General features: G+C 37.3%; 1 protein-coding gene across 2 annotated transcripts; it reads right to left on the minus strand.

Annotated features, from left to right (window-relative positions):
- Positions 1-24695: 24695 nt before the first annotated feature.
- On the minus strand, positions 24696-41989 carry LOC145269005 (solute carrier family 25 member 35-like). 2 transcript variants are annotated; one of them, XM_080124595.1, is made up of 4 exons: positions 41822-41989; positions 38111-38605; positions 29244-29462; positions 24696-25033 (listed from the first exon to the last, which is right to left on the minus strand). In XM_080124595.1, the coding sequence occupies exons 2-4, from the start codon at positions 38531-38533 to the stop codon at positions 24719-24721; spliced, it is 957 nt and encodes a 318-aa protein (XP_079980721.1). In that variant the 5' UTR covers positions 38534-38605; positions 41822-41989; the 3' UTR covers positions 24696-24718. The 2 variants fall into 2 exon arrangements, with proteins under 2 accessions (XP_079980721.1, XP_079980722.1); XM_080124596.1 differs by lacking the exon at positions 41822-41989 and adding an exon at positions 39978-41790.
- Positions 41990-72089: the final 30100 nt, after the last annotated feature.

The raw sequence follows: 72089 nt of genomic DNA on the forward strand, positions 1-72089 counted from the left end.
ATTTATTTTGTGTGTAGCACCTTTAAATTTATTTTGTCTGTAGCATGCGTAAATTTATTTTGTGTGTAGCATGCATAAATTTATTTTGTCTGTAGCACCTCTAAATTTATTTTGTCTGTAGCATGCGTAAAGTTATTTCGTCCGTAGCATGTGTAAAGTTATTTTGTGTGTAGCACGTGTAAATTTATTTTGTCTGTAGCATGCATAAATTTATTTTGTCTGTAGCACACGTTAATTTATTTTGTCTTTACTATGTGTAAATTTTTTTTGTCTGTAGCATGCGTAAATTTATTTTGTCTGTAGCACGCGTAAATTAATTTCTTCTGTAGCACCTGTAAATTTATTTTGTCTGTAGCATGTGTAAATTTTTTTGTCTGTAGCACTTGTAAATATATTTTGTCTGTAGCACGTGTAAATTTATTTTGTCTGTAGCACGCGTAAATTTATTTTGTCTGTAGCACGCGTAAAGTCCATGATGGATTATTTAATGTCTCAATGACGGAGTTCCTTAGACACATGTTGGGCTGGAAAATCTGAAGCAAAACTGATTTGATTTTCGCAGCAAATCCTTATATAACGCTGTTCTCGAATGTTTCAGCCTGTTTGCTGTGTCACTACACACGGAAACGTAACATAGTTCCTTTTTTTTCATGTGTGTTGGTATTCAAATCACAGTTATGTGGTTACGTATTCTGATATGTGGGCTTTGAAAATGGTGAGTGCTACGAAAATGTCTCTGCCAAAGATTTGTTCCACCAGTATGTAAAGTCGCTACAGATGTAACACTAGAAAATCTTTGTAAAATGTAGAATAAATCTGTTGCGGGGCTGGCCGTCTGGGTATAATCAATCCAACAACTAACAAGGTAGACACGGGCAAAAGTAAATGGCAAAAAGGCAAAGAAGAATGACAGACACAGGTTGTTTGGTTAAAGACGAGGGTTCGTCTTTTATTTGAAAAGGAAGCGTGAAATAGAGTTGGAGGGCGTATGGTCTGGATGCTGGTTGTCTGGAAGGTCGCGCAACACAGGAGGCCAAGGACTGGAGGTCTGGAACAGCATGGTGTAAGTGTTGCTCGCTGAGTCTGGAACGATTGGCTGGATGTCAGGGCAATCTGGAACGGTCGGTGAACACTGAGAACGTGGGGTCAGTGTTAAGGATTGACACTGTGAACACAGGGTCAGTGTTAAGGAACGGATGGTTGATAGGGAGCTAGGTGCAGGCGAGGTTGCAGATCGGAGGAGCAAGGTGCAGGTGAGGTTGCAGGCGAGGTTGCTAGAAAGCTACAGGAGACGCAGGAGTGAGCAGGAACCGCTGGAGTGAAGTTCTCTATTGGTGGGTCTCAGGAGGCAATCACATTAGTGGTAGAAAAACTTCTGATAAGTGCTGTTTGAACTACTGCTGAGATGGCTGCTCTGGCTTTATTTATCGTTAAAATTATGTATACATTTTATTAGGCAATATAACAAATGCCAGGCATTTTTCGTTATATAACGAAAAATGTTACAGTTTTATGATTAGGCATGAAGCCCGAAGGGAATGGGGGGGGGGTCGGGGGTCGTCCACTTGGTCTATTCCCTAAGACTAGTTGCAATCACCACAATACCGCATTCACTTAAGCTATTTTTGTAACGATGTTATCGTTTCGTTTCGTTACAATCCTAGTTTTGTAACAACGTTATCATTTCGTTTCATGACAATCCTTGTTTTGTAACAATCACGCATGCGCACTGGAAATAAAGGCCCCCATGTTCTATATTTAAAACTAACAACACGCGTCTTTTCGTTTCTCTCTATTAACCAACCACACAACACGAGCTAACACAGCGTGACATGGTGGCAGCGGCGAGATAAAGAGAAAAATAAAATAAAACAACGATAAAAGTAAGACATTATATATTTTTTTTTTTCTCTTTTCTTTTCGAACCAAAACTTCGTAAAACACACACACACGCGCGCTCGTTGAAGCTCGCAGCAACACTACTACTACTATGGCTAATATATCGATACCAGTTCCCATTCTCGACTGGGGCTCGCCTAACACTGCAGAGTCATTCAAGATATTCCAACAACGTTTGGAACTTTATTTCACAGCGAAGGGAACTAAAGAAGAAGAGAAAGTGCCTATCATTCTACTCGCAACTGGCGAGGAAGGAATTCGTAGATACAACAGTTGGTCTATGTCAAGCAAAGACCGGAGAGACGCCAACAAAATTTTCAACGCATTTTTGGAGCAGCTGGAACCGGCAACCAACCACCGTATATGTAGGCTCGAACTCAGTAGATACCAACAAAAACCTACCGAGATGACAGACATATTTCTAAACAGGTGTCGCTTACAGGCGAAGAAATACGATTTCACAGCCCATGAAATGAAAGAACGTTTAGTAGAAATACTGATAGCCAACACGCCCATACCGGACTTACAAAAAGAACTGTTGAACAAGCCGAAGGGCTACACAATAGAAGAGGCTGTGAAATTAGCACGCACATATGAGGCTTCAGCCGTGTATTAGCAGTATCAGAATTTTGGGGAAATTTTCAGGCGAGTCGCCATTTTGAATATACACCTATATTTCTATCAGATTTTAATAATAGTAAAACGTAATTTAAACCCGTAAATTTTATTTCAATAAAACGAGCAAAGACCAAATTTTAATATCATAAAAGCTTTAATAGAGAAATAAACAATTTTATTTATTTTTCCTTCGATTTCTTCACTTAACATTACACGGATTGTCGAACAATAACATTACTTGAATCTTACGATAATTATTTTAACGGCAAAATAAAGAACTTACCTGGTTAATGAGTAAGATATGCTTTCTTTTAATCTTCCTGTATGAGAATTTATTCATATTTATGTATTATAATCCATGTATTTTTAAATGGAAGGATTTTTCCAACACACATCGCGACCACGCGTGTCTTTAAAGCAACTTGTAACGACACCGGAAGTGAAAAATTATCTCTTACTTATGTACGGAGGCCTATAAGTGTAAAAAAAACACTAATTCAGAAACCTTAATAATCTCGATATTGGATTATATTCCTTCAAATTTTCCACTTTTAAAGGTTTTCGGAGGCGCTGAAAACGGAAATAACCATTTATATATACGGCAAACGAAACTAGTAGTTTCCAAGATAAAAAATTTTACAAATGGTCACAAAGTGGGGGGTCACTTTTCTATAATGATGTGACGTCAAATGGGCACCCACTTTATGGCCACATTGCAATGAACAGATTTGGCCGTAATTTTAAAGGAATTTTCGAGGGTGGCTTCATATTGACCCTATATGAATAAAGGGTGGAATTCTTCATATTTACCCTATATGATTAAACAAATATTTAATGTAATAATAACAATAATAACAAACCAAAACACGTCTTCTTTATAATATAAGTTTTTTATTCCGTTTTGTATAATATAAAATAAACGAAGGTTTATGTATATATCAAAAATATAAACAGAACACTTTAGGATTGACATTTCCTATTTTCCAATGTAAGTAAGATTTTAATCAAATAATTTCTTATAAATTCTTCAAAGATGTGAGAAATTAAGCAGAAAGACAAAGAAATTCCATTTGCATTTATTGAAATAAGAAACATTTTCGGCGATAAAGTGTAGAAATTACCTGAAAAATTAATGTTTTTTACTCAAATAAAGTTTAAAAAGTCAAAATAAAATTTAAATACAACTTTCTCATCAGTTACAGAAAGTTAAAAAATACGGGTAGTAAAAAAAAAACAAAAAAACTCACCATTATTCCAATAAAATTCTTTAAAGACTAGTAAATACGTCTGCTCCGAAGAATGCTTAGTGTTGGGTAGGATCAGTAGCAGTCAGTTACGTTTTTGCCTGACTTAAGGGAGATAACTTGTCCTTTTTTTTTTATTTTTGTGCCTTGACGCTATCGTACATAAAAACTGAGAGTTTTCATTTTTTCATTAACACGAATTACGATATGACGCAGATATGCAATGGTATTTTTTTTTTTAATATCTTAAAGAAATACCTGAATTTTTTTTTTTATTATACTATAAATCTGCATTATCCGATTTCGTCTTTTTTTTTTTTATATCGAAAAAAAGGAAACCAGGAATTAAATATAAAAATATATCTGATCGACCATTAATTACTGGAACATTCTAAACAAAAATTAAGCTTCCACGTAAAAAAAACAAAAAACAAAAAAAAAAACACGTGGTTATCGAAAAAAGAAGGATTTAAATTTTGGACTTTACCGGTAAATTTACAGATAAGTGATATTTTTTGTTGTTTTAAATTTGAGTATTTTATTTATTCATGTTTTATCTTCAATTTGTGATATATAAAACGTGCCAAACAAAATTAATTATTAAAATTCTCATAGACATTCCAAAATGGGGGGGTGAATTTATAAAACAACGTTTGTCTAAAATATTATATTTAGTTTATCGGAAAGAGCATAAAATTTTACATTCACCCTGAAAAAAACGTAATAATTGAACGAATAGGAAAATTTTGATAGATTTTTAAAGTTTAAAAATCGAAAAATATTCATCTCATAAAAATCAATTGATTTCACTACGTAACAAAATGGCTTCCCAGAGCGCACGCACGCACTTTGTAAACAATGTTTTTTAAACAATGAAAAATAATATTTCTATTATTTTTTAAACAACTTAAATAGTTTATTTTGGAAGCATATTCTATAAAGAAAATAAATAACCCACTTTAGAAAGAGAAATTACGAGTTTTCTATATTTTAATCGCAGTTTTCTGTTAGGGGTGTCAAAAATTCCCCCAAAATTCTGATACTGCTAGCCGTGTATATAAACAAAATACACCAACTACATGGCCTGTCACAGATAGACACCATAAATCGCGGTGGTCGCGAACGCCAGGAAGGCAACTTGTGTAAAAATTGTGGACGGGACCACCGTTTTGGCAAGGAGCATTGCCCTGCCAGAACGACATCCTGCGAGAAAATGGGCCATTGGGCCAAATTAATTGTGCTTCGCAGCGAGACTCAGACCCAGGAAACAAGAAAAACCCTGGCACAAAAGCCGCAGCCAGCCAAGGCACAGACAACATGGAACAGGCCGAAAAGTCGACAGCGTTGCTGAACATGACGACCGAGCCACAACAAAACTACATGCGGCGATGGAGCATGGCACCTCACATTCAGCACTATTAACAGTGAACATCCACTGCACAAACAAAAAAAAACAACACAAAATGAAGCGTTTGTCAATATCAACGTTATATTGACAGACCACCCAGGTACGCACAGCCTCAAACTGAAGGTAGACACGAGTGCACAGGCAAACACACTACCTTTACGCATATTCCGCAGTATGTGCCCCTCCGCCATAAACGAAGACGGAAACCCAATACCTGGATCAGTGGATCACTAAACCCAACGAAATGATAACGTTGTTACAAAACTAGGATTGTAACGAAACGAAACGATAACATCGTTACAATTTTAATCTACCCAGATTAGATGAAAATGACATATTTAGAATATTTACAATCTTTTCCAACCATTATATTTTGATGAAAATTACCCAAAAGCAAGACCATATCATCTAGAAATGTAATATTTGACGATGAGAAAATTCTGGTTTTGTCCCCATGGGGTAGAGAGGGGTAAAACAATGTGGATTTTTTAGAATCCAAATGAAAAATTCTGGTTTATTTGTTTCTCTGTCTCAGATAAAATGTTTAGGTTATTGCACTTTGTTAAGTATTTATTTTATTTTTTAAATATTGTTCCTATTTAGTTGCCTCCCTACAAGGGCAGAGTTTGACACAAGATCGGTTATTAATGTTGGGAAAATCTAGCTCCCAAAAAGGGGCACTTGATAGGAACAAAAACAAAAAATTGCCTCAGTCTAGAAGGATATTATAGTAAATTGAATTTGAACGAAAATATATATATATATTAGAGATTTTTTTTAAACATGAATTTTAATGAAATAACAAAAAACGGGTGATGTGAAGTATGAAATAATGAAGTTGTGATGTGTATGATATATGAAGATGACGGGGGGGGATGAAAGCCTTAAATCACCCTAAAATAAAGAAAAATAACAGAAATAAAAAACAAAGAAACCAAATATGGCTGCTCTGGCTGTATTTATTTGCTTCCCCACTGAGCAAATTAGGCACAAGGCCGTTTTTTAGTGTGGAGAGAGAGGGGGAGAGGGAAGGGAAAAGGGGGCCAGCTCCCGAGAGGTGGGAAATGGGAGCTGGATAGTCATTTGCCAGCTGGCCCATGTAGGGTTGCCCCTACATGGACCAGAAGATTGCCACAAGGGCAATGGTCTTTGAGATATTAAATCCTTTATTCATGTTAAAAATACATAGAAAATCAACAATGATCAAAAAACTTAGGCACATGGCCAACTCAAAAGGGGGAATTGTGGGGGTCGCTGACCATCCTTGTCACTCCAGAACTAAACAAAATCAAAAGTTTCTCCCACTTTGAGATATCAAATCCTTTCTTCCTGTTAAAAATACGGTCAAATCAACAACGAACAAAAAACTTAGGCACATCTCCCAATTTGATTGCAACAACATCTGCCGGTCTTGCTTGACTCGGCCGAGGCAGGCTATATTCATTTGGGCAAAGTAGTGTTAGAGGTGTCGTTCCCAGAAGACAAACAAACGACTCTAATTAATTCCAGAACGAAATTTTTACAATCCAAAGTAGCTTGGGAGTTTTTTCCCATTTGAATTAATTTCGTCTAAAAGTAAAAAGTCAATTGTTTGAATTATTGATGTTAAGCTGAATTTGAATTCCAACAAGAGTCAAGGAAAGGAAGAGAAAGCGAATGTGTTCACTGAAACCGGATATTGTTCATACGTCTAGGGTGCGTTAGCCTTTTGCGTTCTTTGTTTAAGGAAAAGGAAGACGGAGAGAAAACAGCAGGGGTGAAAAAAGAAAAACAAAAAAAAATGGAGACAGTGATTTTGAAACTGCGACAAATCCTTATCATTGTTATCGACTATTGTTTGTTTTTTCTTTGTTTTTGAAATTAAACTTGAAACTGTCGAAGTATTTTTATGTGTGCATGTGTTGATTCAGCACGAGAGTCAAGAAGGTAATAAAGTTAAAATGTTCAGGAAAGGAATATTACTTCTCACTGCTTTGTGGAGAAGTTTGATGAATGATGCGCGCGAAGGTGGTTGTTTAACGTCGGGAGATCCGATGGAGTTGATGATTACAACATGCTGGTTAACTGATTGTGACTGACTGGTTTTTGGCGCATTTGCCTCCTTTTATCATGGACAGACCGGCTCCCAGAGAACTGTTAGGAAAAATATTTTTAATGCGATTGGCTGAAAACACAACATCCCTGTGGCGTCAGATGCTTTCAACTACGTCGGCACACAGAGGCAGAGTTTTAGTTTTGTGTTCGTGGAAATTGCGTGTGTAGACAACGGATGTACGCGGAACCGAAATGTTGCTTGTACAATCAGTTAATATTTGTAACGAGTCGCTAATGCTTCACTGCAAAACTTGTTTTAAAATTGTTTGAAAATAATCCAATGTTTTATTAAAATTTTATTTTTTATGATGAGTTCCGTTAAATTGTTTGAAAAAATTCAATGTTCATATTTACTTGCCTCCCCACGAGCATAGAGTTAGGTACAAGGCCAGTTTTTAATGTGGGAAAAGGAACAAAAATAAAAATTGCCTCAGTCTAGAAGGATTTCTTTTCCACTAAGGACAGAAAAGAGGATGTGTAATATCAGAACAGATACTACACTTTAATCTTAGCCAAAAGGCGAAATAATGTTGCTTTAATACAAAAATGCATTTTTTCAATAAATGTTTTTACAATTATATTTTGATACATTTTTGTTTTGGTTTTCAAGTATTTCGGTGTTATTTTTTTTTTTTTTATGTATTATTTGACTAATAAGAAATTATATTTTATTATATTTAGACGAGAAAACATTTCAATGACTTTTTTTGTAAATTTAAAGTTTAAGCGTGATGCTCTTTTTAACATTTTTAACTTATTATTTAACATGAGAAGGGGGTGCTTTGTAACTATTCTAAGAAGAAATTGGAGTTATCGTCCCTAACAATGACGCCGTCCGTATAATGCATTAGTGCCAAAAATAACAATTTTCGTTCAAATTCAATTTACTATAATATCCTTCTAGACTGAGGCAATTTTTTGTTTTTGTTCCTATCAAGTGCCCCTTTTTGGGAGCTAGATTTTCCCAACATTAATAACCGATCTTGTGTCAAACTCTGCCCTTGTAGGGAGGCAACTAAATAGGAACAATATTTAAAAAATAAAATAAATACTTAACAAAGTGCAATAACCTAAACATTTTATCTGAGACAGAGAAACAAATAAACCAGAATTTTTCATTTGGATTCTAAAAAATCCACATTGTTTTACCCCTCTCTACCCCATGGGGACAAAACCAGAATTTTCTCATCGTCAAATATTACATTTCTAGATGATATGGTCTTGCTTTTGGGTAATTTTCATCAAAATATAATGGTTGGAAAAGATTCTTTGTCCCAAAATGTGCTATTTTTATCCATTTTAGGCTAAAAAAAAATCACCATTTTTACCCCTTCTTGCCCCCCACCCCGGGACGAAACCAAAATTTTCCCAGGGTCAAATATTACATTTTCAGATGTGGTCTTGCTTTTGGGTAATTTTCAGCAAAACGTAATGGTCGGAAAATATTTTATGTCCTGAAAAGTTCTATTTTTAGCCATTTTGACCGCCTGGAGATGCAACCAAAATTTTTATAAAAAATCCAAGAATGTTACCTAGTTGTAACTTCATGCAAAATTTCAGAAAAATGTTATGAGTAGTCATTGAGAATTTTTGGAACAAACAGATGAGGGTGAATTCTAAGGTTCAAATCCAACTAAGTCGATTGACCAATAATAAAACGTGTTTACACTAGAAAAATATGTTTACTATTTTTCTGGAAAAATTACTGTACTTACACGTAACAATTTATGATTAAAAATGAAGCATTTATGTTTTCCTGCTAAATCGAACCAAATAAAACAGAAAATCTTAGGTAATGAAGCACATAAACATAATATAAATATGATAAAATAAAGTGATATGTCCCTTCTATACTTATTGATCATATTTTCGACTTGGCTCGGCGCTACTGCATGCATAACTGCTTGGTATTCTTACAATACAGTAACCAGCGTAGTTTAAACTACTCCAACATACAGATTAAACAATCGATAGAACAGAAATGAATGCACGGGTTCCATTATTAATTTTTCAATTTTGGGGCGTCTTTTCCACCCTACTGCCTTTTTTTGTTTTGTTTTCATTTGTTAAAAAACAGGGACCGTTTTTTTTTATTATTATATTTTTCTTATTTTTTAGTATCTACTATTGCTCTGGATAATTCATTTGTTGACGTACAAACAAATCATAAAAACTATTTTTATATGAAACACATTGTTACACTCAAAGGCGGAAATAATTCCAGAAAATTTTTCGTTTTTATCATTTTTGCATCAGTTTTTATTTGACTAAATTTATGCCAGTTTTTATAATTCAAATAATTTACGCCACCAAACTACAAATTTACACTATTACATTGCCTACAGATAGACTTATTTTTTATATATTTGTTTTTTGTTTACTTCTCTTTTCAGGACTCATTATCGACTCTGCTCAGACATTAACTTTTTTTTTTAGGTAATTTTTTACCTTAGTCCCACCTATACAATTTTCTTTAAAATGTTGACTTTGCTGAATAAGACAATCACTTTTAACTTTGGCGGAGACAAGTAGTTTTCAGGTTATAATGACATGCATTATGCACTGTAATTCAGTGTTGTACACACACACAATAAACAAATCTACTTCTCTCCACCCGACACTGCACCCTCTCCATTTTTTGTTTATGATTCATAGTTTTTGCGGGTGGGTATGCTGACAACGAAAATCAACGTTAAATTTGAGGCAAATACTTTGACTGCCCCCCCCCCTCATAAAATTGCGAGTTTGGGTGTCTATTCATACAACGTCCTTAACATGAGGAGGTGTAGCATGTCTATTCCGAAAGCCATTAGGACGTTGGGGATTGGCTATCAACAACAACTGTAGTTTATTTTTTAATAGGAAGGAGCATGCTTCCATCAGGCAACGTGGGTTAATGGGTCCTGCTAGTAATGTTATATACACAACAGCACGTCAAGTAAGATTCCAGAACCCGCAAAAAAAAAAAAAAGAAAAGAAAAAACTTTCTAAAAATGATTTGTACATCAGCCATATTAAAACAGGATAAAAACTGTGAATTTTTGTGATTTTTATTTTTCAAGTTAAATGCTATAAGTCAGAAGTTTTTTATAAGAAATAAAAATAAATAGAATTTATTTTGTTAGAAAAAGCAATGTTATCTCGAGAAGACAATTCAAAGATGCATTTTGTTTACATTTAAAAAATTGTAGGGTTTGAATGATGTCATGCTAAATCTATACCAACTCAGGTGACTATATATGTGGTCTGCACAAAGTTTCTAAAAGAAAGGAGTCAGAAAGAAAATGGACAATTACTTAACTCACGAATTTTCATCAGATAACAGAGTTATGGATCTGCTTCTGAATAATATGACTGTAATCTTATCTGAAGACCCTGCCTTCTCATAACTATTCAAATAATTTTGTTTCTTTGTAATTGTATAAATAGAAACTTTCTTACAGTTTTAACTATTCTATTCGAGAGATTTCTAAATAAAATTAAGATTTAGAAAATAAAAAATCTAATGTTATGTTGTTAATATAACAGTCAAAATTCTATGCAGACGTAAAACAAAAAGTAAAAATTTTTAAGAAAACAAAAAAGATTACAACGTTCTTAACATGAGGAGGTTGGGTGAGAAACAGCAAAAATGCAAACATAAAAACCGATACAAATAAAAACAAAAATTTAACTGTATAAAAATATATATAACTAATATAATATAATGTATATAAGCAAATTTAAAAAGATTTAAGATCTAATTGTACATAATCAAACTGCTTTGTAGCTTGTAGAAATTTGGGAGGGGGGGATGTATTTCTTTTGTTTTTCTCTTCTTCCTTTCTCTTCAGTTTGCTTCACTGCTGCTGATTTTGTTGGTCATGTGACTAATTTCTGCAGATTTCTGCTCAGTGCATTCCCATGTTTTGTGATAAAATTCAAGCTGAAGTTGACAGTTGGGACTTGACATTTGAAATGTGTTGACGTACTATCTTCTCTCCACTAGACGTTAAAATGTTGAAGTGAACTCATCTAAGTTACCTGGTGAAGTTTATAATGTTGAAGTATATCTTGCTGAGGAAAATCTACTTCAAGTAAATCCAAAAAATCTGTCAAGAACTTGGCTGTTAAATATATTGAAAAAATACCAGCTTGTAGGAAAGATCTTCATGTGAGAAATATTCTCACTAGGAAAGATTGAATTGGAAGTGTCTATCAAGAAAATATCTAGTTATAACTAGATATTTTCTTCTAAGGCTTGAAGAAAATCGATACGCCTCAAACTTTAGTTTTTTTAATATTTCTACTATTTCTATTCTGACCGGACTCAAAGAAGGAACAAGGAGGTTTTTTTACCGGTCTTCTTGCCTTTTCAGAGAACATTATTATACGAAGAACTATGTGTAGCTAATCTTGATTGCGATGCTTTAAAGTTAGTCATTTTGAAAAATCACATAACTGGTTACGCCTTCCAGTTAATCAAACATTTGATAGTATCTAATGAAAACTATCAGGTAGCTCTAAACATTCTCACTACAGAATTTTTAAACAAAAAGGATATAATTGACTCAATTTTTCTTCTATATTACGTACTGAGAGACTAATGTTTCTGCTGTCAGGAAGTTTCTGAGTATTTTGAGGACTCAGATATATAAGCTAAAAATTTGTTTCGATTGGATTTTTTGGAGATTGAATCTCCTGGGAATAAACTGCTTAACCACATAGTTTTTAGCAGGTTACTGGCTTTCTTTAACACAGAATTAGTTCACAAACTTGGAAATAATTTTCTATCTCTTGAGGAAATATTAGATAATTGTTCTGCAATTTCACGTACATTGGATTTTTGTAAGCAAGATTCTTCTCCTTGTAAGATTGTGAGTCCTGTTAAGAAGTTTTCTCAAAAGCTTAAGTATACATCTGATATCAAAAAACCTTCTACCTTGGAGAATTTTTTACCAAGGCGACTAAAGTAAATTACAGATGTAATTTTTGCAGAGCTAATGACCATCAGGGTTATTCCTGTAGTTCTTATCATACTTATGCTGTAAGGTTTAAAAGATGCAAGAGTTGGGGTTGTGCTGTAAATGTTTGAGTCTTCACCATGATAAGAAATTTGATACTTGTTTGACTTTCTATTGAAAGGAACATTGTAGAATTTTGTGCCCTAGTTCAGTTAGTTCTCCTACAATGACTAATGCCTTGTTGGATAAGTTTCCTGGTTTAGTTTTTCCTTTAAAGGATCGTAAATTCTTAATTAAAACTTTCTTAGGGAAAGAGCTAAAAAAATTTGAAAGAAATCGACCTTAACGTGACGTTCCCTCAAAGAATCCGTTCTGTGTCTTTCTTAATTGATGAGAATTTGCTTTCTGTATTAATGGACTGGCTTCTCTAATTAAAGATCTTATGAAACAAAGTTGAGCTAGGTACTGATTATTCTGAGTTGAATAACGATATGTTTCCTGTCCATGGAGTTGATGTGATTAAATTCTTAGGACCTACGAATTTAAGCAGATTTAGAGGGGGACAAGTTTGAGAGTTCCCTCAGGGTAAAGTTTTGTTTGGAAGTATAGCTGACTTTAGATCTGCTCAGACAGAAAAATTGATTTTGAATTATGTTCAGATTGTCTACAAATATTCTTTTTGCGATATTACTTATATTTACTTTGTGTTGGACTTTAAATCGGAATTCACTGAAATTTGGAACAGTTACAAAGAGTCCTTTGTTGATAGAACCGTTGATAGATTGTATAGTTTAGAAATGATGGGTATCATAGAAAATGAGTGAATATGATAAGAAAATTCCTTTCGCTCTTCCATTAGCTTTGTCTACAACTGTTATCATATAAATCTACCCTGGGACGAGGATAAACTAAGTACTCTAACTACCAGGTAGCCCTGTCAGTGTTAGATCGTGTTTCTCAAATTATCTGAAAGGGATTTGTACCTTGAATATCATCCAGTGTTTAAACAAGACTTCCAGTATATAACAAAGATCCATCCTGTTTTCAATGGCTTTTTGAGAACAGGTAGAAAATCTTCTCTTCATGACTGCACTTATGCCGGAGTAAATATGTATTCAGATATGTGGATTGACACTCAAATTCAGGACTAATCGGTTCGTCCTTTTAGCAGACATCAGCAGGGAGAGGGACGAACGCTGACGTGGTAGAAATAAGACCTAGAAGAAGAAACCACAGGCTAAATTCACTTTCCATTCCTTTCTGCAAAACATTTGGAAGGTGAATAAAAAACTATAGAACCAATTTCTTGTCTTGGAGTGAAATAATTCTTCGTCCACAAACACAGGAATCAAGTCTCCCTCCCAGACGAGAATTTCCAAATGGACCAACAAAATAGCAGAAGGTATGTTTAAAAGATACATGACAAGTCACACACGTATGCACACTTAACAGCATCACTAGACGATCAGACACACAACGACATTAAACTGATAAGATAATCAAACACTCAACCCTTTATTATAGAGCAACAACGTAACAAACAGGTAGAAAATCTTCTCTTAATGACAGCATTTATGCCGGAGTAAATTTGTATTCAGATATGCGGATTGATACTCAAATTCAGGACTAATCGGTTCATCCTTTTAGCAGACATCAGAAAGGCTTTTCTGATTATTAAGCTAAAAATGAATTTGATAAAAACAGTTTTTTTTAAGCTTGACTAGTATGTTTTAGGTACACAACTCATATTTGAGTTTGTATGTAGACCATTTATTTTAAATTACATTGTGAAGTACCACATGGAAAAATATCCACCGTGTCCTTGTAATTATTCGAAAGTTTTTACATTGACAACTTAGTTAAGACACACCAGTCTCCAACCCATCTTCTATGCAGTTATGCAGGAAGGAGGTTTTCCTTTGAAAATTTTCTGCAGTAATAGTGAACCGGTTGCACAGCATATAAAACTTGATTACAATTACTCCTTTCATAAAAATATGTATGAAAAGGTTTTGGGTTACCTTTACAACTCTAAAGATGACAAGATGAAATTAAATTCTTGCATAGTTAGAAGGAATGTCTCTACTAAAGTGACATTTTGTCCGTGAATTCCTCAGTCTTTGATCCGATAAGATTAGTATTACCTAGAACTATTAAAGGTTGGATACAATGGCGATTTACCCACCACCTTCCTCTTTTTTAAATTTATTCTCGATTTTTTAATACATCTTTCTTAAAAAACATTCATACATTTTCTTCTACACTACAAGGCAACTCTCTAAATAAATTCAGAAGGGAGATGGAATTTTGGTTGAGAGGTCTTGTCTGGTTAAAGGGAGATAATTTGCACTGGCCTACATTTGGCTTGGAGTGCCTTAGTTTGGCCAATAAAATACTCACTAATGCATACACTAGGTATGAGGATGAGTTAAATGATCTTTCTGTAATTAATGTAGAAAGATTTTCCTCTTTAAATAAATTGATAAGAATATTGACTTTAATTTTTAAATGTATATTTAAAACTAGCAGAGCTACCCAGTGCTGCTCGGGACTGTATAAACAATGAGAAAATTGAAGTTGATTTTGAACATATTTATATTCTTAGGATTAGAGGAATTTTTAATGTCTATGTATCATTTGCTATTTCGAGCAAAAGAATATTTTACCTACCCTAGGACAGGTATTACACATGTATGAAATAATTGTACCTTCCCTAGTATAGGTAATTTACAGCACGTATATGAAAGTTTACCTTTGCAAAGACGGGTAATGTACAACATATTTAAAATAATTTTACCTACTCTCGGATGGGTAATTTAAATTTGTATATGAAACAATTTAACATACCCTCAACAGGTATTGTACAACACATAAGAAATAATTTCTCTTCCCATCAAGGCTTTTAGAATTTTTAGAAGATAGATCATTAGAATTTCCAAATTAATACATAAATACATTGTCTTGGTTAATGATTAGGCAACCCTTGCTTCACCATAAATTTCAACATTACTGGGTTTCTTTCTTTCCTCACTATCGGCACTATAATTGTAAGAAAAATTATGTCATTTTTGGAAGATGTCTCAGCAGGATTTTCAAAATAATGCATAAATACATTGACACAGTTAAGTAATTTAAACAACCCTTGCTTCATTATCAAATTACACATTACTGGGTTTCATTTTCTTTCACCACTACCGACAACAATTTTTTTTGAAAAAAAAGACATCATTGAAAATTCAGAGAAAATATGAATGACCACCAACAGAAACTTGCCCATTTCATCTTCACATAAGACATTTCTAGTGGTCTGGAGCGATTTCCATAAAAAATTGCTAGTGGGTTCATGCCTTGTCTGGAGTGATTTCCATAAGATATTTCAAGTGGCTTCATGCCTTGACTGGAGTGATGCCTTTATCTATCATATTCAATCTTAGCGATGCCATGCCTTCTGCCAGTATATATATCAACCTGTCTCATTCAGTCCCAGGCAACGCCGGGTCTTCCGCTAGTGTATATTTCCACATATCTCATTCAATCCCGAGCGACACCAAGACATTTTGTTAATATATATTTCCACCTGTCTCATTCAATTCCTGGTGACACCTTGCCTTCTGCTAGTATATATTTCCGCCACTCCACTGTCAAAAATATACATGCAATAAATTAATGTTTAACTTTTAAACTTCTTCAGCCATTTCCGAGACTGACTTCATATCCTCGCACCTCACTGTTAAAAGTATACATGACCTAAAGTAATGCTTCAATCGTAAAATGTTTCAGCCATTTCATGACTGACTTCATATTCCAACCTCATCTGTTAAAAATATATATGACAATGTTTAACTTGTAAACTTCTTCAGCCATTTCCGGGACTGACTTACTATCCCCCACCCTACTGTTAAAAATATACATGTAATAAAGTAATGTTTAAATCGCAAACTGTTTCAGCAATTTTCGCGACTGACTCCATACCCCAAACACCACTTGTAAAATATGTAAAAACTGACTTCATATGCCCCGCCCCACTGATGATGAGCAAGCTCAATGTTGCTTAACTTTGGTGATCTACATAACGGATTTGGTATTCCTAAGTCATCACCCATCTGATAAAGACCAAGTTCAATATTGCTTAACTTTGATCTATATAAAGCATTTGGTATTCCCAAGTCATCACCCATCTGATAATGACCAAGCTCAATGTTGCTTAACTTTGTTATCTACAAAAAAGATTTGGAATTCCCAAGTTGTCACCCATCTGATAATGACTAAGTTCAATGTTCTAAACTTTGGTGATTTACATAAAGCATTTGGTAATCCAAGTAGTCACCCATCAGATAATGACCAAGCTCAATGTTGCTTAACTTTGTTCATCTGCATAAAGTATCTGATGAGGACCAAGCCTAATCTTGCTTAACTTTGGTGATCTACATAAAGCATTTTGTGTTCCCAAGTAATCACCCATTTAATGGTGACCATGCTCAATGTTGGTTAACTTTGGCGATCTACATAAAGCATATAGTATTCCAAAGTAGGCACCCATTTGATAATGACCAAGTTCAATGTTGCTTAACTTTGATGTTCTACATAGAGCATTCGGTAATCCCAAGTAGTTACCCATCTGATAATGACCGAGCTCAATGCTGGTTAACTTTGATGGTCTACATAGAGCATTCGGTATGCCCAAGTAGTTACCCATCTGATAATGACCAAGCTCAATCTTGCTTAACTTTGATGATCTACATAATGCATTTGGTATTCTGAAGTAGTCACCCATCTGGTAATGACCAAGCTCAATATTGCTTAACTTTGGTGATCTACATAAAGCATTTAGTATTTCCAAGTAGTCACCTATCTGATGATGATCTTGCTATACTTTAGTGATCTACATAAAGTATATGATAATCCCAAGTAGTCACTCTTCTGATAATGACCAAACTCAATGTTGCTTGACTTTGATGATCTACATAAAGCATTTGTTATTCCCAAGTAGTCACCCATCTGATAATGATCAAGCTCAATGTTGCTTAACTTTGATGATCTACATAAAGCATAATGTTCTTAACTTTGGTGATTTACATAAAGTAATTACTATTACCATGTAGTCACCCATCTGACGGTGACCAACCTCAATTGTTGCTTAACTTTGATGATCTACATAAAGCATTTGGTATTCTCAAGTAGTCACCCATCTGATAATGATCAAGCTCAATGTTGCTTAACATTTATTATCTATATAAAGCATTTGGTATTCCTAAGTATTCACCAATCTGATGTTGACCAAGCTCAATGTTGCTCAACCTTTGGTGAGCTACTTAAACATTTGGTATTCCCAAGTAGTCACCCATCTGATAATAACCAAGTTCAACGTTGCTTAACATAAGGAGATAATGCCTAGTAGAAAACTACTTGGTCTTTTGGCTAGTAGACAAAGCCACTTGTAGATTTTCCAGAAATCACGGGTTTCTAATTTTTGTGCTTTGATGCGTTTTTTGGTGGTTTCAGTAAATTCTCTCTTAACTGTCGTTATTTCTTTCTTACAGTTACTTCTAGCTTCTATATACTTCTGTTTGTTTGAACTGAACTTATGTTGGTTGAATCTGCGGTATGCATGCTGCCTTTGAGCAATGGCAGTTGCACAAGTAGAAGTAAACTATTGGGGAGAATGGGGTTTGCTATAAAATTTCCGCATGGGAACATGTGCTTCAATTGCCGTTTTGAACCATTCAGTGATCTCATTTGCGCACTGTTCAGCAGGAAGAGAAAAAATATTTCACCATGGGGCATCTCTGATGAGATCCCTGATGGCTTCCCAGACAGCCTTTTTATAATATCTCATTGTTTTGAGCAATGGCTCTTCAGTTTTGGCTCTAGAGTTTAGGGCGATTTCAACCATTATCACTGCATGATCAGCGTTCCCAAGTGGGCTGTGGGCATTTGTTATACAATCATCGGGAACTGTGGTCAAAAACAGATCTAGAAGTGATGTGTGTTGTTCTTGCTGGTCAGGGAAACGGGTTGGAAACGTAACCATTTGTGATAGGGAGTGAGATATAGAGAAGCTATGTGTTGTGCTGCCCGCTGCATCTGTGTAAGTAGACAATCCAAGCCAGTTTCTGTGGTGGACATTAAAGTCAGAGACTTTGTTTATTATGGTGCAGTTCTGGGTCGAGAGAGAGCGGTAGAGAAAATAAAAGTAGCTAATGTTATGTTGCATGTTTAGTCTACAGCACATAAAGCCTTGATCATCCGATTCTAGGTTTGTTTCTCTAGTTAAGGGGAGGGTATTACGAATGTAGACTCCAAGTCCGTGCATATGTCTGTCAGAGTCCTTACGGCAGAGTGGGAGATATCCAGGCATGTTAAAGTAGTTAGAGGGGATGGAGGAGTGTAGGTTAGTCTCGCTTAGTGCTAAGATATCTGGGGTGTTTGTCAGGAGAAATGCTTCAACATCAGCTAAATTAGTCCATGGATGTTCGTAAATGCAAGCCTATAGGGAAGAGGCAAGTTGAATCTGTTTAAACCTAAGCCTGGTTTAAGCTTAATTTTTTATTGTACTGTCATCATTTCTTTTTCAAAGGGTTTCAGTTTAGGTAAGAGGGAGCTGAACAAGAGGTCATGCAGAATACTAGACATGCAACACAAGTAGACCATCAGCTGACCTATCATCAACTAGGATTGTGGCCTCAGGAAAGCCCACCTTTAGCTTATCGCTGTTCTGATGATTCAAGTTTAGAAGTAATTACTCCTTATGCATTTGTCCATTCTTTCTACAAAAATTCTGTATTTTTAAATTTAGAAGATGATGTTTTTGTGAGTCATCTCCCTGGCAAGGAAGAACTCATGAGAAACGACGGTCTGGAGTTTGTTGAGGAGAATGTGGGCAAAGGCTTTACCAATAATGCCGCGGTAGTTGTTGCAGTCACACCTTTCTCCCTTGTTTTTGTAGAGCATGATGATCTTTGTGTCACACATGTCATGATGTACAGTTACTTCCTTCCAGCAGTGTAGCAGGAGTTCATGGAGGTGCTCTAGGAAAGAGCTCTCTTTTGCCATCTTTACAACTTAAGGAGGTATGTTGTTGCTGCCTGAAGCTTTTTTGCTGGATATGGAGTCTATGACTTTTCTGAGCTTGTCAATGGTGGGTGGAAAATCAAATTCGTCTATTTTGGGGAGTGCTCAGATACTCTCAAGTGCTGGCTTGGTGACCATGGTTTCCCTTGAGTAGAGGTCCTAGTACTCAGCATACATTTCCATCTGCTTGCTGCAGTCATTGATAATCTGGCCTTCAGCTGATTTGAGTGGGGCAGTCTTGATGGCACTTGGACCAAAGGCCTTCTTTATTTTCTCATACATTCTCCACACATTTCCCAAGTCTGCAGAAAGCTGGATATTCTGGCAGTATGAGCAAGTAGACATTGGAACAGCACCTAGCAATCCTCTGTGCATCGCATCAAGCAGCATGAAGTGCTGTGAGCATCTTTGTGGAAGGATCTCTTTTGTAGGCTAGGAGGGCATCACGCTTTGTGGCAATGGCAGGTTCTAGTTCAAACCAGTCTTCTTGTTTTCTTTCTTTTTTACCAAAAGTGTCAAAGGCAGTCTGAAATATTGCCTCTCAGATATGGTTCCATCTCAATGTGGCACTGTCTGTTGGGCAATCCACAAGGGCTTCATTGATGGCTCTGGCAAAGCATTTTTTCTGCTTGGAGCCGTGGACATGTTTAGGGAGAAAGCACAATTTGCTGGTGACCAAAGTGTGGTCTGTATCACAATTGGCACTATGGAAACTATGTGTAACCAACACTTGGTTTAGGAGAGATCTGTGAGTGATGATAGAATCCAGCTGATGTCAATGGCGAGAATTGAGATGTCTCCAGGACACTCTATGGTGGAGCTTAGTGGGGAAGGTGTTGGTGAGGTAGAGGTCGTAGAATGAGCAGAGCTCAAGGAGACGCTGGCCATTTTTGTTTAGCTTGCCAACACCAAAATGGCCCATGCATCCGGGCCAGGAGGCATAGACTGCTCCCATCCAGGCACTGAAAGCACCGAGTAGAAATAGATGCTCCTCTGCAGGGGTCTGCTGTATTTTTGCTTCCAGTTCCTCATAGAACAGGTCCTCAGCCTCAGCTGAAGAGCAGAGTATGGGGGTATATATGTTAAGAATTGAGGCTGGTCTGGAGGAAATGGAGAGATGAAGAGAAAGGACTCTTGGTGTGCTGGAAGGGGGTACTTCAATGGCTTGTAGGAAGGAGTTGTGGACAGCAAAACCAACACCATAGACTCAGTGCCCATGTGTTTCCTGACCCTGCCAAAGAAGGTGTAGTCTCTCTCCCTGAGACTACCATTGTCAGGGAGTTGTGTTTCCTGAAGCCCTGCTATGTTGAGGTTTAGTCTCTTTGATTCGCGGTGGATGATGGCAGTTTTCCTGGTGTTGTCAATCTTTTGTAGGTCATCAGACAAGCCAGGACACATTTTTCTGACATTCCAAGTTGCAAGTTTCAGCACTGGCAACTTTCGTTTCTTGATTTTGAATAGTGCTGGGTTAAAGACCACTTTTCGGGTTTGGTCTATACTCCGGGCACTCTCTCATCTTATTGACTGGCAGCTGCTCAGCTTTGAGGCAGGCAGTAGCTAGCCAGATGGGATCTTAGATCCCTCCCACCAACAGGAGTTAACTCCAGGCATCCAAGCTGATGCCAATAAGCTCCGGACTTTTAACCAGTAACTGTCACTCCCCATGTTGTGCTTCCGCAATACGGCACTGGAGTGACCTCTCCAGGACGCAGGCCTGGGCAAAAAGTTATGGAGGACCTGGGATGCCCAATTCGTCAGGACCCCTCTCTCTCTCTTGCAGGATCCAACGGAGAGGTGAACCAATACAGTTGGTGCCAGCTTTGTTGCAGGAGTTGCTGGAAAGTCTTTTGTAAGGATCGACTGCCTTTGAGGCTCCACTCCAGATTTTTCAGTCGGGATTTACTCACTTAGCCTTTCCTATGTTGAAGTAATCTGCAGGGCAGCAGAAGTTTGAAATCAGGGTTTTCTTTCCCTTAGATGAGCTACTTTCCCAAGTTGACGAGCCTCATCTACTCGGTACCTCATCACTACTGGTATTAATAATTTAATTAGATCTGCTATGATCAAGAAAAGTGATGGTGTCTCTCAGGAGCATTCTTTGACACATCTGTATCATTTAGAACTTTCCATTACACATTCTTATCAGGTTCCTTTTTCTGATGAAGAAACTAGTGATTCTCTAAAAGAGAGAATTAATGTAGATGTTAACACTGTCACATCCAGATCTGGCAGATCTTTAAGCGAAAGAGATCCTGATTTTCTTTGGTGCTGAGTAGAAGGATTTCTTTTTCTTTTTAGGAGAGTGTGGCAATTGGGGGGGGGGGATATATTTCTTCTTTTTTTCCCCTCTTCTTCCCTTCTCTTCAGTTTGCTTCATTGCTGCTGATGTCATGTGACTAATTTCTTCCTGTTGATTGCTCGGTGAATTCCCATGTTTTGTGATAAAATTCAAGCTGAAGTTGGCAGTTGGGACTTGAAATGTGTTGATGTTCTATCTTCTCTCCATATAGACATTAAAATGTTGAAGTGATTGCGTCTAAGTTACCAGACAAATTCATATCTCGCTAACAGAAATCTACTTCAAGTGAATCCAAGAAATCTGTCGAGGACTTGGCAGTTAAATATGTCGGAAAAATATCAGCTTGCAGGTGAGATCTTCATTAGGAAAGATTGAATTGGAAGTGTCTATCATATAACTAGATATTTTCTTCTAAGGCCCGAGGAAAATGGATACGTCTTAAGCTGCAGTTTTTCTAAGTCAAAAGAAAAAAATATTTCTATTCTGAAGGAATGAGGAAGTTTGTTTTATTGGACTTCTTGTCTTTTCAGAGAACATTATTATACGAAGAACTATGTGTATTTTTGTAAATGAGGAAATAAATTCTTTGCTATAAAAGTACACTCTCGGAACATTATTTCAGATAATAAGTTATCTTGTCTGCAGATATTTCAACTAATCTATTCGAGAGAATGTTTATTTTAAAAAAAAAAAAAAAATTACAAAATGTAAGCTTAAATTGCAAACAAAGGAAGTGAACTCTTTCTGACTTAGCTACAGTATTTCGACCTTTCTAAAAAAAATCCTATGTTGGTTTGAAAATTTCATATGACAGTAGTAAGTAAAAAAAAAAAGGGCCTACTTAACACATCTTTCTTTCTTTCTATCTTGCATAATTGTTACCCACAAAGGACTTTTAGCAAAATTTTAGCAGCAGACAACTTGTGAACTTTTTGGGGGGCTCTAAGTTTTTTTTTTTTTTACAAGGTAGTCACCATTTATCAAGGCCCAGAAGCCACTCAGAGATAAGGGTTATTGCGTGTACATTAATCAATAGGATAGTATCGTAGTAATCATTAGTATTGGAGATTTGATAAAGTGTCTTACTTAAGGGGGCAGTTCATCAGGAATTTGTTTATGTTGGACTTGAAGATATCCAAGTTGTAGTCAGGTGGGAAACAGGCAAACGGAAGAGAGTTCCACTGGCATGCACTTCTAAGAAAGAAGCTTTGTTCATGGAATCTACATTTTGGTTTTGGCACAGATAAAGAGTGGGGCAAATTTTTGACAGTGGTTTCAGCTAGACGGGTGTTTTTCTTGAAAGATTGGCGAGGCGGAACCAGAGATTGGAGCTCAGATGAGCACTTGCCATGAAAGTAACGATAAAACAAAGATAGGCTCGCAACGTCTCTCCTGTAGGAGAGAGGTTGCAGGGAAGAGAAAAGGGCATCCCCCACTAACTCACAAAGCCTATTTTGTACTCTGTCAAGGCAGGAGAGGCTGTTTTTAGCAGCTCCTGCCCAGATGTGGCAGCAGTACTCCATCCTTGGACATACTTGCAGTGAGATATCTTCTAGAGCAGTAGAAGGATCCTACCATTTTTCCAGCAACCTTGGCAACTGACTTGATGTACATGTTCCATTTCAGGTCAGGAGTAAAGGTCAAGCCCAGAAGCTTATCAAAACATGGAGCTTCCCCTAGACAAGAGCCATCCATTTCAATTGATGCTAGATGGGGATCAGAGCATTGATGATGTAAAGATAGGAGCTTGGTTTTTAAATGTACCACACACTCAAGATCAGAGGAGGGAGAATCAGAGAGGACTTTGTCATGTGTTGCCATAGATGGTCATGTCATCAGCAGCAGACAACTTGTGAACAACAAATGATTTAAGTATGTGTTTTGGGAGATCATTGATGTGGATCAGGAAGAGAGTTGGACTCAGGATGGACCCTTGAGGGCCTCCAGCATTAATACTGTGGGCCTCTGATTTCTGCCCATCAACCACTACTCTTATGAGCCTATCAGAGAGAAATGATTTAATGATTGAGAAAACATTTTCAGTTACACCGTAGCTGAAAATCTTGTGAAGTAGGCCCTTATGCCATACCTTGTTGAAGGCTTTTGATATGTCAAGAGCAATTGCCCTAGAAAGGAAGCCTTTGTTGAGAGATTCACTAATCCTATGAGATATAACCGTTAGCACATCTACTGTAGATCTGGCAGAACGGAAACCGTATTGCATGTCTCTAAGAACATTATTTCTGCTGAGGTGGTTGACTACTTCTTTATTTAATATGGATTCCAGCAACTTACTCATGACGCATAGGAGACTTATTGGTCTATACTGAGAGGGAGATGACTTATCACCTGAATTCTTAAATACGAATTCTTAAATTCTTTTCTTAATAAAATTATTTATTTGTTTCTATCCACCAAGTCTTTTCTCTTTTCATTTTTTTCTTTTCTTTATTGGTAACATTTTTATATGTCAAAGTGACTTTCATTAAAAGTGACAATAATAATTTTGACAAACTACATTTTTTTATAAATTCAAAATTAGAATAAAGGAAAACTCTAAATTATTAATATTGTAAAATTAATTGTATTTACAGAAAAATAATATAGAAGAGATTTAACAACTTATAAGAATTACACAATATATATATAATTAAAATATTTACAAAATGTATTCATTAATAAGTATTTTTGTTTAAATTTGTAATTAAAAATATTTTATTATAAAATATATAGGCATTTGTTTAACATTTTATCCATATGTATTCATATATAACATGATCTTTTTAAAATGTACCAATAAGAACATATCTGAAATGTTCTACTATACAAAAAAAAACAATTTTAATGGTTTTGAGTGAGCAGCAGAAGTAAATAGAGCACCAATGATTTTGTTTCTTTGGTGAATTTTACGTCAATTATTATAATTGCTTTTGTGTCAAGAAAACAGAAGTGCTGCTGGCATTTTCATTGTGACATTTTTAAAAAGAAGTTTCACTTGATAAATTTTTCTGATAATGACTTTGTAATAGAAGATAAGAGTCTCAAAACAAGAAAACATTTTAAAAATAATTGATATAATAATAATCTGAAATTTTGCCAATGTAAATATTACTCATACAAACAGGTTGGATTTTTTAATTATTTAACACTTTTCAGAAAATTGAAAGTATAATTTTCTAATCTCAGTCCAGAATACTAAACTAAGAACTGTGTGGGGGCCAATGCGAAATAAAACAGGTCCCCAACCTTTATAAAAGCCCCAAAGTCCTTCTTTTTGGAAAATTTTGTAGAAACAGTTAATTGGTCCTGTATAGAGGAGTCCCTTGCCTGAGAGATTGACACCTTGGTTATAAAGACGAGTTGAAACCACATCAAAGGGAGTCATGAACAAGGTGACAAGTATCCCGCTGATCATGCTAGCAAATAATGCATTCAACCAACTGTGTGGTCGGAAAATCTGAAAAAAAAAAAAAAAAAAAAAAAAAAAGTCAGATTTTTAAAACTTTATAAAATATGAATCTGTCAGGTGCAATGGATAAAGTGCTAAGTTATAATCAGTCTTCTGGGTGTTGCAGAATACATACATATATTATTAGTATCAGTGCAGCTGATACTAATAATATAATAAGGAATGACTCATCCTCTTTATATGGGTTGTTGCACTTTATTATTTTTTTTTTTTAATAAATTTGATTTGATGACCTCTTTTTATGAACAAATACAATTTCCTTTCCTCTAGAGTTTGTTTTATTAGCAATACACATGAAAAAATTGAAATAGCTTGAAATATTACAATATTGGTATGCATAGAAAGAGCTTGATGAGCTAAGAAAGAATCTTTTTAAATTTTTTAAATCTGATTAAAATTAAGGAAGTTATGGCTATTTTTGTGCCTCACACGTTTGGATATTTTTTCCTCTTTAAGACCATATGCGTTTCGTCACATTTTTTACACTACTTTTTCAGTAAAAATGTCATATCTTTGTTAAAACACAAGACTAAGAAATGAAATTTACCATATAAGTGTATTTTTGTACAAGGAATCAGAATATGCAACTGAAAATCTCCCAAAGTTTATGGTTTCCAAATAATCTGCAGTAAATGTGCATAAATATGCAGCAATTCCTTAAAAATGCCATGTATCCATAAACAGAAAAGAAGTTGCAGAACTCAAAGTTGAATTGTAATGTGCTTTATGTACAAAAAACTTAAATCTAAACATAAGACCATTTAAAAATGAATATATTGCAATATTTCTTTGGTATTATTGTAGATTAACACCTTCTGTTTAACCCAACTCAACTCCTTCTGACCACCCCTCCAAAATGTGATTCTACCTTTTTAGGAAATTATGTATAAAATGCCATGAAAAACTTTAATGAAAGATAAACAAATTATTTTAGAATTGAATGTAAAATAATTTCCTATTACAGGTCATTCTAGCATTTTAGGGCAGTTAACTGTTTTTTTTTTTTCTATGGGAAAATATGCATGCTTTTTTTTTTTTTTTTTAAGATGATTATGTGTAGTTTTAAGAGGGTTTCTATGCAATGAGAATATGGGGAGGGTTGCCATTCGGACTTTGAATTAATTGTAGGGCTAAGGAAAATTATGTGTGAACATACTGAAAACTTGACAGAGACAAAGCTAACAAAAACAATATTAGAGGGGGGAGCGGTTAGTTTCACAAAAATTTAATGTAAAATAATTCATCATTTCCTGGCCATTCTAGCATTTTAGGACAGTTAACCAATTTATTTTTATGTGTATTTTTCTTTAAGGAAGGATCTATTTTTTGTTTGTTTGTTTTAGATGCTTGTATGTGGCTTACAGAGGTATTTTGTTGGGGGGGGGGCTTGCCACTCGAACTTAGTGTTATTGTTAGGGTTAAAGAGTGTTTTAGGAGGAGACTTGCCACACATAATTTGTATTAGAGGTGAAGTTAAGAGAGCTTTTTTTCAAAAAGAGCGTTCAAAAATTTGTTGATTTCTATTTTCGAGGTTGAAGGTGTTAATTCCATAGGCCGTTTATACTACGCTGGAGCAGGTTGTAAAAATATCTTTCGCTTAATAAGTAGAAAAAAAATAACGAAATAAAAAGCTTCCTAATTGTAGTTTGATGTGTTTTCTAACTGCTTTTAAAATTTCAAGAATATTGATATAGATTTTGAGGGTTTGTATTACTATGCACATAGATTCGAAAAAGTTGTCAAAAAAAATATATAACAAATAAATGTTATCAAAAGCAAGTTACTTTTCTACCTAACTGGATAATTTTTTAGTGTTTTTATTTAATGTAACATGTTTATTCAGCTTGAAAACAGTGTTTACCGATGTTTTGGAAAATTTAAAATGGCGCCCGACTCTCTTGAAACGGTAAGTTTGGGGAAAAGAGTTAAAAATAAAAAAGTAGACAAAATACTGCTAGAAACTCGCTCAATATATGTTACCGTGACATAGGCTGACATATATTCGGTGAGTTTTTAACAGTATTTTGTATAGTTTTTTTTATTTTTAACTCCTTTTCTCAAACTTACCGTGTCAAAGAGAGTCGGGCCGGGCGCCATTTTTAATTTTCCACGGTAAACACTGTATTTTTTTCGAGCTGAATAAACATGTTACATTGAATAAAAACACAAAAATATATCCAGTTTGGTAGAAAAGTAACTTATCTTGCCTTTGATAACATTTATTTGTTATATATTTGTTTTTTGACAACTTTTTCGAATCTATGTATAAACGAGATTTTGATACTTATTTTGATTTTGAAAAAAAAAACATTTGTGGCTGTTCGCAGTAAAACATTGTTTTAATTCGCTGTTCAAAACTAATTTAAAGAATAAAAGTGCATGCAAGCTATATATCTACAAAAGTTTTTGTTTTTTTAACCATGTTTTTAAATTTGACGAGATTTGTGAGAAATTGCAACAGATTTATAATGCCGAATTGGTTAGGATTGTTGTTATTATATATTCTGAAAACCGAATAGTTCTAAACTAATGTTATTCTGATAACAAAATAGCTCTAATTAAATATAAGAACATTTATATTCATATTTTCATGTTTTTCTTAATTCGTTCTTGAATAAAAATTAAAGAACGCGTGTTTGTTTACAACTGTGCTATCGCTGATTCTACAGGCTGGAGCTGCTGCTGCTGCTTAAACTTCATTTGACCAAATTCGATAAATATAAACAATTTTTTTTTTCGGGTAGGTCCTTTTAAATTATCAATTACCGCGGTCCTACTCAACATAAAACAATACTTTTAATTGATAAAGATAGTAAAAAGATTGATTTACTTACTACTGGGTGTCCGAAGAATTTTTTTTTCAAAATGTTCAATACTCGTCATATTAAAGTCTTATTTTTAACACGACAAAAAAAGAAATGGTCAAAAATATTTCGGACACTTGACAGTATTAAGATTAACACCTCTTCTAATTGGTTCCCAAATTTCATGACGAAATTCTTCATACAATCACGGTACGGACCTTTAGAAAACAGGGGGGGTCATTACAAAACCTTACCGAAAACGCCATTTTATGACGTTCACATTTTTATCACTTTATTTGCTTAAAACTCTTAAAATATATAATGTACATTCATATTTATTAATTCATTTGAAAGTATATTCATTTCCGAACAAAACAGTAGTAATTTGAAGACTTGAAGTGCTTTGGTTTAAAAAATATGGCTATTTTAGTAGAACTACCTTGAAATCTGTGATTATCCAAAGCGTTTTTTCGTCCGTGTGTATTACTAGTTTTATGGTTGTATACAGATTATATGGAGAACTTTGCTTTTACCCCAAAGTGATATTTCTAAATTTCTTTTCTTTTAATCATTTAGACTGTCCACATAATAAACTTTTAAACCATTTATTAATTCAATCCAACAGTCACTAGCTAGTTGGTGGTCTCAATTTCCTAGGAAAGTTCATTGTTCATTTCCTTTTGCCATGAACTGATTTATATTCAAATTTTTAACTTTAAAATAGCCGTCAATTTTTTGCAATTCGTTTTGTCTCATTTTGTGAATTTTACTTGATTTTTGCTGATTTCTTTTTTTATTTTTCAAATAAAATAATTTGCTGATTAATACACTCCAACAGTGGTTATTAAAAATAAAATCGAAATATATTAAAAAATTATTTTAAATTTTTATTTTGTAAACGTTAATAAAATGTGTGAGTTGTCTTGGCATGATAATTGTTGATCAAGCCATGCCAATCATCTATTGATGCTAATATTATTGGAGATTTGTATGGCTAAATCTATTATAGAAAAGTTCTATGGCTGATACAAGTTCTTCAAAAATATAATACATGATTAATTACCACATGGGCATAAAGCCAAAAGTAAACTAATATCTCTGCTGCCCCTACCCCCAAAGTGTATCAAGAATGGTGGACTAATTCAAATAAATTAACATTTGCAAAATAAAAAAAAGAAATCTTAAACAGAGTTAAATAATTTGGCAGCTAAGAATTTCAATATAACTCATAATTATATCAAAAATCTATATCACATAATCTATTTTATCAATCAAATCTTAGTATCCCACTGTACCCTATTATATCACGTCTTTATATCACACTCTCCAGTTAATCTAAATTGAAAAAAAAAAAAAAAAAAAAAAAAAAAAGAAGATTCTTTTGGGTTCATTACCTGAAAACCAATGATAACTTCTTTGGCAGTAGAAAATGTGGACAACTGAATAGCTGAGCCTATAGTGACCCTGGGAACAGCACCACTAACTCCACGCCACAGTCCTGTTAAACCAAATTCTTGATAAATACTTGAAAGACCTTTCACCATTCCAATATATTGATGCTGATGGCCAACAGCAATGACTTTAACAGCTTGTGCTTGGAGTTGTGTTTTTACCTGAAGAAATAACATATATATGAATGAATGACACATATGAGGATAAAAAATTTGGAAATACAGGGCAACAAAATGTACAATTATAGAAAAAAAAACAGAAAACAATTCAAAATAACATCAAATAACAAGTAAATCCTTTAAACAGTTTATTTAAAAAATTACTTCTTCAACCAAGAACAAGAACCAGACAATACAATCAAGTCAAATGTTGCACTATTGTTTGTAACATTTTAACAGAACACAAGTAAGTAAAAAAAAAAAAAAAAAAAAAAATTCACCATAGCAAATATACTGCATTCAATTAAGTGATCTTTAAAGTGAAAAGGAAATAGATGAAAACAACATAAAAAATTTACTTTGGGGTTCTTGCAGAGGCGAGTAGAGACAACTTTGCTTCATAAAGACAAATACACTTATTAGCAAAAAAAAAATTTTTTAAATAAGCGCTAGAATTTTGCTTCATAGAGACAAATACACTTATTAGCAATGAAAAATAAAAAACACTATAATTTTGTATAAAGACAAATACACTGATTAGAAAAAAAATTATAAGCACTAGAATTTTGCTTTATAAGGACAAGAACACTTATTATCAATGAAAAAAAAACACTATAATTTTGTATACGAAACACAAATACACTTATTAGCAAAAAAAAATTATAAGCACTAGAATTTTGCTCCGTAGAGACAAGTAAACTTATTAGCAATGAAAAAAACACTATAATTTTGTATCAAAAATAAACAAAAATACACTTATTAGCAAAAAAATATTATAATTTTGTATCATAAAGACAAATTACATTGGCGACAAAAGAAAAGGAAAAACACTAGAATTTTGTAATGTAAAGACAAATACACTCATTAGCAAATAATGAAAAACATCAGCTGTAATAATGCTTGCAGTGAACGATGCCATTTGGAAGCACGAGTTGTATTTCCTGTTAGATAGAAAATGGCTTGATTTAGCAGTATACCCAGCAAAGTTTTAATGATTCTGGTATTATGGTTACTACAAAAACAATATTGTTTTCTTACCTATGTATATATGATTTCTGAATTATATCCTTGATAGATTATATATATATATATATATATATATATATATAGCCATTTTATATATCATTTATAAGCACATTTTTCGCTCTATTGAATTGTGTTATCCATTACCGTTCTTAATCTCTTCATTCATTTTTTGCAGGCTTTTCGACAGCATGGATAAAATTCAAATCTGGACGATTTTCTTGTTCCAGTTCAAACTAGGCCGAAAAGCTGCAAAGACAGCTCATGATATCAATGATGCATTTGGCCTAAGAACCACTAACAAACATGTGGCACAATGGTGGTTCAAGAAACTTTGCAATGGTTACGAGCGCCTCAAGGATAAAAACGGTCACGGAGGGCCGACTGTGGTTGATAATGAATATTTGAAAGCCTTAATTGAAGCTGATCCTCACAAAACCACACGAGAAGTCGCTGTTGAACTCGAGGTCAATCACTCAACAGTTGTTTGCCATATAAAGATAAAAAGTTGGATAAATGTTAACGCATGAATTGAACAATAATAAAAAAAATCGTCATTTTGAGGTGTCTTCTACACTCCTGCGCAACAAAAATGACTCATTTCATAAGCAGATTGTAACTTGTGATGAGAAGTGGATCCTCTACGACATCTAGCAACGTTTGTGGTTGAATGCCGGAGATGCACTTCCCGAAGCTGAAATGACACCAAAAAGAAATTATGGTGACTGTTTGGTGGTCTGCAGCCGGTCTCATCCATCACAACTTCTTGAATCTTGGCAAAACGATTACGGTGGAGAAGTACTGCTGACAAATTGATCAAATGCACCCGAAGCTCCAACGTTGTGCCCAAGATTGGTCAAAACGAAGGAACCAATTCTCCTTCATGACAACGCTCACCCGCATGTTGTTCAACTGACCTTGCAGAAGCTGAACGAATTGTGCTATGAAACTGACTCATCCGCCATATTCACCTCTCGCTCACTGATTATCACTTTTTACAACTTCCTGCACGTAAAATGCTTCAAAAGCAAAGATGATGCCAAATCAATCCTCAATAACTTCATTGCTTCCAGAACTCCGGATTTCTATGCTAATGGGATAAATAAACTTGTTTCTCATTGGCAGAAATGTGTTGATTCTAATGATTCTTATTTTAATTAATAAAGTATATTATAAAAGAAATTATTATCTTTGGAATTTGAATGTCAAAAAACAAAATTATTTTTGCACCAACCTAATAGTTCCTAAAGTTAAGGCAGTTTAATTTAATACATTCCTCTTGTTTCTCCTGAAAATTTCAGAGCCATTAAAAAGGGACACACTTCAGTCATAGTAGCAATGAGAACATGGAAGCTCAAACTATACTCATCAGCAAAGTTGTATCAGAATGGAAGGCAATCCCAATCCCATGATTATTGAGTTTGGACCTGTGATTGATGCTGATCTGCTGTTTCTCGTTGACTTGCTTCAGCAACTCTCAGCCTGCCATATTTATTCTGTTGAGAATGAAGAAAATCTAAGGATGCAGAATGTGATTGTTGAATCCACAATCGTGCATCCTCAAGTCTGATTGCACATCACTTTTCTGTTTCATTTTCATGAATTTAAATCATTCGTTCACTGATGCCTGTTCAGCCTGAGTTTCTTCCAGCTTGAACTTCTATGGGGCATTTAAACTTAGAGAAAGACAATGAAAATGTTGATGTTTACAAAAGACAAAAAGGAAATATATATAAGACTGACTTTGCTATGAACATGTATGTGAGCATTTTTTCAATATTTTTCTGGCATAAAAGTTTAGTGTCATATCGATAATAAATCAATGAAAAAAAAATGAGAAAACTTTTTTAAAGAACATCTATCATTTATGCCCACAAAAATTCTGGCTACAGAACTAAAGTCACATAAGCCTCTTCCAGAAGATCATTTGGAAATCTGTAAAAACTGAAATGTTAAACAGATATTTAGTAAACCAACAAAATAAGTGCGATGGATTGAGCTCCAATAATTTCTGCTGCGAACAACATCATTTGGTAGCACATATGGTAGACTGATTATAAAGAAGTGAGATGAATTGAACTGTCTTTTATTTACTAAAAAGAAATACTAATATGGTGGACTGATTATAAACATGTATAATCATGTGAGCATTTAAAAATGTTGAATTATTAAAATTTCCAGAGTTTGTTTTTTTTGGGGGGGTGGGGCGGATTCCTTTAAGATGATGTTTCATAATTTGTGTATTCTTTTTTTGATGGACTGTTATCCTCATCTTCATAATTGTTGTTTCACCACATTTCAGCCAACTCATCCTCTGGCCTTCTTCAGGTGATTAAAAAAAGAATGAATGCACAATTAATGAAGCCTCAAAGGATTCCAAAAATAAAAAAAAATACCATTCGGTACCTGACAATGGAAGATCAGATAAGAACACAAACTTGGATTTATAAGACTATAAAATCCAACCTTGATTACTCTTTAGGGTCTGTAGCACAGTGGATAGGGTCACTGAGTATCTACGGTTCCAGGTGAGTATTGTCTTAAGATAGTAGTTTCAATTGTACCCAAGCAGGCCAGACAATTAGTTGACCAAAATGTGATGAGACAACAACTATGGAAGGCAGTAACTGCTGGAGATAAGATAAAGGACTCAGTATTGCTATCCCATCATGGCTAATCATCTGAAGAAGGCCAGAGGATGAGTTGGCTGAAACATGATGAAACAATAACAATTATGAAGATGAGAATAACAGTCCACAAAAAAGAATGAAGGCATAATAAATTTTTTTTTTTTTACATAAAAGTTTAGTATGTTCTCAGTAATAATTCGATGAAAAATTGAACAGAAAACTTTTTAAAATAACATCTTGTTAAAAGGAGGTTAGGGTTGACTTTGTGACACTTCTAAACAGTGAAGTGATAGGACAAATATATAGGATAATGACAAATATCGCTAAAATATGTAAAATAATGACTAATTCAATATTGATTTGTTTTTAAAATCTTGCAAAATTTGGATAATTATCAAATTTAATAACATTTTTATAAGTTACTTAATAATGGAAGGAATTATTTTTATATCATTATTTTCCTGAAAAGTTCTTATTAAAATATTTCTTGTCATTTACAAAATAAAGTTGAGCCTATTTTTTATTTTTTACCAGTTTCTCCTGGCACATTTAGGAAAAAAATTTCTTCAACTCTGTTATTGACAGCCTGCATTATTTAGTTGTAATAATCTTTTTTTGCTCAAATGTTAGCTTATGCATATTTGATTGCAAAAGACCACCCATGTTGTACTTTTGTCCATGATGCAATTCTACATCAAACAATGCAACAGTAGATCGATTTGGTGATGTCATTCCTTAATTGATTGAGAACTTTGTGATTTCTAAGCACAAATTTTAAAAAATTACACTGGCTAACAAAAAAAAAAAAATTTGTCAATTTTCAATTGTTTGTCAATTTTCAATTATTCCAGAAATGCTGTCACTTTTTTTCTATCAGGTCTAGTTTTTCTGCTATTGAATATTCTCCCTCTGTAGGAAGATGATAGCTACAAGAAAAGAAGGCAAATCGAAGAAACAATATTTTTATGTAAATAAGACACATATTCATGAAATCACACCAAAATATTCAGAAAGATTGAAGTTGTAAAAAACGCTAAGCATAGACATCACCATCCAAAATTGAGGTTTTACTGATTTTCTAGAATGGGTGCTCTGGCATCATCATGCTTGATAGACCAACAGTAATCTGCAAGCATGATGGCATTCCAATGACCTTGATAGAGAACTTCCATGTCACTGATAGAAGCTCTCCCCTTGCTTGTTGCTCACATCACCTAAATTTTCTGGAAAATAGCAAGATGGCTGTGCAAAAATGTAACTTGATGCTCATATTTGCACCCGGTTGATGGAGACTTATGAGTAATGTTTAAAAAAGCTCTTTGTAGTTGGATGTCTTAATTTTTCCTCAAGAAGAATTTTACTACATTCGTAAACACCGTCCAGGCACTTAATTCTGCAAGATTCATAAAATTACAGAAATTTGTATCCTTCATTAAATTTCGAGTCTGGAGTCCATCAAAAATTCCAGTTTTTAATTTTTCTATTTTCATGCAAATATATTTGAAACAATTGCCAGCTTTTTTATGCAAATGAAACAATCGTCATCTCAAGAGCCTTCACAAACTGTTTCATGATGTCAAGAGGAGGAAACAATTTTGGAATGCTCCACCAAAGCCAGAATATTGAGAGCCAGAAATCAGTTCACTGTGCTCTGTTCTTGCCCTGTTATTCCATAAACACAAGAAGCACGGAAATTCTGTAGCTCAAGGAGAACCCCAACCATTTTCAAATCGACACATACGATTCATTGGTGCTGTCTGTATGAAATATTTTCGAGAACAAATTTGCTTTCATCATATTTTTCTTTGAGGGACATTGAATGGCCTAGAGGAACTGATCTATATAAGTTGCCATTGTGAAGAAGAAAACATTTTAAACTTCTTTTGGAACTGTCTATAAAAAAGTGCCAATCTTGAGAATAATACTGTTCAACACCAAGCTGGCACAGCAGGCCGGCAATGTTGTTGCAATATACTATGTCGTTTTCCTAAGTGAAACATGGCAACAATTCAATATGACATTTTCTATAGAAGGTTATGAAAGTTTCAGACTGAAGTAGATTTTTTCTTGAAGCTAAAAATTCAGAAGATTCTTTGGAAAGGTTTAAATCTCTAGTCAGACCATTAAGTTCTCCTTCAGAAAAAAGCTGTGGTAGTGAAGAAGGAGGAAAACTTACATCTGAAACAGTGGACAAAATAGAGGTATTTTTCAGAACTAGGCAATTCCAATTCAGGTAAGCCTTTAAACACTGGAACAGGAATTTCATTGCAATGTGGAATTGGCACTTATTGCAGACTTGAGTTTTAGATAAATCAACAAATTCGTGTTCTTCCTGTTGATTCCCTTTGTTTTGACTGCATAAAAGTAGCAGTCATCGAAATGGTTTTTCGATTCATGCCAGACCATTGAAATACCAAAGCGGAGTAACTTTCTATTCTTTTTTGTCCACTGTCAAAAATGCTCAACACATTGTTTGCATACAATATAGGTTACCCATTCCTTATCTTCATCATCCAGCATTACTTTGAAGTAAACAAGATAAGCACACTTCACAAATTCACTGATCCTTTTTCTGTTCGATTGCAACTGAATATTCCCCGAAAATACAGCAAAACACATTTGGACTGTTTAAACAACGTCGCCAAGGAGATGATGTAGCCATGCTTAATTTTTTCTCCAAAAATCTACAACGAAAGTAAAATAATGCAGTTTAATTATTTCCTGTCTGATTTATAAATGAATTCCTAACATTAAGAGAATAAACCTTACTTTAACCCTGAAATCAACAAAAACATGTCACAATCGATAAGCCTATTTACTACTCAGTGTTCACTTCTTACCAACTACATACCTCATTGTATAGCAAATTTGACTTTTACTTTAAGGTTTGTGATGTCAATCTAATAACATACATCACAATAACAAAAAAGCCAGAATATATATAAAAACACACCTAATGTACTGTCATCGCACACACCTACACTTCAGTCAGTAAATTATTCTAAAAAAAAAAAAACTTTTTAAATAGCGACTCTAAAGACTAATACATAATTCATACATATAAAAAATTGAAAAAGAAAAAATGACAGGTATGAGAAAGTAAAAGTAATAACAATAAATGAGGAGTTAAAGAAATTGAAAGCCCAAATATGTTCATAAATAAATGGAACATGAAATGTCATGTTGCATGATAAAGTAAACAAACACATTATCCAGAAGAAGAAATGAGTAAAACATACCATTGATGCCGGGGATGGGGGTAGATAAAGAAGAAAGAGGTGTGTTATGTTGCCAGTGGTTACAAAAAGGAAGTAAAGACCAACTGGAAGAGGAAATTAGGAAGAAAGTAACTTTTTAGTTAAAAGTAACTTAAAGGGAGATAATGGATTCAAAACAGCTTATGTTAGAGGCCGTCATGAGACAAATAAAGAGATGAAAGAGGCTGTGACACGGGTCAGTGACACGCTTATACAAGAGGACACCCATGACGTCTTCAAGAAGTTGTTGGAATGGTACAAGTGCATTGCAGCCAGACGAGATTACTTCGAAGGGGATTAGAGTTTCATGTGTGCCCTATCAATAAAAGTGCTCATACGAAAAAAGTCCGGAAACTTATTTAAGGCATGTTGTATGACCAAACTTTCACTACATACTCTTTTCCTCCTCATGCCATTATTTTTATTTGTGCAAATAAATATTGTTTGTTAATGTTGTTTACTGTTTTTCCTCCTTGTTCAGATGAATATTTTTTTTACTTCAACTTTTGACAAACTTGCTATGTTTGTCAAAAGATGACACACATAAGTTTCCTTGTGTTGTGTTAGTTTACTCATTTACTCGTAAACTACTTTATCCAGCATGAGAGTGGGTTGCAAAAATAAGTGAAAGCTGCAAAGTCCACTAAATTTCCAACTACTGCCAGATATTTATGTACCTTTTACTAAGTCAGCGAAAACTATTAAGACAGAATAAAATCAAACATCAAATATGAGTGCATACAAGTATGGAATTGAAATTCTAATCCAAAACAAAGACTCATTCAAATATACATTAACTTTGCTTTTACTTAGCATATAAAAATATTAACTTTGCTTTTACTTAGCATATAAAAATATTAACTTTGCTTTTACTTAGCATATAAAAATATTAACTTTGCTTTTACTTAGCATATAAAAATATTAACTTTGCTTTTACTTAGCATATAAAAATATTAACTTTGCTTTTACTTAGCATATAAAAATATTAACTTTGCTTTTACTTAGCATATAAAAATATTAACTTTGCTTTTACTTAGCATATAAAAATATTAACTTTGCTTTTACTTAGCATATAAAAATATTAACTTTGCTTTTACTTAGCATATAAAAATATTAACTTTGCTTTTACTTAGCATATAAAAATATTAACTTTGCTTTTACTTAGCATATAAAAATATTAACTTTGCTTTTACTTAGCATATAAAAATATTAACTTTGCTTTTACTTAGCATATAAAAATATTAACTTTGCTTTTACTTAGCATATAAAAATATTAACTTTGCTTTTACTTAGCATATAAAAATATTAACTTTGCTTTTACTTAGCATATAAAAATATTAACTTTGCTTTTACTTAGCATATAAAAATATTAACTTTGCTTTTACTTAGCATATAAAAATATTAACTTTGCTTTTACTTAGCATATAAAAATATTAACTTTGCTTTTACTTAGCATATAAAAATATTAACTTTGCTTTTACTTAGCATATAAAAATATTAACTTTGCTTTTACTTAGCATATAAAAATATTAACTTTGCTTTTACTTAGCATATAAAAATATTAACTTTGCTTTTACTTAGCATATAAAAATATTAACTTTGCTTTTACTTAGCATATAAAAATATTAACTTTGCTTTTACTTAGCATATAAAAATATTAACTTTGCTTTTACTTAGCATATAAAAATATTAACTTTGCTTTTACTTAGCATATAAAAATATTAACTTTGCTTTTACTTACCATATAAAAAGGACTGCCGACAATGGCTCCAACACAGCCAGCAAAAGCTCCTATGCATACACTTTTGTAAAAACTGACATGTCCATCTCGGTCGCGGGTAAATCTCATATTATCAAATGCTTGAAAAGTTCCTAGTCGAACGCCGTTCATAAAGAATTGGTACCATAAAGCTGGTACAAGTCCTTTCTGTAAAGCTTTGATGCCATCGTTGCGAGCAATTGTGTAAAAGGCATGGAAGACGTGACGATAATGAACTGGGTATTGACCTTTGGCTTTTAACTCACCTTGGAGTTGCATCCGGGTCTTCACTACTTCAAGAGGATTTGTAAAAAAGCCAGCACCAGAGGTGGCAATGCCACCCAGTATAAATTCAACCTTTGAGGTGTGCTGACCCTTAGCTCGTGTTTTATGAACTTGCGACATAATGTTAAGATACTATAATAATCTATTTTTACAACTTGCCACTTTTGAAGGCACCATATATGGTTGTTCTCACTGAAAAATATATAAGACCAACATTGTAAAATCAACAAAAGAAGATTTCTTAATTATTTCTTTATATAAAAAACAAAGCGTACTTGTAAGGAATCAGCAGAGGATTTCATAACCCTAACCTCAAATACCGAAGGAGAATTCTTAGTCAAGCTCAGAAATTTCCGAAGGAGTTTATAATTTTAAAATCATGAAAACAAAAATAAAAAAGCAGAAGAAACTATGCATGTGAAAAGTTAAATTAGGTTTAAAAATAAAATAAAATAACGCCTTAAATAAATAAAGTTAAATAAAAAATAACTTCCTAAAAATAATAGCAGCTTTAAAATTGTAAACTGCTTCGACCATTTCCGAGATTGAACTGGGATTTACCGTCAATATTCAGAATGGACTTTTTAAGATCTGAAATCCTCTGGGTGACCATGTATTGCAAGTACTAAAAATTAATTTTAAAAATGATACTTATACAGAGAAGATACCATGCTGAAATAATGATGTTATTATTTAGAAACTCATTCTTAACATGAGGAGGGGAGGTTGTTCCATTCTATATTTACACCTAACAATTTAATAAAAGATACTGCAAAATCTGAATTTACTTGCAAATACTATTTGTTTTTTTAAAATAGCATAGTACCTCTACATAAGCACAAAAAAAAAAAAAGATAATGAATGCAACTTTTGCAAGAAAAGTTCACAAATGTACTCGCCATCTAACATGGCTGAACTTGAATGGAACGAATCCAAATTGCTGCGATTTCTTTTTTTTTTTTTCAAAGGAGTTACCACTTATCAAGGCCCGGAGGCCACTCGAGGATAAGGGTTAATGAGTACAATATTGTAATAATTGTTATTAGTGGAAATTTGGTAACTTGGATTACTTAAGGGGACGGCTCATCAAGAACTTGAAGATGACTATTTAAGTCAGCTAGAAAGTAGGGAAACAAAAGAGAGTTCAACGGCCATACAGTTTTAAGAAAGAAGTTTTGTTCATTGAATCGACGATTAGGTTTAGGCACAGCTAAAGGAGTAAGGGAAATTATTGATAGTAGTTTCAACTAGACGAGTATTTTTCATTAAAGTTAGGCAAGGGGAGGGACTATAGATTGCATTTGACGCCATTTTATCAATTCTAAACTTTATAAAAAAAAATACGAAAGACTTACATAAAAAATAGAGATTATGTTTGAAGCAATACTTTTTGTAATTTTTATAAAAAGAAAAAAGTTATTAGATCATTTTCGTTTTTTAGTTTTTCAAATTATAAATTGACAACTAACATGGACATGGAAAGGAGAGTATAGCTCACAATAGACAACAGAATGAAAAAAAAAAATGCCCCCCCCCCCAAAAAAAAAAAACAAATAAATGTTACCAAAGGCAACTGTTTTCTTTATGTTATTGGGTGTGTTTCTCTCAGTATTTTGTTTAATTTCTGAGTTTTGAGCCATTATCGACACACCCAAGACGGCATCTTCGTATCGGCCATCTTGTTGCAACTCAGCACTTGTTTTTCGAACCGAATAAACGCTTTAAAATACGTTAACACACAAAAAACGGTCTATATCAAGATTTTTTTCCAACTCAATAAAAAAACTTTATGAAAGAAGTCGTGGTGCTTCTTCAGTTTATTGCCGACATTGAAGACGCCATTTTTTTCCACGCACTTGCTAGTAAAATTTAAGGGGATATATCATTATCTGGCCGAACGATTACTTCCGGAAAGGGAAATACTAAAAAAATTTTCACGCAAATAAATAACAAAACAAAATTGGAAATGTTTCGATTTAATTAATGAGAACGGGAAAGTTTTTCATGGATCATTTTTTTATTATTATTATTAAAAACAGAAAATGAAATGACATGTTCATAAGGGTTTAAAAATTTATCAAAATAATTGTAAAAACATTGATTGAAAAGTTTGTGTAAAAAATATAATTTTAAATTGGATTTGAATAAAATAGTTTTTTTGTTTTTTTTCTCGAGCAAACAAATTAATTTAAACAACAAATTAATTTAAATAATTGTTTTTTTTCTTTTTTCTTTAACTGGGAAGTGGGTACAGTTCTTTAATCAACTCTAACATACTTCTTAGCGGACTGTCTCCAAACTTTTGTCGCCACATAAATTCGGCTAGATATGAGTTCCACATTCTAATTTTTTTTTTTTTTTTTTTTTGCCTCACACCACATACGCTGAACATGGTTTGTGGTTGAACTTGTAATTGGGCCCACAAAATTATACTGGTGTCGCACGCAAATGGTAGAATCCTTCCTGAGCCAGATTGTCATAGGCATTCCAGCAATCTGACACTATTGTCGTTCCCGGTCTTATGAACCGCTTTATTACTGGAATTAATGTTCCCGCATATGAGGAACGGTTACCAGAAAACCTGATTTTGTGGCAGGTTCATATCCCGCAAATACACATAGCTGGCGTGGTAACCGGCCAGTGTGATGTTTTCGTTTTGAAAACAAACTTTCGTCTATCCCTTTCTGGAAGTAATCGTTCGGTCAGATAATGATATATCCCTTAAATTTTACTAGCAAGTGCGTGGAAAAAAATGGCGTCTTCAATTTCAGCAATAAACTGAAGAAGCACCGAAGTAACGATTTTTTTTGGAGTTGGAAAGAATCTTGACATTGACAAAAAAAAAAAAACTTATCTAGTTAGGTAGAAGAGTAACTTTGATAACATTTGTTTGTTTTATATTTGATTTTTGACCACTTTTTATTCTGCTGTCTATTGTAAAACATACCCATTAGACTTTAAAACTTTCTAAAAAAAAAAAAAAAAAAAAAGGGGGTTGTTTTTTAGGCTATTATTTCTAGAAAATAAAGCGGTACTTTAGCTTTATATTTTGCCAGAAAGTTCCATAAACATGCATAGACTATGCATTGCATAGTTCATATTGTAAATATAGGCTACGTAATTTTAACTACAAGTACACACAAATAACATTTTTATACCTTTTTTTTTTAGTCAAAATTAACAAAAAAATATTTGCAAGAACAACGTAAAAAGTGAATCCAAGGGCAAATATGGTACCGTTACACGATAAAATATTCTTTTACGTAAGATCGGGGGGGGGGGGTTACCCGCTCTAAAAATATGATTAGGCAACCCTTGTCTCATAGAACACAATATAAACATATTATTAGATTTTCCAAACATACTTGAAGGTATTTAACATAGTGCGATTATATGGTGCAGACTTACATAAAATCTTATTACATTCACCTCCACTAGCCTTTCCTTTCGCTTTAAAATAGTCCGATACATCTTGTATTCGGCACGTTGCCTTATCTTCACCCGGTGTAGGTAACAATAGCAAAGGGAGGTCACTCTACTTGCTTAATGCAACTAGTCGAGAATTTATTAGTTGTGTAAACAATAATACACACACACACACACACACACATTCTGTCTGTCTGTCTGTCTCTCTCTCTCTCTCTCTCACACACGCGCACACATTCTGTCTTTCTACCTGTCTCTCTCTCTCACACACACACACACACACACACACACACACACATACAGCGAAAAGATACGATACATACACGGTTGGAAATTGGCACAAATGAGGTTCAGAACATACATTTTAAGAAAAGAACGTTAGCCATCAGAAAATTAAAGATGGCTGCCAGTTTTCAAGATGGCTGCAGAAGCAAACCTGACAAATTTCAATTTTTAAAGAGCAACTCCGATTAACACAATTTGTTTATGGTCCAAAAATGAAATGAATGCATTCTCATATAATTAAGCCAATTATGCCTTGAAAATTTCAATATTGCCACCATTTTTCAAAATGGCGCCTCATAGATTACTGTATGCGATGATATTTTTAACTATAACCTTGCCTGTTTCTATGCTCTGTGCCGAGTCTGAGGTGAAAAAATTCACTGCCAAATATTCGTTACACTAATGTAGTTTAATATTAAAGCTTTTGGCTTGTGATACCTTAAGAATGATGTCAAAGCACAACCAAGGCACACTGGTGACATCACTGCTGTGAAACTCAGCATGGGGTTCAGTGTCGGCTTGTAATGTACTAGCTGTAGTTTTAGTTACTAACTGTTGTGGTGGTAAACTAACTTTAGACAGTAGTTTCCTAAATGCTACCTAATTAGCCACTTATGCATCTCAACTAGAATTGTAGTTAGTTGTTGTGGTTGTTAGATAGCCGCACCTGAATTGACAAGATGTGCCAGTGCGGGAGAGCCAACCCAAGGGTAATGGGACTTTAGTTACCTGGAAGGTGTACAGATCGCACGGGATCTAAACGGCATTAAATGAACGATCGGATTAGGTGTAGGGCAACAGATGCCTCAGCCTAGTTGTATCTCATACTTCAATGTGCTTTGATGTTTTGTACAGTTAGGCGGTAAAAGATAGCCCATCGGGCTTCAACTGTATGCACAAAATGTCTGCGAACAACCCATTGAGTAGCAGAGCAAAAACTGGGGGAAGTGTTGCCTTTGTCAGACAGACATGAGAGAGGAGTTGAAGTCTCCTCCTACACGATATAGTTCTGATGGCTATTCCATGCTAGTCACAAACATACAACAATTTCAGGCAATCAACTTGTTACCAATAAAAGTAAGCTCATCTCAACTAGATGATAGAGGTGGCATTGAGGACACATTGAGACAAAACAGTGCAAAATACCATCAAACATGTCGTAAAGTTTGAACATGCAACTAAAAGAGAAGCTGAAATTTTAATCAGTTCTGATGAAACTAACACAAAAATGCGAAGAACGAGTAGAGAGATGGAATAGTGTTTCCTTTGTGAAAAGAAGGAACCAACATCAAAGCTGCGGCAAGCCATGACCAATGACCATGCAACTGTTATATTACAAAACTGAGCGTATAGAAAGCAAGAAAGTGACAAATGAAAAGGTTGAGTTTAAACGTTTATTTAAAGTTAAAACGATCGTGAAACAAACTGTTTGGTGTGTCAGGATAAATTTGATGGCTGCAGTGGCAATGGGGCGTCAGTAAGACTGCTGGTCGAGTGTTGATATGAGCTCAGCGATGACCTAAGTTATCATCAGGCCGAGGTGGGGGGGCAATCCTCAATAGTTGGTGTCGCTGGCGAGGAGTTAACAGTTGTTGGCTGGTGAGTTGCGGTGATCTGGAGGCGGCTGTGGCGGAAGGGGGGTAATCTTCAAGGCTTGCTGTCCAATATCACAAGTGAGATGGCGGTGGTGTGGTGGCGGCGGATGTGGTGCTGTAATTTCAGTAACTGGTGTCGCTGGCGAGGGGTTAACTGCTGCTGACGGAGCGAGATTCACAGCCTGTCATGTAGGGGCCGATCTGAGCCGATCTGCCTGCTTGTCAAAAAGGCAGTTGCTTTTATACTAGCGATGCGGACGTAGTAGTGGACAAAAGGTGGCTTTAACATTGGTCAATGTTTTCGCTTTTTATTTGTGTTTGTTTTTTGTGTTTTAATATGTTGTAGGGAGTCGTCTGTTTGATGTTTGTATACATGTGTTATATCAATTTAAAGCTAAGAAAGTTGTGAATGTATTCTAGTAGGTGTTGTACTATTGCAGTGTTTCGTAAAATAATTATTCGTGTTTATATGGTGCCAGAGATGCATCTGCTGTTATGTTTGTGTTCTGTATTTTGATTTTTCTTTTGATGTGTGGCTTCCTCTGGCGGTTTTCTTTGTTGAAGTGAGGTGCGAGTTATTCTATTGATGTGTGTAAATAAAAAATGGGATTTGAAGTTGTCGTGTGTGTTTAGTGTGTTCATTTATGTTGTATCGACGAACAGGCTTTGTCTTAGCATCAGCATTATTATCACTGTCACTGCTCCTGCTGATTTCTGGTTTATTCATGTAAATATGGAGGGATATGCGATATAACAATGCCCCCCCCCAGGTCTTGATCATATTTATATGATAAGGTCTTGATCATATTTATATGATAAAGTCTTGATCATATTTATATGAAACACGTGAGGAGTCCCCTTGTTGTTCTTGCAGGGATTTTCTTTGGTTGATCAGCTTGTGAGGTTGGCGTCAGATTCTCCTCAACGTTGTATGTGGTATCGTGCGAAGGGTGTTGTTTGTTGATGTTGCAGCGTGGGGGTGGAAAAGTTTTTATAGAAAGGTGGGGAAGGCGTGGGGCTATGCGTCGGATATGTACAAAGTGTATCCAGGCTTGCACTTGATACATCATGTTGTTTGTTTTGGTAATCATAAAGTTTCCTATCCATTGCAGGTGGGATAATTGTTGGTGAACCTGTCTTAGTAGGGCACTAACTTGCATACCGTATGTTCCTGGGTCGTCGCTCCTGATTTCCTTTCTGTGAGGTGTCGGGAGTCCGATGTTGGGGTGGTGGGCTGAGATTGTGTAATGTGGGGAGACACCTGTGGCTTTGTTGGTTGTGGCATTCATGGACGAAAAGACGGATTGGAGGACGTCTGTCCACTCACAGTTTCTGTCTTCACATAACATGTGTTCTTCATTGTTTGGTGCTGTCTTTCTATGTTTCCTGAGCTTTCTGGGCGCCATGAGCAGTGGAGCTCCTGAGTGATGGACGTTTGTTCGCAGAATTGTTGGTAGACTTCTCCTGTGAAGTGTGTGCTGCGGTCGGAGGAAACTATGTGTGAGATCTCTCTGTGTCGTAGGAAGAACTGATATAATCCACAAGTGGCATCAATAGTGTACGAGCCTTTTTCAAGCCTCACACAAAAACATGCGTTCACATTTCAAGCTATATTACTTGTCATATACATACGCACACACAAACATACGCACCCACGTCCGCACACGTATATATATTCACGTTCGCGTACATACACTCACATTCACGTGTATATACACACACGCTAATGTACACATATGTACTTACACACGCACACACGAACGCATACATACGTCACTTCCACTTTCTAAGGAAATACACACATGCGCAAAAGACCACCGGAAACGAGTATAAAAGAGAGAGCAACAAGCGGCTCCTCCTTTTTAGGCCCAGCTTTCGAGCTGGTCGTTCTTCGGACTGACCGCGTGCGTCACGCCTACTTACTACTATGTATGGGGCACGAGCTAACAGTCCGTATGTACATATTCTCACTCTTTCTCACTCTATCACTGGTCCCTTAGAACACCTTCGCTGACTGCTAACTGACATCAACCCTCTATCCTCTTCTTTGTCTACACGATGGACAGCCATTTCTCATTCTATTCCATTACTCACTTCAATTCCCATGCGCGAACAAACGATAGTGACCCGAACTTGAGATGAACACACATTTCCTTTTCTTTCTACAACACCAGTCCACACGCGGACATGAACACATGTTATATCTAAAACATTCTTTCAACAGTAAATAAACGACGTTTATCTTATCCATCAATTGAGTCTTTGTTTCCTTCAATTCCATTCGTTTCATTATTCTTTTGTAACGGGATTAGGATTTATATATCCTAGTCCTTTACAAAAATAGTGACCCCTTTATTTTAAAAATGAAATGAATGAATTTGAATGAAGCACTCATACACACACAGACTCTCTCTCTCTCTCTCTCTCTCTCTCTCTCTCTCTCTCTACGACAATACACTTTTCTTCTCACCAGTGAACAACGAGAGACGCACGGCAAACTATAAACTTTCTTCTCACCAGTAAACAGCGAGAGACGCACGCCAAACTAACCATGTGTGGTGCACTTTTCTTTCATTTGTTTCTTTCACAAAAGAAATTCTTGTTCATTTAATTCAATTTAACACGTCATTCGTTTCTTCCTCGAGACAATTCATTTTCCCTATTTTGTACCACCACCACAAAATGGTGACACACGAATGCGCCAGGAACACACATTTCCTCCTATGCCACAAGTCCACAATAAACTGGCGCCCGACTGATGTGAAACGAACAAGCATGGCGACCCTACCTTTTTTTAAATTAATTGTTTTGAGCGAGACGCGCGTTTTATTTGATAAAGAAAAAAACGAACTTTTCAACAAGAAAAACCAGGAATAACTACTACAAACAACACTGACGAAACCCCTCGTCAGACTCAGCAGAAAAATAAACACGGAGCTGTCGACTTCATAGCGAATTTAAAAGAAAAATTTGAGCTCGACAAACATTTTTCACGGTTTGCTGACATTACCCAGCAACAAACGCAAGGAGCAAAATCATATAGGCCTAATGTAATTCCCTCCCGCATAGCAGACACAACAACAAAGAAACAGGACATCCCTATCAACACATAGGAAGAAGTTGAATCAACAATACGAGTTGAGATGCACCATGCACGCTGATAAACTCATAACTTGGAAGTTTCGTTGACAACCGGACACTATCATTCAACCACGAACGAATGCACAACAAACGGCCGTACAGACAATGTACACACACTACCGCAGACGCACATACAAAGACAACAGCAACCAAACTCATCGCTCAACAAGAACGAATGCGCAACTCGCGCCCGTCCAAACAATGCACACACTACCGCAGACTCACATGCGAAGACAATGGCAACTGGACACACGACACCGTCAACACGAAACAAAAATTTACCTTCCAAACGGACAATTCGCTTCTCTGTCCAAGCAACTCGTTGCACATGTCAGCACACAAAAAAAAACAAAAAAAAAACAAATAAATAAATGTCAGCCCCCCAAAAAAAGAGTAAATGCATTTTCCACGCGTAAGTAAATACTTTTTTTTTACGAATACACTCCATTTTTGACATTCCGTTCCTTTTGACATTTTTCAAACAACCACACCAACAGCAAGAATAAAAAACAGGACGAAAAATCAATTGCCGAAAACATTACCTACAAAAAAAATATATATATATAAATATATATACATTGCATGTATTTTTTTTCCTAGGAAGGGGAGTATTGTACGAGCCTTTTTCAAGCCTCACACAAAAACACGCGTTCACATTTCAAGCTATATTACTTGTCATATACATACGCACACACAAACATACATGCCCACATCCACACACGCATATATATTCACGTTCGCGTACATACACTCACATTCACGTGTATATACACACACGCTAATGTACACACATGTACTTACACACGTGCTCACGAACGCACACATGGACGACGTCACTTCCACTTTCTAAGGAAATACACACATGCGCAAAGGCCACCGGAAACGAGTATAAAAGAGAGAGCAACAAGCGGCTCCTCCTTTTTAGGCCCAGCTTTCGAGCTGGTCGTTCTTCGGACTGACCGCGTGCGTTACGCCCACTTACTACTATGTATGGGGCACGAGCTAACAGTCCGTATGTACATATTCTCACTCTTTCTCTCTCTATCTACTACTGGTCCCTTAGAACACCTTCGCTGACTGCTAACTGACATCAACCCTCTATCCTCTTCTTTGTCTACACGATGGACAGCCATTTCTCGTTCTATTCCATTACACTTCAATTCCCATGCGCGAACAAATGATAGTGACCCGAACTTGATATGAACACACATTTCCTTTTCTTTCTACAACACCAGTCCCGCAACGAACATTGGTTACACACACGCGGACATGAACACATGTTATATCTAAAACATTCTTTCAACAGTAAATAAACGACATTTATCTTATCCATCAATTGATTCTTTGTTTCCTTCAATTCCATTCATTTTATTATTCTTTTGTAACGGGATTAGGATTTATATATCCTAGTCCTTTACAATAGCGTGGTCTCTTGTGCATGGTATGGCCTTGAAGTATCAGCTAAAGCTGTCCAATATTCTGAGTATGTAACGTTTTCCCTTTGAGTTGGGCATTGTGATGAAGTCTATGAAGACGAGGTCGAATGGTCTTTTACCGTGTTTGCAGTGGTCCATGGGCCGGTGGGTGCATCTGCCATAGTTTCCCTTGCATTTTGCACATGTAATGCAAGAGTCGGCATAGGCTTGAATCTCGTTATTTTTGGATTCCCATCAATAACTGGAAAGGAGTTCCTGCATCTGAGTTATTCCTGAGTGGTTGTTGGTGTTGTGTGCTTGGTAGAGATATCTGGCTCGGAGTTCGTACGACCAGCCTTGGGGAATGATGGTTTTGGTCTCTTATCATTAAGATGGCAGTTCCTGGCTCGAAGAAGAATTGATGTAAATTTCTTTTGAACAGCTTGGCTCAATGGTCATCGGGGTCGATTTCTGGGCTGCTTGGGTGGGATGATTGAAGAGTATGTATGATCTTGGCTCAGTTCTCGTCCTTTTGTTGTCCAGTTGCAATGTCCAGGTAGTTGCAGATTTGTTTGGCAGGGATGGTGGCGTTGGTGTGGTAGGCGAAGAATGCATCACTGATACGTGTTTGTGTGTGAGCGTTCTGTGGAGTGTGTGTGCTTTGGGGATGAGTTGTAGGCTGTTGACGTCACCAATGCACCATGACAGGATGTAAATGCATAGTTGTTTAGTGTGAATGTTTTTCCTGCCGGGTTGGGGTTGCTTGGAGTCTTGGTTTTCTTCTGTCTACAACCTCTGCTGAGCATATCAGTCCATATATTGGACGCCCTCCACATACTCTAGGACAAATTTATAGCACGATATCTCCTCCTGCCATCTCTGTATTTTGTGTTGTTGAATTCCTGTTGGTCCACAGCGATCTGTGAAGATGATGAAGGGTGGTTGTGTTGAATTTCAGTATCATACACTTCACTGCGTATGCTTCACGTTCCGTTCTGGACCAATTCTATTCCATGTGGTTGAATGTGTAAGATGCGACTGCGATGATGTTCTTCTTCCCGTTGTTGTTCTCTTGCATTAGGATTGCTCCACATGCAACTTCGCTGGCATCTGTAGTCAGTGTGAATGGCTTGGAGAAGTCGGGAAATGAGATGAATGGTGGAGAGGATAATCGGTCCTTGATTTTTTTGAAGGCTCTGTCAGCATTCTCTGTCCAGTGGAACGCCTGTTGGCCTTGTTGAGCTCGTGTATGGGAGTCATAAGTTTCGAGAATATGCTCGACTTGATTTGTTCATGTAGACATGTCTCAAGGAATTGTCTGATCCATATTAGATGGCCAATGAGGATTTGAAGTTCTTTTCTTGTGGTTGGAGGCTTCATTTCTCTATCCAGGGTCGGTTTTGAACCCCTCACTGTTTATTATACGGCCAAGAAATTTGGTCTCGGATGTGAAGAATGAACATTTCTGTGGGTTCAGCTTGAGTCCAAATTTCCGGAGGGCGGTGGATAGCTGTTTGAGTGCGACAATGTAGTCGTCAAATGTCCTGGCATGCACCAAGTTGTCATCAATATAGGACAAGATGTTGTTGCATGAAGAGACTGTTCCTAAGGCTTCTACTACACAACGGAAAAAGATTTGTCTGAGGTAAGGCCAAATGCCAGACGTAGTCTTTCCATGTGAATGCTGTTTTGTGTCAATTTCGATCTGCCAGTTTCCCTACGTAGGTCGAGGGAGGCGAAATATCTGTTGCCTTTGCCAAATTTGTTAAATAGGTGATCGATCCTGGGTATTGGGTAGGGGTCGTGGTAGAATAGCACCTTGTTTAATGTCCTTTTGAAGTTGGCAACAATGCGAATTGATCCGTTTTTCTTGTGTACAACAAATACTGGGCTGTTGAAGCCCTTGAGGTCGCTGCAGGTTTCTATGATGCCCTTGTCCACCATGCGATTGATCTCCGAGTCAACCTCCGTTTCCAAGGCTTGAGCAATTGGGTGCTGTTTTTGACTGTGTAACTGGCTGTTGGTGGGTATTCAGACAGGTTGGATGAATGTGCCTTTGTCACTCTTTTCAATACCAATGATATCGGCGTATCAGATCAGTAGGCTAGCAGTGGCCTCTAATTCGTCTTAGTTGGGGTGGTTTGGTAGCAAAAAACCTGTGTTGTCTTTTAGCCATGTCAGCTTTTTCTCTAGAGTGTGGGGTTCAGAATGTGGTCCGATGGTTGAGTGAGCCTGCATGATCTCGGGGTAAATGTTGTAGGCGGGGTTATGGGTTGGTAACGGTGTCTGTATGATGATGGCTATGTGCGTTGAACCACCTTGGGCGGGTATGTGTCTGAATTCCACCATTGCTCTTTTGTTGTAAATTAAATATGAGGTAAGCGTATCATGGCCTAGCACGTTCTGGCCAATTAAGGTTGGTGTCATCTGGGCTGTTACTAGCGTGTTTATACTTCTGAATGCAGGGGAGTTCTCGTCACCAATTGCTATGTCACAGGTGAGTTCTCCAAGGGCAGTGATATTGCCGCTGATACCTTTTATTTGGGTGTTTGAATGGGTTAAGTACTTCTTGACCTCATCTGGTATCTGGGATATTGGTATGATGCAGGTCGAGCATCCAGATTCCAGGATCGCAACATTGGAGAAGCTTGTGTCACCGACAGTGAAGGTGGAGTGGACTAGTGGGGAGCAATGGGTGTATCCTTGAAGGTTGTATATGTGATGACTGCTATTGAGTTGGGTCGGACGAGGCATCACATCTCGACCTGACTGAAAAGAAAATCCTGGTCCTCTTTTCTGGTACAGTGTCATTTGTTGTGACAAGGGCTTGTTCTTGCATGCGGGGCAGGTGTTGATACAAGGGGTGTGCAATAAGTAATGCCCCTGGCCCACTTCCCATAGCAGTAGAGTAATGAAACTTGGCACAGTTATTAGTCTTTCTCTACATAGGAACCACCCAGAGTTATGCATTTCTCCCATCGTTTGATGCACCTCTGGAGACCGTTTTTGTAGAACACCCCAGGTTGGTCCTCCAACCACGACGTGACTTCAGAAATCAAAGCTGCATCATCTGGGAAACGCTTTCCTTTCAAAAACAACTTCATGGCTGGGAAGAGGTGAAAGTCAGAGGGTGCAAGGTCAGGAAAGTAGGGAGAATGGGGCAGGATTTCATAACCACACACCCATGCTTCTGATCTGGCGACATGCGAGTTGTGGACCAGAGTGTTGTTCTGCAGGAGGAGAGTACATTTGCTGATCTTGCCCTGCCTCTTGATTTTGATAGCTTCCCTTAATTTCCTCAAAAGTGAAGCATAATAGGCTCCTGTAATTGTGGTATCTTTTGCCAGGAAATCTGTTATCACTACTCCATCCTAGTCCCAGAAGACTTTGCCAGTGGAGGGCTGCACCCTTGCCTTCTTTGGAGGTGGTGAGTCCAAGTGCTTCCACTGCATTGACTGGGTTTTGGTCTCTGGATCATAGTGATGGACCCAGGTTTCATCCTGTGTAATCAGTGTTTTGAAAAACTTTGACTCATCTTCTTGGCACATCTCCAAATTCATCCTCGAACACTCGACGTGTGCTCACTTCTGAAATGGTGTGAGCAACCTGGGAATCCATCTGGCAGACACCTTATGCATATGCAAATGATCATGAATGATACTTTCCACAGACCCTGTACTAATCTTGACATCTTGGGCTATTTGACGAATAGTAATGCACCAATCTTCCAAAATGGCAGCCTCAACTTGACGAACAAATGTCTCATCAATGGCAGAAGGGGGGGCGACCAGGTCTGGGAGCTGTTTCCACAGACTTCCGGCAATGTTTGAATTCACAATGCCAGCGTTTTACAAGGTCATATGATGGGGCATTATCACCATAAGTTTCTTTCATTTCATCAAAAGTCTCCTGTGGTGTGCGTCCTTTCAAATACAAAAACTGGATCACTGCTCGACATTCAACAGGCTCCATTTCACACCTGACTCAGTTCAAACACCTGTAAAACAGAAACAACAATTAGTTCAGAGCTGTAATTTGCCACATAACCCGTAGAGATATAAATCATTTCACATACAAAATTTCAGCTAGATCAGACAACTGGAAGTGGGTCAGGGGCATTACTTATTGCACGCCTCTCATATTTGCAATTGCGTCTAAAGCAGGTATCTTTGGCATACGGGGAAATTTTGTAACTGTTGATGAGCTTCTTGGTGCTGCTGTTCGTGCGGGTGGATCTGTTTATTAGTGCTCTTGCAGTTCGGGCGAGAGTATCTGTTGGGTTGGGTGTGTTGGTTCGTTGTATTTCTCTGGGAAAGAAATGTGGCATCTTGTTGGGTAGCAACGTCGGACCTTACACCGCGATCCAAGTATCTTTGAATTTCAGACAATATACCAGTTGCGGTATAGTGGCTGTCCATTGTCTTGATGAGGTGGCGGTAGATGTTAGAATTCCATGCTTTGACCTTTCCGCTCATAAGCATTGCGCCTCTGATTGAAATAAGCCCATTGACGGATAGCTCAGAATTCCTGTCCTTCTTAAATTTGCTCTTGATGTGCACAGCTGCTTCTCTAAGTGTATTTTCAAGTTGGCCTGCAAAGTCCATCAATTTTTCATCTTCTCGCCGTTTTAGGTCCCAGGCTCGGCTTTAGTGCTGAAAAGTGGTCATCTGGCTACCGTGGGTTGCTAGGAGATATTCCTTTAGGAGGGTGAAAGTTGCTGTATCTTGTTCAGAGTCAAGCATCTGTTGGAATACGCCTTGGTCCAATAAGTCTTTTGTGGACTTAACAAATCCGCCTTAGTTGCTAGCTCTGGTGCAACGTGAATCATATATATTTTGTTTAATACAGTGATGAATTGACTCACGTTGTTTTCTGGGCGGAAGGTCTTTTACTCTGTCATGATATCTCAAATTGTTTGTTGACACATGGGTAATTTATAATCGTCGTTAGCCTGGACGGTGATGGCTGTTATTGCAGCTGATTTTAAGGCAGTTGTCATGATGTTTGTTTGTTTGTATACATGTGTAATTTACAGCTAAGAAATTTGTGAATGTATTCTAGTAGGTGTTGTACTGTTGCAGTGTTTTGTGAAATAATTATCCGTGTTTATATGGTGCCGGAGATGCATGTTATGTGTTTTGAGATGCATGTTTGTGTTTTGTATTTTGATTTTTCTTTTGATGTGCAGCTTCCTCTGCCGGTTTTCTTTGTTGAAGTGAGGTACGAGTTATTCTATTAATGTGTGTACAAAAAAAAATGGGTTTTGAAGTTGTTGTGTGTTTTTAGTGTGTTTGTAACCACTCCAGTGCAGCTCAGCTCAGGTGCATAGGCTCGTGGGTGAAAAGCACCTGTAGCTGATACCTGTGGTGCCACCTGTGGTTTCGTCTAGTGCTCGAATACGTCTTCGGGTCGTCGTCAGTCTCCTTTCGGTTCTGCTTTCAAATCAGCTTCCAACCGTCATCTGGGCTATCGGAGAAATATATTGCATTCACAACGGGGTTCCAATCAAAGAAAAGAAAGTCAAAACTTAATTGGTTTTTCTTAACACAGAATTGATTATTGTCTTTGACTTTACAATATAATAGTTACACACTGCCTAGTCATGCAACTTAGGGGGCTGGCAGTTTTGTTTCCTTTACCAAGCTCTCCGTTCTTCATCTACCGTCAGTCCACGGGAAGGGATCAGCGAAAAAAGACGACAATTAGCCAAGTGTCTTGTTTTTATCAAAACAGTAATTCCTCCTCCCACGTTTTTGGAGTCACTCTTTCTCTCTTTCCTTTCCTCTCCCTCTCTTCTTTTATCGTATCAATTTGTATCCCCTTTTCCTTTTTCCTCTCCCTCTCTCTCTCTCTCTGTTTCCCTAATTTCTACTCCTTCTCTCGGCTTTTATCTATACCAATTTTTAACCCTCATTGCACTGAGGTGTTACTTATCATGTAATTAGGAGCTATTAGTCACCTCCAGGTCGACCATGTCACTCAACAGGGTTTTAAAAACAACCTCTTCGTTGTTAACAGATTTTTAACAGCCATTATATCGGAACAAATTCTTGTTTGTCTTTCTATTAAAGACCCCACCCCGGCCCTGATGTGATAAGCAACAACTATTTATCTCCATGAGTGACTAGTCCAACATTTTCGGCTGGCGACCCTGTATTGCTTTTTCTGCCAACTCGAGAATCTCATTATCATATTTATTTATTTATTTATTTCCCATCGAAATATTCACTATTTCTTCTCTCATAAACATCTGTTTTTCCTTGACCAAGTGTCAGTATGTCCCCCCCCCATGCCTCATCCTCTCTCATCCTCTATTTGAAAAGCAAGATCATCTGGTGTTGCCGGGGATCTCGTCATATGTTCATTTACATTGTATCGACGAACAGGCTTTGTCTTAGCATCGGCATTATTATCACTGTCACTGCTCCTGCTGGTTTCTGGTTTATTCATGTAAATATGGAGGGATATGCGATGTAACTCAACTGAATGAGAGGCTCAATGAATGTGCCAGTAACCTCAATGTACTACTGGCTCTGTTGAGTAGTGGAGACGTGATGGCCCTAGAACTGAAATACCATTGCGCTTGCTTGACTGCTCTGTATAACAGAGAGCGAGCACACATTGCCCAAAAGAACAAAGAAACACTCGAGTCATCCCAAGAAAAGGATTTTATTCCTTTGGTATTTTCGACCTATGTTATTGAGAAAAGATGCAGCACTGATGAGCCAGCCACATTCCGGCTTGCTGAACTGGTTAGTCTATACAAGGAGCGACTTGAGCAGTTTGGGACAGACATACCTGATGTGAACTCGACCAGGCTGAAAAAAGGCTGCTATCAGAGATACCTGGACTTGTAACCTACAAAAAAGGTTGACAAAGACATTGGCTCAGTGTTGTCAGAAGCATCTTCCTACACTGATGCAATCATCCTTGTCAAAGCTGCTAAGATACTGTGTAGGCACATGGTGGAACACACTTGTAAGTTTGAAGCCAGTCTGCATGAGAATTAAGTGTATGATTCCTTGCCCTCACAAAAGCACGCCATATGCACAAGGTCACAGCATGCTGTGTCTATATGCTCCAAAAGGAAGCATATGACTACCAATCTGTAGAAGAAAACAGAGTCCGGGATTTTGATGGCTGGTGTGAGACACGGAGGAAAGAGAGCCCTAAGTTTCAATTATGGGAGCTTGTTCTGTTAATGGAGTTGGTTGTGTTTTCATTGGTTAGATCTTTCAGAGAGACTAACTTCACCTTGTACTGTCAAGCACTCTCTGCTCTGATCCCCTTCTTTGCCAACAACAATGCCAACTATGCTCGATAATTCCCCATTGTGGTTTGAGTTGTCCCCCTTTGCAAATTGGCTGTTTGGAGAAATGGAAAACTAGATGGCTCTGTGTGGTTTGAGTTTTCCCCCTTTGCAAATTGGCTGTTTGGAGAAATGGAAAACTAGATGGCTCTGGTTGATAGTCAATTTGCATAAGTGGAGAAATGGGCAGCATATAAACGGTACCTTTTTTAAGCAGGGGTGAAGAGTGCAGAGAGTGAAATGACAGTTGGAAGAAGTGACGGTGAATTCTTTTTAGGACGGTGAATTATTTTTGGACGTTGAAGAGCTCGAACTTTTGGAAGGAACAACTGTGGCTTATACATATTTTTTTTTATTTCTTTTTTTTCTACTTCACTACAAGCTATTTCAGCGGGAACTATGGAAGCAAAGAGGATCAGCAGTGAAATGCTTAAGACGTTCTCTGGAGAGGGAGATGTTATAACCTGGCTGACCAAGGTTAAACTTGTCGCTAATTTGCGGGACATCGCGGATGTAGCCAGCTTGATACCACTGTATCTTGATGGTGATGCTCTGGCCCTATATCTGGAGATGCAGGAGGAGGATCGACTGTCTGTTGACGCCATTGAGGAAAAGTTGAAGGAAGCATTTACCGAAGGACCATTTGTGGCATATGGCAAACTAAGCCATATGGTGTGGACCGGAGAGCCTGTCGATGTTTACGCCAACAATATCAGGAGGTTGACGGGACTAGTAGGATTCAATGGAGGAGGCCGTCGACAGATGGTTATGATGGCCTTTATCAATGGCTTCCCGGACCATATTTCTATAGCTCTGCAGCAACTGCCCAGTGTAAATACTATGGAGGTGGCGGAGTTGATTACACAGGCTAGGGTGCTGGCCAGGAAAAAAGAGAGTGAGCAGGGAAATGTAGCTGTCGCTCAACGAAGCAAACTGCAGCAGGAGGTTGTGAAGGACGAAAAGCAGAGAGGACTGTGGCAGAGACCCAGGTTCTCTGGCAGATGCTACCGATGCCAAGGCCCCCATATGGCGAGGGAGTGCAGGGAGCCAAAGCCAGAAGTCACGTGTTACCGCTGTGGGGAAGTCGGCCACATCAGCAGATTCTGTCCCCAGGGAAACCACTGTGCCGGTGGCTACCCCACTTATTCGATGAAGGCGCTTCAGGGTATGTCACCACAAGTAGAGGTGGCCCTAAATGGACGAAGTGCAAAAGCTTTTGTCGACACGGGCTGTACTTCAACAATTGTCACCAAAGACATGGTTGACACATGCAAGGGAACCAGCAGCATTACGGCAGTTGACGGCAGAGAGGTGAAGTGCAATGGCACAAGTATCGTTCGGTTGATGGTACGTGGGATGTCACTAACAATCCAGGCGATTGTTATTAACAAAATTGTCACGGGTGTCGATGTAGTGCTACGGATGGACGCAATTGCTCGACTAGGGGGCGTTACGGTACATAGGAACTCCATGAGATTTGGAGGACATCAAGGTGCTGCAGGTGTGCAATTCGAAAAAGGTGTCACAGGAACGGCCGGGTTAGACAAAAGTTGCATGATAGAGGACCAAGATTTTTCTGCACACTTTGATGGTGAGAAATGGACAGTCAAGTGGGCATGGAAGGGAGAACCTCCCATACTGAACAACAGAGTGGAATGCTACGAGCATACGTTGCGAGGAGGCACAAGAGTTGAATTTGAGAAGGAGGTGGACCGATGGATCTCAGAGGGGATTTTAAGACCATGGACGGAGAAGGTGGAAGGTGTGCTGCCGTTAATGTCGGTTGTTCAGCCCACAAAACAAAAAGTTCGGCCAGTACTGGACTTCAGGGAGCTGAACATACATGTTGCGTGTCACACGGGAGGTGATGTGATGGACGTGTGCGGAGAGACCATGCGAGAGTGGAGGCAGATTCAGAAGGCTGCGACCATTGTGAACTTAAAATCTGCATACCTACAGATCCACATTTCACAGGAATTCTGGAAATACCAGCTAGTCAGATACAAGGGCCGAACATACTGCCTGACTAGGTTGGGTTTTGGCCTGAATTCTGCACCAAAAATCATGGCAGCGATCCTCAAAACTGTGCTAAGCAAGGAGGACGCAGTCAGAAGAGCCACCAGTTCCTACATTGATGATATTTTGGTGGATGAGACGGTAACAACTGCGGAGGACGTAGTAAAACACCTCAACAGCTTTGGGCTAATTGCAAAACGCCCGGAATCGTTGGAGGGAGGAGCTGTGTTAGGGCTCCAACTAAGAAAGGACCAGATAGGACAGTTAGTGTTCCGGAGGGGAAATGAGATCCCGGAGGTGTCGGAAAAATTGAGCAGGCGAGAACTTTTCTCAATATGCGGAAGACTGGTGGGCCATTACCCTATTGCAGGATGGCTACGGACTGCATGTAGTTATATCAAAAGGCTAGCTAGTGGAGCGAAGTGGGAGGATGGAGTTGATAAAGAGACTGTGGACATTATGAGAGAGATTATTGAAGAGGTGAAGAGGGAGGATCCAGTGAGAGGTGTTTGGCATGTACCCAACAGTGCAGAAGGTGTTGTGTGGTGTGATGCAAGCTGTATAGCAGTGAGGGTCACCTTGGAGATAGGTGGTGTTACTGCAGAAGATGCTGCTTGGTTGCAGAAGAAGGACGACGTGGCTCACATAAATGTGGTGGAACTGGATGCGGTTATGAAGGGCATCAACTTAGCCTTGAAATGGGGGCTACAGAATGTTGAGGTGAGGACCGACTCAGCCACTGTGTTCTCTTGGATCCAGTCCGAAGTTACAGGAGAAAGGAGGGTGAAGACGAAAGGCGCTGCCGAGATGCTAGTAAAGCGTCGATTGATAATGTTAAGGGAGCTGATTAGGGAATTTGATCTTCAACTTAGGGTCACTATCGTTCCTTCAGCGAAGAAAAGAGCAGATGTGATGATGAGGGTGCGGAAGTCCTGGCTAAAGGCGCCGAATGAGGCGGCTGTTGCAATATGTTGTTTGAATGAAGACACTCTGAAGGATTTGCATGACATGCACCATTTTGGAGTGGATAGAACCTTGTTCTTGGCCAGGAAGGTGGACCCCAGAATCACAAAGGAGGCCGTAAGGACAGTGGTTGAGAGATGCAGCCGGTGTCAATCAATCGACCCTGCGCCGAGTAGACATGAAGCTGGTGAGGTTCAGGTGGCAGAGAACTGGAGCAGGTTGGCGATAGACGTAACGCACTATCAACAGAGGCCGTATCTGTCAATGGTCGACTGTGGACCAGGAAGAGTAGCCATTTGGAGGGAAATCAAGGCGGAAAATGCAGGTGAAATTGCAAAGGTCTTGGAAGAGGTGTTTTTGGATAGGGGTCCAGTGACGGAAGTGCTAATGGACAATGGAACTGCCTTTCGCTCAGCTGCCATGGAGAATGTGTTGGATAAGTGGGGAGTGCGGCGCTATTTCAGGGCTGCATATAGACCAGGCGGAAACGGAATTGTGGAGCGGCATCACAGGACCATTAAGGCTATAGCTGAAAGGGGCCAGATTTTGCCGCCAGAAGCTGTCTTCTGGTATAATATGGCTCCAAAGTCAGGGCAAAAAGTGGAGTCAGTGCCGCAGAGGGCAGTCTTCAAGTATGAGTGGCGGCATCCCCGAACTGCACAGGTACCCGCGGTGGAAGGCGAGAAGCGAGCGACTGTGCGAGTGGGAGAGGAAGTGTGGATCAAACCGCCTGATGCTCGCTGTACCACACGCTGGGGGAGGAGCATTGTGACAAGTGTCCAGTCCCCGAACAATGTATCTATCGACGGCATCCCTCGACACATCCTTGATGTGCGACCATAGTGGTGTCATCAGAGGAAGACAATGACGTCGAGCCAAGTAGCGACGTTCACGAAGAGGCTCCGCGGAGATCGCAGCAAGAGAGACGGCCGCCATGTTGGTCGAGCGACTACGTGATGGGTTGACATGTGATGATCGTGTAGATCAAGGGGGCGTGTGGTTTGAGTTGTCCCTCTTTGCAAATTGGCTGTTTGGAGAAATGGAAAACTAGATGGCTCTGTGCGGTTTGAGTTGTCCCCCTTTGCAAATTGGCTGTTTGGAGAAATGGAAAACTAGATGGCTCTGGTTGATAGTCAATTTGCATAAGTGGAGAAATGGGCAGCATATAAACGGTACTTTTTTTAAGCAGGGGTGAAGAGCACAGAGAGTGAAACGATGGTTGGAAGAAGTGACGGTGAATTCTTTTTAGGACGGTGAATTATTTTTGGACGTTGAAGAGCTCGACCTTTTGGAAGGAACAGCTGTGGCTTATATTTTTTTTATTTCTTTTTTTTTTCTACTTCACTACACCCATCCACCTCAGAAACACAGTATCCTTGGAACAAACTCATCCCACAGTGTTCCGTGAATTCCAACTTAGAAAGTCTGTGGTCCACAAGATTCACAAGGAGTTTTCTGGTATAGCCATTGACCAAGCCCATAAACAAGCTAATGCAGTGGTCAAAGGTGATAGTGATGCCATTGGCATTACTGAGAATCCATCTGCACTGAGGCGATGGATGGTGTCTGGACCAGAGGTTAGTGAGCTGGTTCACCAATATGAGTTGGCTTCCCAGACCAAATTGTTGAATGAGGATATCAGACATCATGAACAGACTAGCCAGTCTCAGCAGTCCTTCACTGACAAGGTCAAGAAGCTGTTTAGTGCAATGAAGGATTTAGGCAATCCTTTCCAGGAAGAGTCCAAAGATCTCACACTGGGCACAAAGATCTTTGCACATCCTAGTGCTGTAGAGCTTGTCAGAACTCACATTGATAACGGTCAAGCTACCTTCAAAGACTTTTTCAATAGTCTTGGTGATGAGGTTTCGTTCTATAAGTCCATCAAAAAGAACAAAATGGAGTTCTTCCACCAGCAAGCAGCTGTAACTTCCACTGACAAGAAGAAACAGGTACTGAAAAGTGACTGTAATTTGTTCTCACAGCTTTTCATATCCTGTCAAGCATGAGATGAGATCTGTTAGAATTCTTCAGGCATCAGAATCAGCTTTTCCTGCAGCACTGAGTGACACAGGGAATCTCTATCCTGAAAAGAAGTTTGACTTTGTTGACATTCTGGAAGATACCATTACTCTTCTTGATTCTCAGCTAGAATGTGATGTCATCATTATTGATGCCAAAGATCTCAAAGACATTTGAGGAATATGTTGTCCGTGATGTAGTGCCAAAGATTCGGAGTTACTCATCGAAGTATGAGCGAATAGATAGTGTGCTTGATGTCTACAAGACTTCAAGCCTCAATGTTGAAATGAGATCAAAGCAAGGCAAAAGAAGTCAGTGTAGAGTGACAGACAAAACATGGCTTTATCAAGGAGAGGATAGTCCAATGTAGTTTTCTTTTCTTTTTCTTCATAATATTATCATTAAGAGGTCGAGCTTCCCGAAGAGAAAAAAACGTCTTGTATCCATGCTTTTTGAAATCTGTGTGTAATCGCTCATTTTACAAATTTACAAATATATTTTTCGCTTTTTTTCAGCAAAGTTACCAATAACTCTATCAACATTCACTCTATCAACAAGTTCTCTCGCTATGGAGAGGATTGCCAAGTTTGTAAGCCTTGTCTGGCTCATTTTTGATCGAAATTAGTTTTTTATGAGCTTCAGTTTCGAAAAAGAGCACTCACGGCTGGCAACACTAATAGCTCGGGTAAGGAAAATGTGCAACAAAATCATAATATTAGGAACAGAATCTTTGTATAAAGTTCAAAAGTTCCAGAGTTCCATTGATTTTGTCTTTTCCTGAAGCTTTCAAAAAATACTGTAATCTCTTCTTTTCGACAAGGAATTTATCTTTTTCTATATCTTCATCAACTTCACCAAGCTGACAATCATAATTATCATCAAGCAGATTTGACGGTGTAAGAAAAGTGTATTTGCTTGTAAGATTGTGAACTTGTTGAAATCTGTAAGATATTTCTTCAGTCAACCTGTCTATGACAGACAGCATTTCCCGTCTCAACTCAGTATCAAACCTCAGTGCTGCATCAGTCAATCGTTCACCACCCATTCGTTTCTTTTTGTGGATATGATGCTCCATACTTATCCCCATTTCAGAGCAGAGATTTTTGGACTCGTCTATTGTAGTGTCCACCATCTTTTCTCTATTCTGAAGAAGGCAATCTCTCAACACCGTCAGCCTGACAGAACTTGATTGCAGATCCAATCCCTTTTTCTTTAAAATACTTCAGGGCATCATTATTTTCCAGGAGAATAGTTTTCCAAAGGCTCAGAAATAAAAGAAACAGAAACGACAATACCGAGTTGAGAATTAAAGATGCATCTGATCTTGTGGTTGCATTTTCTCCTGTGAGCTGTTCCAGGGCAATGACGACTTCCAATAATTTTTTTATCACAACATTTACAGCATCTGCTCAACTATTCCATCTAGTTTCAACAGTCTGCTTGATACTTAGACCGGTCAATTGAATCAAGACGTCCCAGCGATGTGTGGATGCAAAAAATAATGAAAATAACCTGTTCAGTATACCAAAAAATGTAACAGAGTGAACCGCTACAGAAGCGGCACGTACACAAGCCAGATTTAATGAATTGTTAGTGCATGGCACAAATAGAGCTTTTGGGTTGATTTCGGAGATTCATTTCTGCAACACCCGATCAGTGGCCTGCTATAATAGCAGCATTGTTAAATGCCTGGCCAATACAGTCACCAATCTGAATCCCATCGTTCTCCAATTCTCTCAAAATCAGTTTAGAAATGTCCTCCGCGCTTTTAACTTTTGTCTCGATGAAGCAGAGAAACGACTCCTCCATCGTTACTTTATTTTAATCAATTTTTACATAGCGCAACACCTCACTCATCTGGTCCTTGTGAGATACATCAGAAGTGTTATCAAAAATTATGCAAAAATATTTGCTTTCCTTGATCTGATCGATAATTTTCTTTCTCACCTGTGACAGATAAGAAGTAGCAATTTTCATTCCCAGGTTAACTTTCACCAAATGTTCACGGAGCACAGGGTCATACTTGACCAATAAATTTATCAATTCTAAAAAATTCCCTTCGTTTTCTTGATCTCTTTCATCATTATGGATGTCTTCCGGTGACCCCGTAGTGCCAGATTCTGCTTGATGAGACACCTGATGATGTCCAGCAATCTAGCTAGAATTTCCCGCCACTTCTTAGTTTCCTTCTCAATAAGATGTTGCTCTGCTTTGTCAGCTACGTTTCCTTCAGCAAGTTGGATCTCTAGATCCTTCCAGTTGAGAAACGCGTGAGCATGAAATGTGCTAGTTTCATGTTCATATACTTTTGGGTTTAATTTCCACTAATTCGTAAAACCCAAATCAGCAGAAAAATTGGACAGTCCAGTTGAAAACAATCTGCAGCAGAAGCAATAAGGCTTTTCTGAAAGAAGAATACACCATCCATGTTCTAAAAATTTTCTCACCGTTGTACAATTCTCAAACCATTTTTTAGTTAGCTTTCTAATGTCGCCTTTTGTTTTAGTTCCTGGTCGGACTACTTCCTTGAATTCATGATGAAGGTGCTGCACAGCAGCAGATCCCTGCCGAACAAGCATAGTGCGAATTTTACAATTAATCTCAACTGGCCATAAACCAACATCTGTAAAATCGGTTGCAGTGTATGTTTTCGCGCCATGATTGCGTTTCCAATTCTTCAACTTCAGGCGCATCATCATCATTGACAGTTTTTGATGTATCAACACTGTCAATATCGACTTCCAAAGTAGCAGTATCAACGTTAGTAATATCAACTTCACCTTCAGTTTCAGCATGATTTTTGACTTTCGTTTCAGCCATTTTGGCCACAGAAGTCTTTTCCACGAATTTCAATACCGTGCCTTTATTCTTTTTTGCTTTCTCTTCTTTTGTTTTTCGCTTTTTACAGAATGCCGCATCACTCTCCTTGATTCTTTTCATTACGGTACCTTCTTTGAAAATTCACGCAAATATTCTGAAAAAATTAAAAATTCTATTTTTAAAAATAGCACGGCATTTCTCTGCATAAGCATCTTCTTGTGTTGTTCCGAACTAGTACCACAAAAGGTGAGATAACCCCCCCCCCAAATCATTTTTCTGAGATACCTAATCCTAAATATATATATATATATACATAGAGAGAGAGAGAGACCGTCACTACTCTCCCCCACCCTAAAACAAGAAACTTATGGGGAAAGAACCTTTCATTTTATTTTCTATTTTAAATGTTATATATGTTTTTGACCACTTTTCCATTCTGTTGAGTATTTTATTTTCTATTTTTGAGCGGTTCAGTTTTCAAACATGTATGCAAAAACAAATCTGAAAACAAAGCTCCTCGCTCCTACCTCACAAAGATGAAGAGGGGGTATGTTTCGCCATTTTGAATTCTTATGACTCTTAAAATGTTAATATTTAAAGTGAAATAAAGAGCGTTTAAAACTACTTATAACACCAATAAATGATTCAGGTAGGTTGTAAAGTAACTTCTATAGCCAATGGGAACATTTATTTGTTGTATATTTCATTGTTTTACTACTTTTTTGAATCTCAAAACCCCCCAAAATAATTAAAATCCTATTACCAGAATTAATTCATCATAATAAACTTCAGTTTAATCATAATTATAAAATTTTTTTTATAGTTTGGAAAAAATCAATTACTCTGTGATTGTTTGAAACTTGACAGAAATTCGACAGTATTTAAACTATCAAATAGAAAGCCACTTAAATAGTATTTGAGGTATAGCGGTTAGTTCCCATTAAAAATTATATTCCCTGATATGACGATCATAAAATCTGTTTACAGTCGATTTTTATTCCGTACTTGCTTAATGTTTCTACAATTCCAAAATTACGTAATTTTCTGTTGCTAATTTTCCATTGTATCATTTAATTATCAGTGATGTTTGAAAGTATTTTTCTTGACAAAAATGTTTTGTTTAACTTTTCAACATTTTTTGGAACATGTAAATCAACTGCTTCTTTGAAAAGTTACCTAGAGAATTTATACAATTTTTTTTTAAACTTTGTTTTACAAGTAAAATAAATTTACATCGTATTTTGATGTTATTATCATTTTAGTTTTAGTGATAATTTAAAAACAATAAATATAGTACCAATAATGAAAAATTAAATTAAAAATTTTAAACAATCGGTTTTGGAATCGTAAATTGCGGACACATTTTTCCGATTCCAATACCTCCAAAAGTCCCCATGTTTTACAACATTTTCGGTATAAAATTTAAAATTTTTTGTTAACTTTTATTTATTTATTGTCCTAATTACCCTTTTAATTATGTGTATTGGTGTGCATGCATGTGGGGGGGGGGGTCCTACTTAAGCCCAATTTTAAAACATTTTTTATTTTACAAAAAATACAAAAATGATAACAATATTAATAAAATTTCATTTGTGTCGATGGTGTGGGGAAAATAAAAATAAAAATGTGGTTAGTAAGGCCCTCCCAACCCCATCTGAAATGCTAGACCGCCCATTTCATTCTGGTTTCTAAAGGAACCAGGGTTTCGTGGGCAACCTTTAAATGGAGGAGGGGGGGGTATATCCTAGACAGGGACGAAAAAGAAAAAATTGGTGGTGTTAGTGTTAGATTTGATGGGTGAAATTTCGAAAGGAGGGGGGGGGACAAAAGAAAAAATTGTGGTTTTTGGAGGCTTTCTAATAAGAAGAGAAAAGATGTATTCTACTGGCTGAGAGGCTAGAAAAAAGTAAGATAGGAAAGGGGTGGGAGTCCGATGGAAACCCCGGAACCGCATGCACGCTCCATACCTAGGCAGGAAACACCTATTTAAATTTGGCCCCTCTTCGTACACACAGACCTGCTACATGTATCCATCTTCTTTCAAAAGCCGCATGATGCAGCCTTTTTCTGTTGCATCTGATCTTCACCCATAGTTGGTGTTTAAAGAAATCAAATCCTAATAAGCAAAAGGCAGCACTACCTCCGGCCATCTTGCAGTCTTGACGTCCAAATAACCATTCTCGCCATGGCCAGGATTGCAATGTAGACCATTTGTCTTTCCCGGTCCTATGGCAGCCTCACATTTTCCACTACGTTTGATACGGTAATCAGCCAAGGATGCTCGGGGTCGATGCAAGCCGTCACCTCGCCAACATGCAAACAGTACTGGCAGAGTTCGCGGTAATCGAAAAATACATGATCAATTGTTTCTACGGCCGTCGTCCTGCAATGGGGACAGGCAGGCGACTCCAAAATATCAGAACTGCATTGTATATTGTTCAGGAGAAGCACATTTACGGCCAATCGTCAGGTGAGAGAGAACTCCGAATTGTTCAGAGGACTCGAACCTGGCGCCCAACTCCACGCAAAGCGGATCTCACTCTGCAGCCAACCCAAATGCACACGTAGTGAGTCAGCGGTGGCCCCCCTCCCCACTAGATCTCTGTAGCAGTCACAAGGTCGCTAGACCTTGGTGGTCACTTTAGTGTAGCTTCACACTCTTTCAGGAAGGCTGAGTTTCCCTGCGGCCTGCGACGACTCTTGATAGAGGGGTCGAGAATTAGGTCAGGAAAGGCGGCAGTAATCGCAGGGTGCTATGGTTGATCTTCTTGAAGGTAGTGGCTCAGGAAGGCCAGCCTCTCGGCGTCTTGACACTTTAAGTCCGGCATTGCAAAGCCTCCTCCCTCACACAGACGTTCAGATCTATCTGCTCACCCAGTATTTTCCTTTGTCCCAAAGGACAAGAGTTCAAAAAGAGCTTTTAGGTGTTGTGCAGGGGAAGTACGGCCAGTCGGTAAAGGATGAGAGGGAATATGTATGAGGCACATGCCTTGGCTCTACCATTTAAGAAAAGTTTCCTAGGAAGCCACAAGTTGACCGCAGCCTCCACCTTTGACCATACCTCCAACCAATTTTTGTTGAGCTGGAGACCCGGTCTGAACCACACACCAGGCTGGAGACCTGGTCCGAACCATCCGTCCAGCTGAAGGGTGCCAGGAGGTTTGTGTTGCCACTCCAGGCGAGGCACCCAACCACAGTCCGACTGTACAAGCGCCTCTGACACAATCTTGATGTCTCCGAATCTTGACACAAAGACCATGATGTCATCAGTGAACGTGGATACCATGACAGCTGAGCCACCAGGTAGAGTAATTCTGTGCAGGGCCGAATTTGCCTCCATACGTCTCAGCTTGCAGAGCAGAGGCTCCAACACCAGGGTGTAGAGTAGGGGCGACAGCGGACAACCCTGAAAAACTGACTGAGAGATAACAAAGGGTTTTGAGCGCTTTTGTTGACTTGAAATGACAGTCGTGGGCTAGCGATGCATCACGGAGATCCATTTGCAGAAGTCCAGTTTATAACTGGCAGTCTCTAAGACTAAGGAATCGATAGTCGACCTTACTGAAAGCTTTGGACTGATCTAAATTGATCAGTGTGGCTTCCGAGTCATCTTCTATTCCTCCCTCTAGGATTGTGTGATCAGATACAAGTTGTTCTGAATCGATTTTCCCTTCACAGTGTAGTTCTGTTTCAGTTCAATCAAGTCGCCAATAACAACCTGCGGCCGATTTGACAAGATCTTGGCCCAAATCTTCAATTCTGTATTTAGCAGAGTTATGGGCATCTAATTCTTCCTCGCCATGCCCGTCAGCTTTCCTCAGCAATGTGATCACTCCCTTGGATGGATCCCTAAGCAAACCAATAGTTGAACGCATCGATTAGAAGAAGCAGAAACATGGGCGACAGCCTCAAATACAGCTTGTATGACAGACCATCAAGTCCTGGCGATCTGTCATAGCTGACCTGCTTCAGCACAGTAAAAACCTCCCATTCTGTCATTGGCAACCAGCCAATCTAGCCACCTCGAGATGAGGAGAGTCGACCAAATAGTGGCTAAACTCAAGGACCGGAAGATTGTGCTGCTGCATAAAACACTCCTCAAAATGTTCTCGAAACCCCTCACAGATCTCCAGAATCGATTCCAATGTCCGTTCATCTGGATGTTTCACTTTGCCAATGTTCTTGCCTGAGTCATGTCTAGAAACCTCACAATGCACGTCCATGTCAGAATTGACTGCTTTGTTGCTTATCTTTCTAAGCCTAGCTCTAACTACTTGGCCTTCGTAACACTCGCTAGTCTCATGTAGAAGGTCCTGCTTAGCTAATTCCTGACTAACTCTATCACCATCACCCGCAGCCTGGGCTAGTTTTTGCTCTAGCTGCTAAAAGTCAAATTAAGGGCCCTATAGTGTCACGGGTGAATCAGTACTGAGGCCCTTCCCTTGAATTGTTTTGACAGTTCGTCCAGGGAAGGGTCATTTTTTCTAATGAGTTCTTAGGCAAAAGACGAAGTAAGTGTAATATAGTTTCCTATTAGGCATTAAAAACAATACAAAATAACCGATACAAAATATTTTTTTTAAGAGTGGGAGAGAGAAATATGGGAAAAGTCTCGAAAATGGCTGAAGCAGTTTACGATCTCAAAAATACTTTATTTCAAATATATTTATAATAGTGAGGAGGGGAGGGAATATGGTGTCAATCTGGGAAATTGCTGAAACAGTTTATGATCTCAAAATTACTTTATTCCATATATATTTTTTAAGAGACAGGGGGGGGGATATGAAGTCAATCCCGGAAATTGCTGAGGCAGTTTATGATCTCAAATTTCCTTTACTTCATATCTATTTTTAAGAGAGGTGGGGTGATATGGAATCAGTCCCGGAAATGGTTGAAGTACTTTACGATCTCATAATTACTTTATTTCATATATATTTTTAAGACAGGGGAAGAGAAAACTGACATACTGAATACGAACCATGCTGAAATAATAACATTATTTAGAAAGCCATTCTTAATATGGGGAGGGTATGTTTTTAACTATTCTGTACTTTCACCTAACAATTTAGTAAATAAGAAACTGACATATGGAATATGGCCAGTGCTGAAATAACATTATTTAGAAAGCCATTCTTAATATAGGGAGAGGAGGGTATTTTGTAAACTATTCCGTACTTAGACTTAACAATTTAATAAATAAAAAAACTAGCATATGGAATACAGACTGTGCTGAAATAATGTTATTATTTAGAAAGCCATTTTTAATATGGGGAAGGGAGGGGATGTTTTTAACTATTCTGTACTTTCATCTAACAATCTAATAAATACAAAACTGACATATGGAATACGGACCGTGCTGAAATAATGACGTTAATATTTAGAAAGTTATTCTTAATGTGGGGAGAGGAGGGTCTTTTTTAAACCATTCTGTACTTTCACTTTACAATTTATTAAATAAAAAACTGACATACAGAATACAAACTGTGCTTAAATAATAACATTTAGAAAGCAATTCTTAATATGGAGAGGGGGAGGTATTTTTAAAATATTCTGTACCTAGCAATTTATTAAATAAGAGACTGACATACGGAATACGGACCGTGCTGAAATAATATTTACATATTTATTTGGAAAATCTGCTGAGTCCTATTCTAGAAATTATATAGTTTCACTTAAAATTATAGTGTCAGTGGTGGTTTTGGTGGAAAAAGAAACACAGTAATGACGAATTTTATGGTGAAGTAAGCGTTGCCTAATCACTAACTAAGACAATGTATTTATGTATTTATTTGCAAATTGGCGTCTTCTAATAATTAATTCATTTTTCTTAAAATTATGTTGACCTTGGTGGGAAGAGAAATTAGTTCATATATATTGTACAATACCTGTCGAGAGTATGTTAAATTTTCATACATATTTACATTACCTGTCAGAGGGTAAGTAAAATTATTTAAAATATGTGTTCCGTCCTAGGAAAGGTAAAATTATTTAATATTCGTGTTGTTAATTACATGTCCTAGGGAAGTTAAAATTATTTCATACATAATTTCTGTAATTCACATGTTGCGGCGCCGGAGACAATCGACCCAACAACTAACAAGGTAGACACAGGCAAAAAGTAAACAGCAAAAAGGCAAAGAAGAATGACAGACACAGGTTGTTTGGTTAAAGATGAGGGTTCACCTTTTATTTGCAAAGGAAGCAAAAATGCATATAATCTGGATGCTGATCGCACATCACTGGAGGCTAAGGTCTGAAGGTCTGGAACAGGTACTCTAGACATAGCGTGGTTCAGAGTTGCTCGCTGGGTCTGGAACGATCGGCTGGACGTCAGGGTGATCCAGAAATTGACGGTGGACACTGAGAATGAGGTGGTCAGTGTTAAGGAACGGACGACACTGAGAGTGTAGGGTCAGTGTTAAGAAACGGACGACACTGAGAACGGAGGATCAGTGTTAAGGAATGGACGACACTGAGAATGGAGGATCAGTGTTAAGGAATGGACGGTCAGTAGGGAGACAGGTGCAAGCGAGGTTGCAGACCGAAGGAACAAGGTGCGAGCGAGGTAGCAGACTAGAGGTGCGAGGTGCAAGAGAGGTTGCAGGCCAGAGGAGCGAGGTGCAAGGAAGGCTGCAGGAGGAAGCTGGAGACTGGGAGTGAAGTTCGCTGCTGGTTGGTCTCAGGAAGCAAGCAGTAGTGGATCGCATTAGTAGAAAAACTTATTAACCCTAATAAGGGCTAATTGTTTAGCCCTGATAAGGACTGTTTGAACTACTGCTAAGACGGCTGCTGTCGCTGCTGCTGGAATCCTTCGGTGCTGGTGATTCATCAACGTGACTGGTAGCATCAGTCGTCACTTTAGGGACCTCCTCTTACTCCCCGGATGAGTCACTTTGACTTGGCCAAAACGAGCTGTATTCATTTGGCCAGCGTGATGTTAGTGATGTCGCTCCCAATAAGACAAACAAACGACTAATTAATTCTAGAATGAAATATTGTGAGTTTGTTGATTCCATTTAAATTAATTTCATCTAAAAGTAAAAAGTCAATTGCCTGTTTTGTTGGTGTTTTGTTGATATATTTAAATTCTGAAATGTGTTATGAAATCGATGATGAAAAGAGAAAGGATACATGAATGTATTCACTGAAACCAGATATGTTCATATGTTAGCTCGCGTTTGGCTAATCGCTTCCTTTAAGTGAAGAGAAACAGCGGGGGCGAAGAGAGAAAGAAAAAAAAAAATGGAGGCAGTAATTTGGAATCAAGTAAAGATTAGATACCCCGTAGCAGACGACAAAAATAAGCGAACAATTCAAGAGGCACCGTTTGTTCGACCTTGATATTGCCGTTAGGTGTTTCTAAACTTGTAAACAGGTCAAATAGCAGACATATTCGAATGCTCGCGAACAAGATTTTTAAAAAATATATTTACAAAACTTTTAAAGATTTAAAAGTAAAAATAAATATTTACAAAACATTTTCTTTAATATTAAATATTTACAAAACTTTTAAGGATAAAAAAAAACCCCCAACTTTTTTCTATTTACGCAAAACTTTTTGATGTAAGTAATAAAACGAATGTATTTAAACAAAATATATTTGTCCAAACTCTTAGCTTCAACTATCATCACCGTCCGTTCTCTCTTCATCTCTCTCAGTTTCTCAGAATTTAATTCTTCCATCTACCTTCTTTTTCTCTTTTTCTTCTTTCTTTAATCCACCCCTCTACACAAGTAGTTGTAGCACGTGACTGTTTCTTTGTTGACGATTGGTCAAGTTTTTTGCTCGCTGATTTAAGCAAAAATGGAAGCGAAAAAAGGCAGTTGCTGCCTTGGCCTTTGGGAGTGAAAGGTCGTTGTTAGAAAATATCGGATCTGTTACTAGAACCTTTAAGGTTCGCCAAAAGGGGACATTTGTGGCAGTCAAAATACAGTCTTTTATACGGTTAAAAGCTAAACTTCAGACTTTATTATCATTTTTTCTCCCTCCCATTTCAAACTTTGCGAGTGCTGCTAGTTGTCTATTTGGACTAGTAGTGTTCTAACTCAATGTTGTTGTTGTTTTTTTTTTTTAGATCCTATCTTACTAAGATTTGGGGGCGAAAGCCATTTCTGTCAGTCTACAGGTTTGGGAGTTGTTCTATAAAGCGATAGTTTAAATGGACTAAATTAAAAAGATGTCGTTTTTACCCAAACTGGAAATTACAAAGTTTATAAAAGTTTATAATTATTTCAAGTGGTTTTTACTTCCTCTTCTTTCTTCTAGTCTTACTTGTAAATGGTTAGATGTAATTGGTTTTTACAGGTTCTAGTATCTAAATACATCTAATTTAGCTGTTACTGTTAAATTAGGACAAGCTGTCCAAAAGAAAAGGACTCCTTTCCTATTTATCCTTTTCACAGCTGTCACTCACTGTTCTCACATGCAAATTAATGCCATTAATTAATAAGCCGTCTATAGACAAAATTTGCTTGATCCCCCAACATGATAGACAGAGGTGCCATCGCTTGTGGAAGACATGTTTTGCATTATTTTTGACACAGCTATTACTGCTATTAATACAACTGCTGCTAATACTAATAATTAACAAACACTTGCAGGATTTAAAACTACCAGATTTGTCATAGAGCATTTTGAAGTTCCAAGATGTGTCATGGAGGGGATCGACTACTAACTATTTCTG

The sequence above is a fragment of the Euprymna scolopes genome, chromosome 4 (genome assembly GCF_053919585.1).
Source record: "Euprymna scolopes isolate OS-2025 chromosome 4, ASM5391958v1, whole genome shotgun sequence".
Lineage (NCBI taxonomy): Eukaryota > Metazoa > Mollusca > Cephalopoda > Sepiida > Sepiolidae > Euprymna > Euprymna scolopes.

Bases quoted from the DNA above. Each gene is read 5' to 3' on its own strand.
- LOC145269005 (XM_080124595.1), bottom strand. From the start codon at position 38,533: ATGTCGCAAGTTCATAAAACACGAGCTAAGGGTCAGCACACCTCAAAG. The intron at 29,463-38,110 runs GTAAGTAAAAGC...TTATTTCTTCAG, and splicing joins TCGGCAGTCCTTTTTATATG to GTAAAAACACAACTCCAAGC. The intron at 25,034-29,243 runs GTAATGAACCCA...TTTTTTTTTCAG, and splicing joins AAGTTATCATTGGTTTTCAG to ATTTTCCGACCACACAGTTG.